General features: G+C 37.7%; 1 protein-coding gene across 2 annotated transcripts; it reads right to left on the reverse strand.

Annotated features, from left to right (window-relative positions):
- Positions 1–257: 257 nt before the first annotated feature.
- Positions 258–37,218, reverse strand: LOC124238331 (cell surface glycoprotein CD200 receptor 1-like). 2 transcript variants are annotated; one of them, XM_046659151.1, is made up of 8 exons: positions 36,952–37,218; positions 16,963–17,025; positions 12,408–12,467; positions 8,830–9,147; positions 8,462–8,710; positions 2,924–3,029; positions 2,345–2,390; positions 258–1,652 (listed from the first exon to the last, which is right to left on the reverse strand). In XM_046659151.1, exons 1-8 carry the CDS (start codon positions 37,016–37,018, stop codon positions 1,530–1,532), a joined length of 1,032 nt encoding a protein of 343 aa, XP_046515107.1. In that variant the 5' UTR covers positions 37,019–37,218; the 3' UTR covers positions 258–1,529. The 2 variants fall into 2 exon arrangements, with proteins under 2 accessions (XP_046515107.1, XP_046515106.1); XM_046659150.1 differs by having other exon boundaries at positions 16,942–17,025.
- Between the last annotated feature and the right edge of the window lie 18,547 nt (positions 37,219–55,765).

Consider the following 55,765-nt stretch of genomic DNA (forward strand, 5'->3'; position numbering starts at 1 on the left):
AAAATAGACTAAAAATCCCTTTAAAGATAAAGCCTAGAGTAACCAAAATGTCTGGAGAGAGGAAAACATATTAATAAGACAAAATAGCTGCCTTAAATGTTTCAAATGGCATAATTGAAGAATGAATGGATTTGTTTTCATTTCTACCATGATGAAAAATTTTAATGCTTTTCCTGCTATGGAGAAACAGGCTTATTTTTTCCATAAATAAAACATACTTTCATAATATTAAAAAATGATTAATATACACATCCCCAATATTTTATTCCACAGAAAAATGCAGGAGAGGGTCAAGTCCATTGCCCATGGCCATTCTCTTAGCACACAGGTCATATTTTACAGATACCCAAAACCTCTGTAATGCATATTTAGCTGCTTATATAGTCAATAAATGTTTGTTATTTGATAAATACATCACAATAAAACGTACACCACAAAAATACACATTTTCAATTTATCATATGTACAAAACTGTTAGGCATTAGTTATCAATACCTCCATAGAGATATAATGAGTTCAGAAAATGCTAATGTCCTCACACTTGTTCTCTCGCTCTCACAAACATTACAGAAAAATATAAATCTAATTTTATTAAATAATATAATTGTTATCATAATCCAATATCATATTAGCTAACTGATTCGAAACAAGAAGTGGTAATCTTGCATATATTAAAATAACAGTATAGGAAAAGGCACATGCAAACACATTTGGAAGGAATGTAAATTGATACAATTTGACATGTTCATCAATAATAAAAATGCACAAACTCTTTGACCTAGTGATTTCACTCAAGGAAATTATCCTATGAAGATACTCAAACAAATACAAAAAGATGCATACACAAGAAACACTCTATGTGGTATTGTTTATAATAGCAAAACAAGCAAAACTTAAAACAGTCTAAATGTCCATCACTAGGGTTTTGGTTAATTAAATTATGACATAACTATACAATGGAATATCGTGTAGCCATTAAAAAGAATGAGGTAGCTCTGCTTGTGTTGATATAAAAGATCTCCAAGACATATTATAATATTAGCTTTCTAGAATTACACAACAGCACTATGGCATATTCCCATTTGTGCCTCGACAAGGATATGGGTATGTATATGTAAATAGACATATAAATGTACACATATACCATGGGCATACAGATATGTCATATGCACATAGAAATTTTCTGGAGGAATACATAAAAATTTTTGATGATTGTTCCTTCTGCAGAGTTATTTCTTGAAGAAATTTGGTTTTCATTATCTACTATACTGAACAATTTGAATATTTTATCATGAGAATGATTTCTTTGTAAATAGTATCAGTTCTTCAGAGAACAAGCTAGTAGCAGCTAAGATTCTAAAATTTCACTTGTGTAAGAATGTAAATGCAAATCCTTCTATTCTTTTTCTTCTAAGAATCTTTGAAAACCTAATTTCAAAATAGATCTTCCATTCTAGAACTCTAAGAAAGTCAAAGCAGTAATTGTACTGTTTCTTGATTCATTTGTCCTGGTGCTAGACTCCAACAACTTATAAAGTATCGAGACCTATTCCATCAACTTCACTTTGTAACATCCGACACCTCTCCTTGTTTGTAGTATCATAGAGTGGATTGTTCTTCTCTGTGTAGCTGGCATAAGGCTGCATTTCATCCTAAGAAAGAACTCAAAGTCAAAACTAATTTAAAAAAGCCATAAATTACAATAAAAACTACCTATGTGTTTCTAACAGGTGCCCACAGCCTTAGCATCTACCAATAATGCTTATAGTTATGTCTCCGGTTTACATGAACATAGAGAAATACTTCTCTCTAATATTTTATGAAAAAAAATATTTATTGATTACTTAAGTCTCAGTGTCAGATAATAAAGGTTGTGTGAAAGTAGGAATGGAGAAGAATGAAGTGACATGAGAAGCATTTTTAAAAAGAGGGTCAAAGATTTGGTAAGCTACTGGTTACAGAGATTAAGGAGTAAGACAGGTTTTAAGCTTGGGTAAGAGGGAAATGATGATGCTATTGAGAAAGGAAAGTCAAGAATTAGAGATGGTTTCATAGGGGAGGAAACCCCAACTCAGTTTCTCTGCAGATAACCATCCAAACGAGGCAACCGTTATGTTTTGTAGGATGCAGTTCATGAAACGAAAATAAGGATTTGGGGTGGTATATAAATAGTATTTGGTAGATAATTAACAAAATAAATACATTTGTCAATTAGGACTCTAAAATTAGAATTTCTACTTTTCACCTAAAACACTAATATTGATGCAAATTATAAATTATGTGGCTAGGTTTTCAGATTACACAGCTTAAAAGCTTGCAAATATTTTTCTAAATCTTATCTTACCTCCTCAACACCTGGATTAGCTTCTGTTTTTTTCAATTTACATTTTCTGTAAAAATAAAAATAAGGTGGACTGAATGCAGGAAACATTATTATTTAGATCGACAGTGGAAAAACAATAAAACAGCATATTATTAACGATTGTGGTTCATTTGATAGAAGCCACAATATATCAGAAATGAGCTACCAGAAATGAGTGAAGAATGATGCTTGAAGTAGTACACTCAAATAAGATAAATCTGGATTTTGAAAAAGGAAGTGAAATTATGCAACAAGAGCTTGATGTAACAGAATATAAGTGACACCTCCTCTATAGTATATGAAATAAATTATTGTAATTCTTTTCCCAAATGAAAAACTAGCACGCCCTAAATGGCCTAATTCACCATCTTGTGAGCCTAAGTAACCTAACAAAATCCCTCTCATCATTCAGAGTAGTCCAAGTCTATCACCTTCAGGACATGCCGCTTGATTATGGGAGAATTGATGTTAACATCTTAGTTTTACCCAGTTCATCAACTCCATATTTCTGACTCCTTTCTAACCCAATAAAGGTAAAGAAGAGAAAACATCAGTCAATACCTGCAGCCACTGTTTTTCAAAAGCCAAATGGATCCCCCGATGACAAAGACAATAAAAATACAGGGGATGATATAGAGAAAACTTAAGTTTGCTGTTGTTTGGGCACCTGTAAATATAGACACAAAAACATATGGTTCAACGTTGTGCAGCACTAAAAAGAAATGAGCTATCAAGCCAGGAAAAAGACATGGAGGAAGCTTACATGCATATTACTAAGTGAAAGAAGCAATCTGAAAAGGCTACATACTGTATGACTCCAACTATATGGCTTTCTGGAAGGGGCTGAACTGTGGACACAGTAAGAAAACCAGGAGGCATTCCTGGGGTTAGGGTGGAGGAGGGGTTGGATAGGTGGAACGTAGAGAGTTTTAGGGCAGTGAAACTACTCTTTACGATACTATATGGTGGATACATGTCATTTACACATTTGTTAAAACCTATAGAACATATGCCTAGAGTGAACCCTAATGTAAACTATGGACCTGAATGATAATGATGTGTTAATGTAGGTTCATAGTTTATAACAAGTGCACCACTGTGGTGCAGGGCATGTAGATGGAAGGGGAGGCTGTGCATGTGTTGTGGCAGAGGTTATATGGAAACTCTCGGTACTTTCCACTCACTTCTGCTATGAACCTGCAACTGTTCTAAAAAAAATAAAGTCTATTAAAAATGAATAAAATATATGCACATATATAGCTCAAGGACGTCTCACAGTACATGAAATTCATTTCTGTGATTTTATTTTAAACACTTCTAACCCATTCATAGTTTAATAGTTGTTATAATAAAATTGTTTTATCAATTCAGATTCTAGGCTTTCCAGCAAGACATTATCTTAAGGCAGAATTTTATTGCTTTAAGGGTTTATGAATGGTACATTCCTACAGAAGAAATGTGAAATGTGAAATTTAGATCTCTCCATTAGATCTCTCTTCTCCAAGATTCAAAAATAAATAGGGGGTTGTAAGGAAGGTAGCTGGAAAAATAACCCTAATTCTGAAGTCACCTTTCTTCCAGGGCATTGAGACTGAAATGAATTCACGGCAGCAACTTTAAATTATTTATTAACTGCTGGCAGCATTATAAAGCTCAGTCTGACGAGAGCACAAGTCAACAAAGGAATTGCCAACTCTGAGAGGCAGTGGTTTGCAGCCTGTGCTCCCGGCGCTCCATGAACGTGGCTGGGGCGGCAGGAGAAGGTGAAGCAGAGGCTGAGCAGGCTGGCATCCAGGCCCTCCACCTTCCTTCAGCAGCTTGTTTTTACACTTTGGATTTCTCTGGGTTTATTTGAAAAAGAAAAGTTTTGCTTTACAGTTAAAAACAGCATTGTTTTGAAAACCTCTCTTCCAAACGAATGCGCTTTCTTTCATTGGAAGTGTACTAACAGAGGCTGGGGATTACCCTACAAAGAAGATGTGAAGGAGATCCCTGCACTGAGTGGGAATGGCCTAAGGGTCCCTTCGATTCTGAGATTCTATAAATATGATATCTCATTGTGATACTGGATGGTTGAATTTAATATATAACCAAGGCACAATTACTCTTCTCAGTAAATACTGCTAAACCCTTTTCTTTACAAAAACAAATATTCACTTTAAGAAGGAATATTGAAAAATAATGGGTTAAACACATGGGTTTTTCTCTTCTCCCTTCTTAAAATTTACTAAAACATGGGTAAAGAAATGTTTTAAAGTGCAGGCTTGCAAAAGCAGAGAACAGGGATGAAAACAAGAGCAGATAACAGATTTCAACCTGTTTTTAGGTGAAAAATGAATAGAAGAATGGGAAATAATTTAGGGTGGAATTAGTAAAAAACCTTAGTGCCCATGCAACTCCAGGAAGACTCAAGAGTAGGAAACACCAAATACAGAGAAAGGGGTTTGTAGAGAGTGAAGTGTGGGACTAACAGTTAGGAGCTTATTTGAAAGTCTGTATTGGGAGCAGGTAGACTGCCAAGTTTCCTCCCACCCTGTGCCAGCTCACGCGCCTCCCTCAACCAGCAGAAAACAGGATGTTTGGCCCAGAGAAGATGAACCAGGAAGACTCCAAAGTCAAGATTCCAGACATAATGGAGGTTGGAGATGGAGGTTGGAGATGAAGGGCCAGACGGAAGAGAGGTGTTAACGGAAAGTCAGGGTTCTGAGCCATCACACACAGACACACATGAATGCACATTCCCCTCTCTCTCTGTCTCTCCTCCCAGAGCACTGATACGCTTACCCCTCCAGGGCAAGAGACTGAGAGTTATTTTCTGCAGAACCTGAACAACTTCAGAGAAGACCTTCAGATACATGAGGAAATAAGGAATCTTCTATTTTTTTTTTAATTTACCTCCTTTTCACCCTGTTGAAGCTGACTAGTTGACAAACTCACTCACAAATAACATAGCTTCCAATCAACACTTTAGCTTCCACTTTGATTTCAACGATAGGCAACGATTACCAAAGACTTAAGGAAAACCTCCTATGTGGAAGAAAGAGATTAAAACAAATGTCTGGAAGGCAGAAGGAACTCAGATTAAATAGACATGGATCAAGCAGAGGATCATGGGACAGAGAATGTCCAGACAATAGAAGGGCAGCAGGTTTAGTGACCAACTGGGCCAGATTAGACGAGCATGTATAAACTCAAGAAAGGATGCTTCAAGAGAAAAATGGAGCTGACAGATTACCTAACAAATCTGATCATGTGGAAAGTAGTATTAGGAGATGTTCTTTAAGCAAGTTTAGTGATAATTAACTGCATACAATATTAAAGAAACAAAAAAGTAAAGCAACTATTAAGTCCAAGAAAAACAAAAGGTTATTTAAAAAGGAAAGTACAAGTTTATTTCTTGATTCAACACAACAAAATTTACATGTTCAAAATAATGTAAACACTGGCTATTTCAGTTAACCAAAAATTGATATATTACTATATACAGAAGGATGATGGAAGGGAAGAAGATAAAGTTAAATTCTTATCTACCATAAGAGGAAGTGAGTACATAAAGTCTACATCTGACATATTAAGAAATAGCAATATAATCATGTTGTTTATAGAAATGGAGTTAAATACTAGAAGAAACACTTGAAAATTTAAAAGTAGTTGCCTCTGGGAAGTTGTGTAAGGATGGAGAGGTGGTGAGGGAGAGCCAGAGACAGGGCTAATGTTTTCCATTGTAGCCTAATAAAACAATAGAGACTTAAACTATATGCGTTATGTTGATTAAAATGATATTTAATTCGTTTTTAAATAACAAGAAATGAGAGTAGGATGGGAGTAGAGAATAGAGAAACTAAAGCAGTAATGAGCTGAATCATAGACATTATTACAAGACATTTAAGAAATTTCACTGGAAGGGCCAGCCTGGTGTCATAGTGGTTGGGTTTGTGTGCTCTGCCTCAGGGGCCCAGGGTTCACAGGTTCAGATCCCAGGCATGGACCTGCACACCACTCACCAAGCCATGCTGTGGTGGTGTCCCATATACAAAGTAGAGGAAGACTGGAACAGATGTTAGCTCAGGGACAATCTTCCTGAAGCAAAGAGAAGATTTGCAACAGATGTTAGCTCAGAGCCAATCTTCCGCACCAAAAAAAAAAAGAAAAAGAAATTTCACTGGAAAAGCCTGGAGGAGAAAATTCTACCAGACTAAAAATTCATGAAGGTAATTTATGAGTGGCTTTATTCTTCTAATAAAGTCACGAGTGTTTGTTTAAAAATTAAAACCGTAAGCATTCATTTAAATTAAATGGTGATGGGAAAACTGGACAGCCATGTGCAAAATAATGAAAGTAGACCCTTATCTTACAACATACACAAAAATTAACTCAAAATGGATTAAAGGCTTGAAAGTAAGACCTAAAACCATAAAACTCCTAGAAGAAAACTAGGAAGTATGCTCTTCAACATTGGCCTTAGCAGCATCTTTTTGAATATCATGTATCCTCAGACAATGGCAACAAAATAAAAAATAAACAAATGAGACTACCTCAAACTAAAAAGCTTCTGCACAGCAAAGGAAACCATCAAGAAAACAAAAAGACAACCTAACAATTGGGAGAAGATATTTGCAAATCATATATCCGATAAGGGGTTAATATCCAAGCTATATAAAGAACTCAAACAACTCAACAACAGAGAGACAAAGAAGCCAATTAAAACAAGAGCAGAGAGGGGCTGGCCCAGTAGTAACCAGCTGGTGTAGTGGTTAAGTTTGCATGCTCTGTTTCAGTGGCCTGGGATTTGCAGTTTTGGATCCCAAGCATGGACCTAGCACCACTCGTCAAGCCATGCTGTGGCAGCATCCCACATAAAATAGAAGATTGGCACAGTTGTTAGCTCAGTGACAATCTTCCTCAAGCAAAAAGAGAAAGATTGGCAACAGATGTTAGCTCAGGGCCAATCTTCCTCACAAAAAAAAAAATGTGCAGAAGATCTGAATAGACGTTTTTCCAAAGAAGATATGTAGATGGGGAACAGGCACATAAAAAGATGTTCAATATCACTAATTATTAGGGAAATGCAAATGCAAAAATGAGATATCACCTCAAGCCTGTCAGAATGGCTATTATTAAAAAGACAAGAAATAAGTGTTGGAGAGGATGTGGAGAAAAGGGAACCTTGCACACTGCTGGTGGGAATGTAAATTGGTGCAGCCACTATGGAAAACAGTATGGAGATTCCACTAAAAATTAAGAATAGAAATACCATACAATCCAGCTATTCCACTGCTGGGTATTTATCTAAAGAACATGAAAACACTAATTCAAAAAGATATATGTACTCCTGTGTTCACTGAAGCATTATTCACAATAGCCAAGACTTGGAAATAACCTCAATGCCCACTAACAGACGAATGGAGAAAGAAGATGTGGTCTATATACACAATGGAATACTACTCAGCTATGAAAAAAATGAAATCTTACCATTTGCGACAACATAGGTGGACTTTGAGGGCATTTTGCTAAGCAAAATAAGTCAGATGGAGAAAGTCAAATACTGTATTATTTCACTCATATGTGGAAGATAAAAAAAAAACCAAGAAACAAACACATAGATATAGAGATTGAGTTGGTGATTACCAGAGGGGAAGTGGGGAGGAGAGAGGGCTAAAGGGGTAAAAGAGCACATGTGCAGGTGACAGATGGCAATTAGTCTTTGGGTAGTGAATACGATGTAGTCTTCACAAAAACTGAAATATAATGATGTACACCTGAATTTTATATGATGTTATAAACCAATGTTACCTCAATAAAAAAGAGAGAGAGGTAAAACTCATAAGTAGTCATTTAAAAGTACACTACTACAGCCAATTTACTAGTAGAAGTGAACATTAAAAGTAGAATAAACTGCATTGTATAATGTGACTTTTTACAATAATTTTCTGTATTATTCTTCTAGACATATCTCTTTATTCTGAGGAAGAGAGAGAGAGAAACTGGAGGGTGGAAAAAAATCCTTGAATGAAATTTCTCTGCATATTTTTTTCCTTCTTAAGGTAACTCCTCTGAAAGAATGGAAAAATCAAACACAAAACGAGAAAAATTACGAACCTTGTGTCAGCTCTAAAGGCAGGCTCTTGTTGCCAGTCACATGTGAGACAGAGCAGGACACATTAGACAAAGGGTGGTCCTCCCAGCGGCATGTACTCTGGACGGTCACTGTGCCATTGGCCCAATGTTCTCGCTCGGTGACACAGTCTCCCTCTGGAGTCCAGGAGATCTGTGCAGCCGGCTTCCCTGCAGCTGCCCTGCACACCGCGGTTCCATTCTTGCTTTGAAGCAGGGTCACCTCGGGGGGCACTGCAGAGACCAGGGAGAAATGCTTCAGTCTTGACACATGGGCTATGGAATTTAGAGGGACGTTTGTTTCAGTGCCAAATCTGGTTATCTGAAATACCACAATATGTGCTCTTCCTTACCTAAAACTTGGAGGTGATATCCACGATGGAAATTCCCATCAGGTGTTACCATTTGACACATGTAAAACCCGTCATGAGTGGTGGCCACTGGATCAATCTGAAGGGCGAGGTTCTCATCAGGTCTGGAGGCCCAGGTTATTCTCTCGTCGGTACAGTTTCCTTCCTTGGTCTCATTTCTATCTCTCCTGTACGCTCTGGTGCAGGACAGCTTGTCTCTGAGGATTATTTGCCACGTTGTTACCACCACAGAAGTCAACAGGATGGAAGGGCAATCGAACACAGCCTTCGTATCCACAGGTACGGACAGAGAAGTGTTGGCTGGATACACACACACACAAGGAGAATAACAAAAGAAAACCTGATAAAGAACTTCCTGTGTTAAATTTGTCCACAACGTATTACACAAAGTTGTACTAGAACGTTGCTTTGCTGGAGAACTCATTCCAGAAATGTTAGATTTATAGGAAATTAACATTCATGAAATATATATAACATATTAAATCCACCCAAAGATTAATCAATTTTGTCCTGTACTATGTATCATTAGGAAAACAACATGAATTATGTGTACGACAAATTTTTTTAAAGCATTTTGAAATTAATTAGGAGATCTGATGTCTATAAAACAAACAGAAGAGAAACAGAATTCTAAATTAAAAAACAAAGGCAATGTTCTAAATAAAATCTTTTGGTCATAGAGACTATTAGATGTATCATGCAATTCATGGCCCTCAGGGAACAAAATGGAATCTTTAGTGACGTGATTTTCTCCTCCTAGGTTTTGATGAAAGCAAAAAACCCAGTAACATCACAACTAAATGCCTGTCCTCGAGGGTGACACTTCAGACAAACATAAAAGTGGAAAGTATATGGGACTGGGAAATTTTTTCGTTTAATTTCCATGTGAAGAATCACAAAGTCAGTGAAATCAACAGATTTGAAAATAATCTGTTACTTTATCAGTTGGACCATCCCACAAAATGAAAAATAATCATGCCTAGTGAAAACAGCTGCTTAGAAGTACTTATTCTTGTGAAAAAGTACTAAATTTTCTTCTATAAGTCTTCTATAAAAAGGATTTTATTGCAAATGTCTGATATGATCAAACGTGGCCTTTGAACGAGTGACCCTTCCTTCCTACTCCATCACATATACGCTCCCAGACAGTTCAGCCGCAAACTTTGTTCACAGATTTTGTTTCCAAACGTTCAATACAATTATCAGGATTAAATACAGAATTGACCTATTTTTCCATACTTTAAAGTAAAAATTAAGACCTGCGAGCATCTTCCCACATAGAAGCTCAGGCTTTCCCCTAACCTGACCTGTTCAGGACCGAGGGGTTTGCAGAGAGGTGAGCAGGTGTATCTGTTACGACCCACCTGCAACAGAGGTGTCAGTGATTTCATCTCTTTGACATGAGCTGAACCAGCTGGGGCAGGGCGAAATTTCTATGTATATGAAGCTCATTTTTTCCAAACTCTGCATTTGCCCTCTCTCATATGGTCTTTTGGTGTCACCTGCCTCTTTTGTAACGTACTCAAGCCTTTGCATTTCATGGCCAAATAAAAATCACGTAACTAGAAAAAGGAAGAGGGAGGATTTTAAAGCAGATCTGAGAGGACAGTTCAAACCATACTCTTTCCACCACTCCGGGTGGCGTCTCCTCGCAGAGGGAACCTCCAACTTGGCGAAGGCTTAGAGGCAAGCAAGAACGTGGCTAGTTGGAGAACAACTGGAGGCGGGTGTGGGTAAGCATATCTGTGCACAAGGGAAAGAAGCTGACGATAAAACCAGGAAGGTAAGAGACTAGTGTCATAACATGTTGTGAAGGCTCTTCTACTTTTGGTATTGTGAACTTTAGCTTGTAAGCAGTGGAAGGCTTTAATGTTTTTGCCTTATTTATCCTTAAGATCTGCCTCTAATTTTTTAAAGGAAAGTACTAGCTAATCAAATGAACATATGCATTTTAGCAGGGGCACAGTATCCAAAGAAGTAACTCAGGTGGTGAGGGTTCCGAGCACAGTGGACATTCTTTCACCTTCCTCCGCTCTACGACCTTCAGTCAATCCCCCTTCACCTACAATGATAGTTCTTATGTCACTGCTACGATTTCACCCTTTCTTCATCCTCTTCTTTCTTTTTTCATACCTGTTGTGATAATTTACCGATAGCCAGTCAACCCCCACACTCAGTGTGTTTGGCACCTAACAAATACATTCTCCATACCCTCCCGCGATCCGCAGGATGATTCACCTCCTACTTCACAGAGAAGACAGAGGGCAGATTCTCATATTTGCTCCAGAACCAGCAGTCATATCCCATCGTTTCTGCATGCTTTGTCTATAAATATCTTCCAGTCTCATTCAGTCCTTTGCACGCAAATTCCAGTTGGCTTTTGGGCATTTCCTTTCTTTTCTCATTACAATACCATAGTTTCACTCCCCATCACCATGCACGTAGGTTTCTGCAAAAGCCTCGTAACCTCTGTCTCTGTCTCTAACTCTCCTCTCTTCAGTTCAAATCGTATATTACCTCCAGGTACATCATTTTATAACACAGTTGTGATTCTGTCAACACTGAGATTGCTTTAGAGATCCCTTCAGAGATCTCTTCAGAGATCTCTCACTGCCTGAAGAAAATGTTTAAATTAAATGTCTTTGTATTGGCTCTGAAAGTCCACTTTTTCAAACCGACTCACCTTTGCAATCTTATCACCCCCTAGACTGCCCCCACATTCCAGCAAGGAATCACACAGCACAATTGCATTTCTATGTCTTTCTTCACATTGTTCCCATGGTCTGGGATGCCCTACACAATTCTCTTTGTCTACTAAAATCCTCCTCTTCCTTTAAGACTCAGTTTACATGCTGCATCCTCTGTGAAGCCTTCTCTGAGCCTTGGTGCTTGGATGCTCCCTCCTCTACATTCCCTGGTCCACTTGATGTGAATGCTTGTCTCCTCTGTCATATATGACAGCTGTGCTCATGTCTGGGTTCCCCCACAAAATAAGCTCCCTGAGGGCTCTCTGACAGTCTTACTCATCTTGCTTATCTTTGTGTTCCCCATGAAGCCTAGCACTGTGCCTGAGAGAGAAAGATCCACAATCTTCAAGTGGGATGAACTGTTTTGGGGGAGGAAGAGTGGGGTCATTCAGGCTCCCTCAGACCACAGCACTCACATCACCATTTTCTTTTTTTTTAAAGATTGGCACGTGAGCTAACAACTGTTGCCAATCTTTTTTTTTTTTTTCTGCTTTTTCTCCCCAAGTACCCCCAGTACATAGTTGTATATTTTTGGTTGTGGGTCCTTCTAGTTGTGGCATGTGGGACACCACCTCATCATGGCCTGACAAGTGGTGCCATGTCCGCGCCCAGGATCTGAACCAACGAAACCCTGGGCCACCAAAGCGGCGCTGGCGAACTTAACCACTCGGCCGTGGGGCCGGCCCCTCACATCACCGCATTCTCTAACCGGCCACAAGGCTGGCCCTCAGACCAGACCATCAGCTATGTCTCCAAGGAGGTTCAACATTCCATCACTTCAGTACTGGCCTCTAGGAAGAAAAGGCATCTTACCTTCTGCAGGAAGTTCTAATTTTCTCTGCCTCTTGTCCGTAGAGGAACCATTTACTGAAGCTAGAAAATATTCAGAGAAAAGTAAATGAAATCAATTTTAGGTACTTACATGGAGTAGAAGTCACTATTTCTCCACAAATTCTTATATACAATATGATAGAAAGCAGTTAATCACAACTAAATTAAACAGAAAGCCTCGCAAAACAGAAATCAGAAGTTATTCCATATTAAATGGAAAAACGTTAACATTTGAAAATTACATTTATAAGCTATTAATCAATGATTTCCCATTTATGAGACATGTGGTTTTGTACTTGACAACGATTTTGTACCAGGTAACCCTGCCTGCACTGCTTCTCTAGCCACAGTGGACTGTCCATCATGGGCACCTCACCTGACCTGGGCTGATTATAGTCCTTTCTCCAGATGCCACCCCCTCATTAAAGTTTTTGGTCCGGTGGTGGGCACCTCACCCAGCTGGACAAATCAGTACTTTCTTAAGAGTTTTGGAACCAGAACTGAGAAGAACAGTTCATCCCTCTTCCTTCCCCATTTTTCCTACTGTGATGATTAATTTAATGTGTCAACCTGGCTAGGCCATAGAGCCTAGATATATAGTCAAACATTATTTCAGATGTTTCCGTGAAGGTATTTTTTAGATGCCATTAACATTTAAATCAGTAGACTTTGAGTAAAGCAAAGTAACCTCCATAATGTGGGTGGGCCTCATCCAGTGAGTTGGGCTTAATAGAAAAAGACTGACCTCCTGGGAAAGGGAATTCTGCCAGCACACTGATTTTGGATGCAAACTGCAACTATTTCCTGGATCCCCAGCCTGCTGGCCTACCCCGCAGATTTTAGACTTGCCTCCACAATCACGTGAGCCAGTTCCTTAAAATAAATCTCTCCCTCTCTCTCTCAATACATTCTGTAGTTCTGTTTCTCTGAGGAATCCTGACTAATACACCTACCTTGGGAAAAAGGAAACAGAAGCAGAGAGAGAGATGACCGTCTTCACTTAGCTCAAGTTTCCAATTCCATAGTGTCTGAGACCCATATGCGTTTCTTCCCTTGGGTTCTATAGAATTTCTGACAATCAAAATAGTCCTAATATACTTCATATTTGGTTTGTGAAAACTTCTCTTTTGTAGCATTGTTTTTTTAAAATGGCAACAATGATAACAGAAAATACTTCTTATGATTTAAGGGTCTAACAAAGTTCTTCCTGGTTTATAAGACCACCATTCAACGAGCACTTATGATTTCTCTGTGTATAAAAATATACTTCTTGCTCCTTCTTCTAATTCTCCACCCAACTCTACCACATTAAAAAACAAAAAAATGCAATAAAGGTCCTGGAAATGAGCAAGAAACAGACCTCTGAAATAATTTGGCTTTTCTAGGCAGCTAAATGTTATTGATCTGGGCTGGAAGGAAGGCAAAGAATGAGATTCTAACAGTTAAATTTAGCTCATATTGGGCTCAAGAATCTATTCCAGAAACAGATAAGAAGTCAGAGCTGGAGGGCTTACTGAGATCAAGCTATGGCTTAGATATTCCAGATTCTAAAGCTCTACCACAGCACACAATATAGCTTAGCCTTTCCAGACAGCTCCCTTTTACCACACCCAGCTTCTCAGGGGTCCTAAGGTCTGTCAGTTTCTTCCATTATCACATTCACCACCAACCAAGACTGAGTGTTTGTAATGGAAGAAAATTTAAGATGTGGGTATTTTTGATGATGATGTTGTTGAAGTTCCCATTTGGAAGCATCAAGAGGAAAATTTAAAGTTTTATTAAGAATAAGGGGTGCAAGTAAGGTGATGTAAGGGTATTGGAAGAGAAAAAACCAGGATCTGCAAACTTTTCCCATAAAGGGCCAAAGAGTGAACATTTGAGGCTTTGCAAGCCATATGGTCTCTGTTGCAAGTATTCAACTCTGCTATTGGAGCAAGAAAGCAGCCATATGTAAACAAATGGGCGTGGCCTTACACAATTAGGAAAAAAGACAATAAACATCCCTTGAGTACTCTATTTTCTTCTGATTACTTTGCCTTTTAAAAATAAACTACCTCTCCACGGACAACTTCAAGTTCTCCCTCAATTTAAATAAATTTCCTGTTCTATTTTTATCATAAGTAGCAGCTTCCTCCCTCCTTTTCTTCCTTCCTTCCTTTTCTCCATCCTTTCCTTACTTTAAATGAAACGTGGCAAGTATTGAGGACACGCAGTAGGATTCTGACGAATAAGAAAACTGCAATGAGCCCTGCCCCATTCCTAGCTAAAGGAGCTCTCTGGTGATCACGAGATGCCAGCCATGATAGACAAATGTTACTCCAGTATATGAGGGCTTTCTCTTATGGGCATCTGGCCTCTGCAGCCCTGAGAGCTGCTCTCTACTTTAGAGATATAGTCTGTTGTCAGCAGAAAGTTCAAAGAACTCAGCTTCGATTGATACCTTTAAAGGGATATTTAAAGGCTGTTCTTCTATGCTTTGGCTTTTATTTCATATGCGTTATAGAAATTTTTACTTTTAGTGACACAGCAAATGATTGGCATGCTCTGAACTATTAAGTTGTTGCTACTTCAGTGGATTCTCATTGTAGCTGTCCTGTCTAGGAATAGTGGAAATTTGACCACATTAGTTCTTATCAGATATAACTAAATCAGTGTTCAGATACTATGGATTCTGTTGGAAGAGCCTGGTATCGCATTAAGTAGTGTCTTCCAAATTGACTTGAATGACGTTTTCAGGGATTTTGAGTGTCAATGATCTCCCAGTGGGCTGGAGTGTGGAAGAGACCTTCTGTTTAACAAAGGTTTTCCAGTGAGTGGAGGCCCATGAAAAAATCTGCCTCTCAAGCCAGATACCAAATTCTCCTACCCAAATCAAGCAAAGTCCACCTCCTTCCCAAGAGTATCCTGTGAAGGAAAATCAATAAATGATCCCTGCAACTTCTCATACCAGAGATAAAACCCACAAGTTGGAATATACTCTTGAATGTGTAAAAATAATTGTTTTTAGATGAGAAAAAATATATACGTATTGTCACAAATATTCCCCTGATTGTTTTTATTCTATTGGATAAGCTTTTTAAACTTAGCTAATTGCTAATGTATGAGTCCTTTAGTTGTATTATCTCTATTGGTAGCTAGTTGCTACAGAATGCCAATTCCATATCATGTATCATGTCTTAGTTGAAAATAGATAGCATCCTTCCTAATCTTACTTGAAGCTTTGTATACACCAAAGTAGTACAACAAATGTTTAAAGCTTCTGATCAATGGTCCTGTGATTTCTTTAATTTCTTCATATGAAACCAAATTTTCTCTTGAGTTTAGAAAGATTACAGTTTTACATCGTTAACATCAGAAGTCTAACTTAACTCTTTGACAATATGCACATAGAGAGACTGAAACAAATATGAATTGTTTTTGAAAATATATTTATAGCTGAAAAGTAACTTAATTACTCATTATATTAGATTCCTTGGGCTGCCTTAATATATAACCACAGAGTTGGTCACTTACAACAAGAGAAATTTATTCTCTCATGTTTCTGGAAGACAGAAATCTGAAACCAAGGTGTCACAGGGCTGGTTTTCTCCAAAGGCTCTAGGGACGAAAGCTTCCTTGCTTCTTCCAGCCTCTGGAGGCTGCCAGCAGCCCTTGGTAGTCCTTGGCTGGTAGACACCTCATTCCCATCTCTGCTTGATCTTCACATTGCCTTCTCCCCTGTGACTTTACCTCCTCTCTGCTCTTACAAGGACACTTGTCATTGGATTTAGGGCCCACCTTAAGCCAGGATGATCTCATCTCAAGAGTCTTAACTTTAATTACATCTTCAAAGACCCTTTTTCTAAATACGGTCACATTCGCAGGTTCCAGGTAGACATATCTTTTTGGGGGGTTATCATTCAACCTACTACACTCACATATTGTCCCTACCCCTACGATTTATAGTTTACGTAGTTATTTTACTTACTTTATTCTGTAATTGACCTGGCATCTAATTTTTCCAGATGTCGAATAATTGAGTATAATTAGAAAGGATATTTATTGAATCCAAGAATACATTTTGAAATCAGTGGAATTATTTTTCCATGAAGTACTCAATGTAAGATACATAACAAAAATAGCTTTTTAAAATATAAAGAAAAAGTTAACCACAATGACAAACAAAAATTTGAGAGACAGTAGACTGAGCAGGGGATACAGAAAATAAATAACTAACATTTGCTAAAACCTATTTTTTTAAGTTCCCTAGAGTAATACCCTATGTTTTAAAATTTGAATAAAGAAAATTTTGAATATGTCCTTGGTTTGTGTAGTGATCAATTCTTGACATAGGTACTAAATAAGCACAGAAATTATTTCATAATAAAAAATTTACCAATACCCTTAAACATAAGCAATATTTTATTTAGATAATACAGTCTATAAGTGCATGTAAGACAATTAAGATTCTAAAATGTAAAAACATACAAGTATCAAGCACTCTCCATTAGAACTACCATTAAAAGATGAGCATTACCGGAACTGTAATTGCCCTTGCCTGTTTGCTGCATCGATGAATTGCTTGTTGTATTAAGACTTTGACCTCTTGCACTTATGCATTCTGAAAAAATATATGGGGTGGAGAGAGAAATATACATTAGTATTTCTGATTTCTAGTTAAAATTACATTTGTTTCACATTCTTGAGGCTATTTTTGGTTGTGGTCGCCACTGAAAACATAAATTAATACAGGCAAGCAAAAGTCTCAAAACATGTTGTCTCAATATGAACTTTTGACCTGATCTTCCCGCCTGTTTGTCATATTCCTACTTCAGGTCGAGAATGCCCCTCATCTCTCTCCTGTCTTTGTATTCAAATCAAAGTATTTCTTCTCCCAGGCTGATATGCATTTAGTCTTTGTGGAAGAAAGCGTTTTACTCTCTGTTACAGACTTTTCAGGCACCAGTGAGTAGTAGAAAAAGTTTTGTAGTGATATGTTGATCAGCTGCTGGTATGGAACAAAAAAAGGATTTTCCTAAGCATTGTTGAAATCACATCATATACACTATATATATATATACCACTAATTTCAAATTTTATAAGGCAAGCTCTAAGTGGGAATTGCTATAAACATTTTTTGAGCAGCAACTACTGGCAAAGTACTTGCTAGGCATAGAGACCCAGACATAGAGACATAATAGACAATAGCTCTTCTCTCCAAAAGCTTAAGGTGCAGGGGAGAAAGCAGCTATGTAAACAACTATGATGTGAAGTTTTCAATGTGATGACAGAAGTATGCATATTGTCCAGAAGTTAAAAAGAAGAGATTTGGGGGCCGGCCTAGTGGCATAGTGGTTAAGTTTGCACATTCCACTTCAGCAGCCTGGGGTTCTCAGGTTCGGATCCCAGGCACAGATCTATACACTGCTCATCAAGCCATGCTGTAGTGGTGTCCCACATACAAAACAGAGGAAGATTGCCACAGACGTTAGCTCAGGAACAATTTTCCTCATCAGAAAGACAAAGATGGGCAATGGATGATAGCTCAGGGCCAATCTTCCTCACCAAAAAAAAGAAAAGAAATGTATTTCTAAGAGAGCAAGGGTAAGAGATTAGGGAAAACTCCTTACAATAGATAATATTTTGAGCTGGATCTTAGTAGATGAGAAGTTTTCCAGGAAGATAGGAGAAAAAAGAAAATTGCACATGCATACAGGAAGAATGGAATTTAGAAGAAGTCATAAAGTCAAAGAACTACAGAAGAGTTCAGTATTGCAATAAAGTGAGAAAAACTGGATGTGTGGTTAGAATTGAGGCTGGATACTGGCAGGCTCTAACTGTGGGACGAACAACACTCTTAGAAAGTGTTCACAAGGAAATGATGCATTTCTAGTGCGTCTACAGTGAATGTATCTGACCAGTAAAGAGAAACAATTTAGGGTAAAATTTAATGCGCGATGTTTCTCTGGAAGAATTTTGAATCCTGTGCCCCTCTTAGCTGCCATTTTCCTTAATAAAACACTCTTTGAAAGTAAAAATGTTTTCAGCACTTATACTAGGAACAGATTTCTAGGAATTTGCATTTGTTATTTATTTTAGTCTCTCCATACTGACAAGTATAATCACCCTCATTTTACAGATAAAGACGTGTGGACTCACAGGGGTGCAGCAATTTGGCCCAGGCCACTCAGCTTGTAAGCTGCTCCAATTGCTCAATTGTTCTTGTACAAGTAGTTCACACCGCAGTGAATAGAAACCAAGGGTTGGATCCTAAGAAACACACTAGGATAAATATACTACCCAAATTAACCCAAACTGAGAGAGTTGATGAAGCAAGTCCAAGCCATGTTTTCGTGGAAACAGAGAGACAAAGGTCTGAAAGAACATATCAAATGGCAAGTCCGTAGAATCAGGATTATAATGGCATACGGACACAAGCCATTATAGATCCGAATGGGAATAGTTAAGCTGAGGGGGATTTCAGACAACTGCCAAAATTCATGGGCCAATCCCATCACCCCCTCACTAGATTATAAGCTCCATGAGGGCAGGGCTTTTTGTCTCCGTTCAGTCTGCATTCTCAGTACTTAGAAGAGTGGCTTACACAGCTGCCTGGCATGTGGCTGGCTCAAGCTAGGTTTAATATAAAGGTCAACACAACCCTATGGCAAACTGGACTAAAGATATGGAAAGTTAGTTTACCCAAAAAAGAACTAGAAATTTCTCTTAGTCATCTAGAAAGATGCTCAACACTATTCGTGGTAAAAGAAGTACAAATTAAAACTATGCAGAAATACTATTTCACACCTACGAGATCTGTAAAATCCAAAAGTTTGACAATGTACTGTGTGTGCAAAGCTCTGGAGAGATAAGCACACCAATAGACTGCTGGCGGGAATGTAAAATGTCACAACTTCGACAGAGGAAAATTTGACAATATACGGCAAAATTACATATGCATTTCCCTTTTGACCCAGCAATACCACTTCTCAGAATCTATCCCAAAGATACACAGGCAACAGTATGAAAACAATATATGCACAAGACTATTCATTACAACATTGTAATAGCAAGACTTTTAGAAACAACCCAAATAGCCACCCATAGGAGATTAGTGTCTAAACGACGGTACATCCACAAAATGAAAGACAGTGAATGAGCGATAGCTCTATAAACTATTATGGAGTGATCTCCATAGCAAGACAGATAAAATGATATATAGTATGTACCATTACTCTACAACATTATGGGAGGAACACAAGTGTGTGTGTGTGTGTGTCTGTGTGTTCTTTCTTTTCTTGCTTATAATTTCAAAACTAAAAAGATAAAATGGGGGCAGGAATAGAAATAAGATGTCTCTGAATATACCTCATTTTATAGATTTGACTTTGCAACCATGTAATCATTTTACATAATTATCAAACAAAATCAAATTATTTGTAAGCACTAAACTGTAAAGCAAAATGAAACAAATGAACTTAACCGCAAGTAGAATTGGTTGCATAATCACATATAGAGGAACTATTCCAAGTGACTTCCAAAACACAGTAATTCAACTGTATGTCTCTAGTGGAATATAACTCAATGACAAAAATATTGTAAAAAAACCTTAAACTATTTTCAATAATTGCATTTTTCTAGTGTCTGGTATTATTCTTCTCAAATTATTCTATATGTGTTGTGGGATAAATCAAAGAGTTATTATGTTGGTGTCAGTCAACTTTTCAGTGTGGGAGAAAAGATACAGATGTAAAATGAACAAGTTTAAGTAAAAACTCTGAGTCCTAAATTTGAATCAAAAGTATCAGTATCAGGGCTGGCCCCAAGGCTGAGTGGTTAAGTTCGCGCACCCCGGTTCAGCAGCCCAGGGTTTCGCCGGTTGGGATCCTGGGTGCAGACATGGCACTGCTCATCAGGTCATGCTGAGGCAGCATCCCACACAGCACGAGCAGAAGCACTCACAGCTAGAATATACAGCTAGGTACCGTGGGGCTTTGGAGAGAAGAAGAAAAAAAAGAGAGAAAGAGATTAGCAACAGATGTTAGCGCAGGTGCCAATCTTTAAAATAAAAAATATCAGTATCAATTCACGATGTATTTTATCTTTTAAAATACATATTGCCCAGCTGCTGCTAAGTTTAGCAGTAATTCATTACAAAGCAATAGATAATCACCAACGTAGCTATCAACAACAGTAACCATTTAATTGATATATTTCGAACACTCTACTCACATTGGCAGAATACACTTGCTTTGCAAGTGCAAATGGTTTACTAAGTTTAGCCATATTCTGGGCCATAAAGCAAGTCTTAAAAAATCTCTTAAAAACTAAAATTATACAAAAAATGTTCTCCAACAAAAATGGAGTTAAATTGGAAACCAAAAAGAATAAAATGTTAAGAAAACCTTAAGTATTTGGAAATCAAACATGATTCTTGGTAAGCCTTTGGTCAAAGAAGAAATCCACAGAGACTGGCCCCACGGCCTAGTGGTTAAGTTCGGTGTGCTCTGCTTTGGCGGCCAGGGTTCGGTTCCTGGGTGTGGACCTACACCACTCATTGGCCACCATGCTGTGAAGGCAACCCACATGCAAAATAGAGGAGGATTGGCATGGATGTTAGCTCAGGGACAATCCTCTCAAGCAAAAAAAGAAGAAGAAGAAGAAATCCATAAAGAAATTAGAGAAGATTTTGAACTGAATGATAATAAAAATACAACATATCCAAATCTGTGATACACAACTAAAGCAATGCTTACAGGAAAATTAATAGCTTTAAATACTAATTACGAAAGAAGAAATGTCTAAAATCCACCTAAAGAAGCTAAAAACAAAAGAGAAAGAAAGAAAAGTAAGAGCAAAACTCCACGAAATAGAAAACAAGCAAGACAAAAATTAACAAAATCTAAAGCTGATTTTTTGAAAATACCTTTAAGATTTATAAACCAATAGCTAACTTATCAAGAAAAAAACAGAGAGAGTACACATCTCTAACACCAGGAATGAAAGAAGAGACATTAATATAGACTACATTCATGAAAGGAATAGTAAGAGAATATTAACTACTTTATGCTAACCAAATTCAATAACTTAGATGAAATGGACAAATTCATTGAAAATCACAGCTTTCAGTGTTCAGTTGGGATTAATCACATAATCTGAAGAGCTTTGAATCTATTTAAAAAATTGAATTCGTTGATAAACATCTTTCCACCAAATTGGCTTAACTGAAAAATTGAAGCAAACATTTAAGGAAGAAGTAATATCAGTTCTACACACAAACCCCTTCAGAAAACAGACAAGGAAGGAATGCTTCCCTATTCATTTAATAAGGTAGAATTAACTAAATACCAAAGCCAGATATGCACATTACAAATAAGAAAAACAACAGACCAGTAACCCTTACAAACATAAAACACAAAGATTTTTCACAAAAGATTAGCAAAACAAATCTAGCACTATAAAAAATAATAAATATAAAATAATAATAATAATAAATATAAAAAGACTAATACAGCATTATCACATAAGGTTTCTCCCAGGACTGCAAGTTGACTGACCATTCAAAAACAGATGAAATTCACCACGTTAAGAGAATAGAAGAGCAAAAATATATGATCAATTCAACAAATGTTGAAAAAGCGTTTGACAAAATTCAACATTTATTCATGATTTTTAAAACTCTAGGAATAGAAGGAAACTTCCTCAAACTGCTAGAGGGCATCTATGAAAAACTCGCAGCTAATATTTTACTTAATAATGGAATATATCCCTCCAAAATCAGGATGTTTCAATGTTGTACTAGAGCTCCTAGACATTGCAACAAAGCAAGAGGAAAAAAGGCATATAGATCAGAAACAAAGAAATAAAATGGTCCCTACTGGCAGATGATACGATTGTTAGGCATCTATAAAAACAGCTCCCTGATCTAATTGAATTTAACAAGGTCATAGTATAAAATGCTAATAATATTTTAAATAATTATATTTTTATATACTAGCAACAAACAATTGGAAAATGAAATTTTGAAAATTCCATTTACAACAGCGCACAAGAAAAGAAAACTTAGGAATAAATTTAATGAAAGATGTGCAAGGCCTATCCACGGAAAACTACAAAACATTACTGAGGTAAATTTTATATAGATGGAGATGAATACCTTATTCTTGGACAGAATGACTAATATTGTTAAGAGGTCAATTCTCCTCAAATTGGTCTATAGATTAATCTTAATCAAAACCTGGTAATCTTTTCTGTAACAATTGAGAAGCTGCAGATGGGGATGAAATCAAGGATGGGCTGTAAATATCCATGAAGGAATATTTTAGGAATGATGGAAATGTTCTGTATCTTGTTTGCGAGGATGATTCACAGGTATATACAACTGTCAAAATTCATCCAATTGTACCTTTTAAATGGATGCAGTTAATTGTACATAAATTATCCCTCAATTTAATTAAAAATAATACCAGAAACATCAGCTTTTAACACACGTAACATTAGAACATGCAGCCACACAAATAAACACAAAACAAAATACAGAGAACCCTTGACACTGAAAATAATGTTTAAAGAGAAAACTTTTTCCATCTAAGTCAAAATCATCAGCAGAAGTAAGATTGTTTTGTGATTTTACTACTAATGAAACCTCTTACTCATTTTGAGCACCAGAAGTTTTCTTTCCCAAATCATCATTGTCATATGCCTGAGCAAGCGTACACCACCCACGCAAAAGACACTGTATAGGCATGACTGTGCAGATGCGAACGCCAAAGGCTTCCTCCAGCAAAGGGAAAAAAGGCTCTCAGAAATAGCACATGGTTTTCTTGTGATGTTAAACAGTTTTTATCTATTTTAAAAATCCTGTGCTCTGTTGCGCTCTCCTGACTTAAAAAGTTAGAGATAGGTATTTCTGATATTTCACCATTCCCAATAAAAACCCCTGATTTAGTCATTGTTATTAACCAAAAGAGAACATGGATTATGTCATACTTCAGTAGTCAATATAGTTGCTAAGATTTATTTCTTATTTCTAAAGTGTTGGAATGGGAAACAAAAAAAGTTAGATTTCCTACCCTTTCATTCATTTGCAGATTTTCTGGGAGAATACAAACAAAGTAATAAGGAGTCTTATAAATGAATTTTAAGCTAAAAGAATCCTTAAATTGGGGCAAAACTTTAGCCTAAAATATTTGATTATGCTCGAGTAAGATGATTATGATCTAGTAAGATATAGCTGCAAAAGTCAATAATGTAGAATAGTTCTATTTTTAAATTTCTTTTGACATTTCTCTACAAGACTTGAGGCCTCTGTGCTAGCTCTGAAGTAATTCAAAGTCATTCTTATTGCTTATAATGGTCTTTACATCTTCACCTGTCATCTTCATTGTCATTTAACATTTAGTGAATTTACTACTTTTTAAAAAAACAGAACACAGAATACATTGAAATATATTTCAATACATTGAAATCTGTGGAAATACCCTGATATTTTGCACAAGGAAAACCAAATAATAGAATTATTTCATTCTTCATTTGGCATTTCATGTTTTTAAGCTTCGAAACTCTGCAAGTTATTATAATAAATACAGGGCTGGACCATTGTGGAGTAAGCAATGACTGGAAAATATGAGACATGAGTTTTGTTTCTTACTCTGCTTCTTTCCTGAATCATTTTAGAAAATTAAAAAAATTTATATGATCTAGTTTTCTCCTCTGCAAAACATAGACTATCATTCTTACTTAACAAGCAAGGAATAACTCATAAAAGGGATTCAAAGCACATTAGAGACTGAGGTATTAAACCTGGTTAGAATGACACAGTCCGCCTCCTCTTAAGATTCAAGGTTTCATTTAAAATGACTGCAACTTTGAGAGTGAGATCGTACTCACACAAAGACCAGGAAATTCAAATTACATTGCCAGAGCAACCTTTATTTAGCTACACAAAGCACATAACTTTTTCTAATTACCAGTATGGAGAAGTCAATACAATATAAAAACCTTTACTATCAATCTTCTGGCTCCAGAAAGCTTAAAATATCAACCTTAACGTTTTAGTTAGTGAATGTTTGTACTGCATTTTATAAAACTGCATATTGTGAATGTAGGTTAGACATAAAAGTATTATTTCCTGACAGTTTTTAGAGTAATGAATGGATTCAAGCAAGAAGTTGGAGAATTAAATTGTCTCCCTTTTTTAGAGGTCCTGAAAATAAGATGACTTGTCACCCAAATAGGCTAATTATATTTCTGCCTCTAATGCAGTGCTTTTCTCACTGTGATCTGGGAACTAGTGGAAATTCATATTAGTCAGCCAGAAAATCCGTGAATTTTGTAACTTTTGGAGGAGGGAGCCTAAATTACAATTTTATTTCTGATACATAAGTAAAAAGCAGTATCACCCTGGAGGAATAATTAAAAGCATCACCAGTTTTCTCCCCAATTCTATTATTTCTAAATAACAAACAGGAATGGTTGGAATAAGAAACTCATGTGATCTTTTTCTTTACTAAAGCTACCTGAAGACTGCCACACTAATTTTACGATAAATTTTGGAAGTAAAGGAAATATTTTCTTTTCTGCCTTTTAAGATTATGATCAGTCTCTCACTAGTAGGTTTCATTCAAATGGCACCCGAGTGACTCCCTATCAGGTATATTAGAGTTTCTGGACTGGTAGGGGAAAATTGGAAGCTGTAGCAACATTCATTTATTCAATTACAACAGCTAGGCACTCAATAAATGCCTATTTATCAAGGAGCTTTCAATCTTCTGGGGACAATAGACATTAACCAAATAATCAAATAATTACATGAAATTGTAATAGCAATAAGTGAAAAGTATGGAAAATGTACCATAAGCAACTCATCTTAGTTTTGAGGCAGTGGGCAGCCCCTAAGATGGTTCCCAATGTTCTCCCTTCCCAGTATTCATGTCTTTGGAAAATCCCCTCCTCTTAAATGTGGGCTGGACTTCCTAACACACTTAACAAACAGAACACAGCAGAAATGATGGATGTCACTGCCAGGAGTTAGTTATAAAAAGATTGTGGCTTCTGTCCTGGTGTGCTGTCTCTCTCTCATTCTTATGTCACTTAAGAAAATAAATATTCGTTTGGGGGTAATTTATTAGGCAGCAAGATGTAATTAATACAAGATCCAATGGACAAGAAGCTGCTAATAAGCAAGAGAGGAGAGGACAGGAGACAGAGGGAAGAACATTCCAAAGAAAAGCACTACTATGTGCAGAGGACATGTGCCTAGTGGGACTATGGGGAGTACCAAGACCTGACGAGAGACCAGGGCCAAAAAGAGATTATGCTATTATGCTGCTTTCGCAAACTGGTTTCAGGATTTTTCCTTCCTGAGACAAATATATTTTCCTACAGAAGGCGAACAGAAAAGAAAAATAAATGTTTGCTGTTTTAGCAATATGAAATACAATGTGTTTTTAGAATTAATACTTTCTCCTTCATACATCTCATATCTTAATATTTCAATTACCATGAATCTTTGCTTCCAAAAAGGAAAAAAACGGAAATGCAAAATATGAGATTTCTTGTTTTAAATCATGTTTGTTATTTCTGCACCAGAATTTTTCCAGGGAAGAAAACTATTTTTCAAACACTTGAAATTTTAGGATGAAAATTATCTATATTAATGAACTACAGCTACAGACTTAAACACGGATAAACCTCGAATATAATATTGGGTAAATGAAAGCAGTTATAAAATAATATACACAGTATGATTCCATCTATGCACAATACAAAACAAGGCAAAATAAATTTTATTGACAGGGGCTGCATACATACATGGTAAAATGTAAAGAAAAACAGGAAGTGATTATCTCAAAAATAATGGCTGCCTTCAGAGCAAAGGTTGGAGGGATATTTGGGGAAAAACTGGCAATAGTCTATTTCTTAACTTACATAGATATTCGCTGTATAATTGTTCTTCAAAATGTGCAGATATCATACACTCTGAAATATATATTATATATGTTAATATAAAATAAAATTAAAATAATAAGTACAAAGAAACACACGTAGTACAATTAGTACTTACATATTTTTTTAACATAACAATATGAACATTTGATCCTACTATCACAGCATATATTTCGTGTTCTTTCATTTAATTTATGAAATTTACATTTTTAAAGACATTAATTTAGCAGCAGACAACATCTAATTAGGTGTTCAGTAAATAAAATATTGGATGGAAGCCCAAGATTTTAGCAAAGACTAATATAGAAAAATTAAAAATATATATATATAAGTACTAATTGTACTTCTTGTGTTTCTTTGTACTTATTAGTTTAATCTTCTTTTTAGTAACACATAATATATATCTATATTTAATATATATCTTTAATATATATTTCAGAGTGTATATGTACATTTCAAAGAACAATTATACAGTGAATACTATGTAAGTAAGTTAAGAAATAGACTATTGCTGGTTTTTCCCCAATTATCCCTCCAACCTTTACTGTAAAGGTGGCCATTATCCTTTGAGATAATCACTCCCTGTGTTTTTTTACTTTTTACATTATGATAAACAAAAGGCTAATTTACTCCAAAAAATATGCAGAAAACACATAGACCCATAAAAAAAGAGATGGACAAGCCAAATGAAAAAATGGGCAAAAGATATGAATAGGCCAACAAAAAAGTAGATTAATATGTTAACAGTGACTTAACTAGTAACTATAATTATCCCCTTCAGATACAACGGAGAGAAAAGCAAAAGATGCAAACAGTTTATAAAAAGGAAAAGTGAGAAATGTTTAAGAAAAGTAACAAGCTCCAAAACACAAGAATTCAATAATGAATTCAGTGGATGGATAAAATTTAGAAAGCAAAAAGAATTATGGTGAATAATAAATTTGATCCTAGTTTCCAGTGCAATATAATCACAAAGTCTGTATCAGTTGGCCAGGACACAGTGCTAATAAAAGCCATGTTGCTGGGCCTAATTTTTTTTTTAAGCATAATCACAATGTGCATCAGTTTGTTAAGACACAATGCTAATACAAGCATATTGTTGGCCTAATTTTTTTTGAGGCAGTTACCATCACATAGTCCAAAACTAGTTAATGGAGACAGATTTGTTCCCTGGCCCATGGAAGATGTCATATACATGTGTATCAGTGATCACAAGGGATAGCACGTTCAATGGGCAGATAGTGAATATCCACACGTAAAATACACAAAGATATACATACTAGGCTTTTAATTCCAGCATAGTTTTTAATTCCAAAAAACCGGAAACAACCAAAAAAGCCAAGCATAAAATAGTTGATCCGTAGGGCTAATTAAATAAGTTATGAAATAATATCTATGAAAGAGCTTTGAAAACTGCAAAATGATAATTAAGGTGCCGTCTTTTGAATGTTTGTAAAATTCAGACATAGTGATAAGTGCTTTATATGTGATGTAACTTAATCCTCACAGCAACCCTAGACTCTAGGTCAGGGGTTTTCAGTAAACTCTCCCAACTTTAAAATATCGGCAACTAATTCAAATTTTTAAAAATATTACATGAGCCAACTAAAAGTGTCTGCAAGCCTGATCTAGCCCATGGGCTGCCAAATTGCAGTCTCAGATGTGGAAATTAGAGAAGAGGCCAAAATCCAAGTCTTGAAAATATTTATAATTAGGGATCTGTTAGAGGAAGTGAAGTTAGCAAAAATGATGAAGGAAAGTAGAAAATAGATGCAATGTCTTAAACCAGGGAAAGAGGAGATTTCAAAACAGAAATAATCAAGATCAAATCATGTGGGAAGAGTCTTAAAGTAAGGACTAAGAGGCTTTATGATTTACTAACAAGAAGGTAGTCAGAGACCATCAGGAGCTGTCAGAGGGCAGCGTTAGTACAGAGGGAGGAACAGGACCAAGACTGAAAAGAACTGAGCAGAAGCGATTGTCAACAAATGTAGACTTATTCGTTCAAGAATTTTGACCTTGAAAATATGGGAGAATGAGACAGTGCCTTTATCCTTTCACATCAAACCAGAAAGAGAGAGATGGGACAATATCTAGAGCTAAGAGGACAGTGACGGTATTTAAGAATAGAGGAGAGCACAGCATATGTGTAGATAGAAAGAGGGAGAGCTACAAGTTACAAGAATGAAGGAGGCTAACTGGTAAAACAGGATCTTAGAGGTGATGGGAGGAGATGAGAAAAAGCAAAGTGGAGATTTGCTTTTGAAAAGACACACTTCGTCTCTGAGAGAGAAGGAGAAAAGGCAAGAGTGGTTACAGACACGAGGGACATTTTGAGGAAGTTCAGGTTGACATTTTTGAGTACATCTACTCAGCGTCAGGTAGCTATGCAGAGGTCTGAGGACAGTAAGATGAATGAGGCAAGGTCTCTGCCCTCAGAAACCTCATCATCTGGGCAAGCTAAAGAAGTCCACACTGGCTGATGGGTAAATCAGAGAGTGAGCAGCCATCTGCTGAGTATGAGGGACAATAGGAATGGTTTGGGCTATGAAGAAAGACCTAGGGCAGTCTTCTTGATCCTGGCTCCCATCAGAACCACCTGCAAAGATTTGTGACAGTCCAGATTCCCAGACTCTAATCCCTGAAAGGTCTCATTAAGTAGGCTTGAGATGGCACCACATTATCTCCAATATTTTAGGCTCTACAGGCAACTCTGTTGGCAACTAGCTTAATTACTGGTTTAGAACAACCCCTGGGGAATATCTCAGAGGGAGCCAATGAAGGATAGATTGAATGATTTTTTTAGAGAATAAAAATAACTAGACTTCATTGTTTTGAATCTAGCAATATTTACTACTTGAACATTTTTTTAAAAAATTGTCAATATCACAAAATGGACCCTATAACCAGATATTCTCATATTATGTAATAGATAAACCTTTGAGAAAAGGTAGCATTTCATGGTAAACTAACCAAATAGAAAGGAAAAAGAAAAGAAATGCTAAACAACTAAAAGCTACATAAACACACACTCAGTTTGGAAAAAATACCTTTACCCAATCACTGTATATTCTCAAATGATACCCCTTGTACACACTCAGGTTTCCCCTATGTTGATAGAAAAAAAAATTAGATGCTGCTTTCTCCTTCCAGCTATGATCTTTTCTCTCTTTTTTACTGCCAAACTTCCAGAATGAGTGGTCTGTGCCCACGGCCTCAATTTCCTCCACACCCACGCTCTCCTTGATAGCAGCAATCTTGTAGCTCATACACCCTTCCATTCAAACCACAATGTTGAAGGTCACCAGCCCCTTATAGTCAAGCTTTTGGCCTTTCTTCAGTGCTTGTGCTCCTGGACTGTTCGTCAGATTTTGATGCTATAAACCACTTTTCTGTCCTTCTAAAACCCCTTCCTTAGCCTCTATCCCTACCCCTAAGCTTTTCTCTGTCTGTCTCCTACTCCGTCTTCTCTGCAAGCCTGCCTTCCTCCTTAGGCACACTAATGCATATATTCCCCAAAGTCTCACCTGCTCACCTTTCTCTTTATGCCTTCTCTCATCATTCTCCCCTACCCTAGAATGCCAACGGGTCCTCTATACAGTTGATTTCTCCTTGTTTTAGCACTTCAGTCATAGTTTAGCTCCCTCTCTCCTTCATTCCTGTCTGGAATGTTAGTTCCTTCAACTCTTCTTGCCTACGTGTTTTCTGCTTTTCTTTATCTTAATTATCACTTCCACCAGGAAGTCTTCCCTGACCCTCAGACCTGAGTAGACTTACCAATTACACATTTCTCTCTCAGCCTCTATTTCTCATTGCATACTTATATATTACTTAATTATTTGCAATACTTTTTAAAATATCTATCTTTCCTACCAGATTCTAAGCTCCATGAGAGCTTTATCTATGTCTGTCTTGTTCAAGTATCCCCAGCATGAAGCACAGTGTCTGACACATGACACACTCCTTTACTTACTGGCTGACAGAATACCTGACCCATATCCTAGCTTTGACTTATTTTTCCTAAACAAGAATCTCAACCCTTTAGGTGAAATTTCTCCCCACTTAAATGCCTGCCGTCATTTCAAGTACATCACATCTGAAAACCTTATTTTCCCACACATACCTACCACATCTCTTTCCCCCTCTATTTTTAGTATTACGGAGGAGTTTCAAGCTCAGCTCATCTGCTAAAATGTTGGGTAGTATCTTTAGTAACTCCTTGAACACTCTTGGGCTTTATTTGCCCATGAATGAAATGAAAGGATTTAATTTGAAGGTTTCTAAAGTCCGTCCTATCTGAAAGCTCTATACTTCTCAATCATGTCATGTGTGTCCTTCATTTCACAAATGAGGAAATTACTATCTAAAGAGAGTAAACAATTTCTTACAGAAGACACAGCTAGTGGTTGAATTATATCCCATGACAGGCCTTTAAACCCAACACAGAGATATATAAGAATCTAGAAACTGGAGGAAAGTTGAGTGAGATTTTATTGAGAAAAGTGAAAAGCACCAAAATATTGAATGCATGAATAAAATTTAGAAAGCAAAAAAGCATGTAATAATATAATACACTCCATCTCAATGTCCAACACAATATAACCAACCAAATCAATATCAGTTGGTAAAAGCACAACGATATTAAGAAACATGGACTTGAAGAAAGTTCCACTTCCTTTATGGCAAAGTAAGCTTCCACAGATAACAACTATAAATACTGGACAAAACATAAAAACAACTATCTGAAACCACTGGAGAGTGAAAAAAGCAGGATGATTCTTGAGGGGTGTCAATCCTTGGAAGAAGGAAATGGCTCAGGGTTGGGTGTGTGTGTTCCCATTTTTTCCCATTTTTACCACTTTTAGTCTCAGGGAAGGCTGCAGTTGGCACCACACTGGACAGCTAGAACTCTAATAGAAATCCCACAGTTTTCTGAAGAACAAGAGGACAGATTCTGGAGCAACCTTGGTCTCTGGAAATTGAGAGAGGCAGCGAGAGAGTTCCAAAGTCTGTGTGTAAACTCTACGCACGTCTCTGGCTGACACTAGGCAATATATGGCAGGGCACACTTGAAGCCAACCACTAAAGGTAAAAGAACTGAGATTTAAGACACTGTTCAAGAGATAGAGTTTGCAGTTTGAGTCCAACCAAGTTAAATGCTTTCTAAAAAAAAAAAAATCAACAGAGTAATAGAACCCAGAGTCTCTATGATGTAATATTCACTATCCAAAATACTCAACACACAGGGAATAAGGAAAATATGGCCTACTCTTTTGAGAAAAAAATTAAAGGGAGATAAACCTCAAGGTGACCCAGATATTGGAATTATCAGACTAGGACCTTAAAGCAGACACTGAACTATGCTGAGTGATGTAAAGAAAAATATGCTCATACAAATGAAAAGACAGAAAAATTTCACCAGAGAAAAAGAAACTAATTAAAAAATACATGGAAATTCTAAGTTGAAAATACAATGTCTGAAATAAAATATTCACTGGATGGGCTGAACAAAAGAATGGAGATGAGAGAGAAAATTGTTGGCAAACTTGAAATATATCAATAGAAATTATCCAATCTGAAGAACAGAGAAAAACATTGCAAAACACATAATGGCCACAAGGACCTGCTGTGAAACAGCAAAAAGTTCTTCAAACATATGTGTAATGGGAGTTCTAGAAGAAGAGGAGAGACAAAGTTGGCAGAAAAAAATATTTGAAGAAATAGCAATTGAAAATTTCTCAAAATTTGCTGAAAAGTATAAGTTTACAGATTCAAGAATCTCGGTAATCCCAAGAAGGATAAATATGAAAATAATAATACATAGAAGACATTATATGTGCTGAAAACCAAGAATAAAGAGAAAATTTTGAAATAAACCAAAGAAAAATGACAGATAATATTCAGGGAAACAATAATTTGAGTGTCTGCTGACTTCTCATCAGAAATGCTGAAACAACATGTTAAAATGATGAAAGAAAAAAAAATCAACCCAGAATTCTATATCTAGCAAAAACATGCTTCAAGAATGAAGCATATTCAGATAAAAGGAAACTGAGAGAACTCCTCATCAGCAGACCTATACTACTAGTGATGATAAAAGGAATTATTTAAGTTAAAGGGAAATAATACCAGACAGAAACTCAGAAATTCAGAAAGGAACGAAGACCATTGGAAATGGCAGCTATGGTGGACATAGTATCTGTGCCCAGAAGCCTCTTCAAGGAATGACTCTTTGCTCCTGCTACTAGGAGCACTGTCAGCACACAGCCTTCAGTTCTCAGCATCTTCAGGGATGGCCTCAGTGACTTTGCCAAAGTGAGACCCTTCTCTGGGCAGTCCACATCCAACGACTGATTGAGATGGAGGTATTAAGGCCCAGCCGTTTTGATTCATTGCAGGGCCTCTCTAGGGTCATTCTAACTCCACGGCTCCACATGAGGGTCAAATGAGGGTGTCAGTGGTTAAGATTGCAGATGGACTTTTCCCTCTACGACACTACCCTTCCTTACAGGTGTTTCTTCCAAGAGTCCTCCCTAATAAACATTCTCTACTCAAAAGTCTGTCTCAGAGTCTGATTCTTGGAGAACCTACAACAGCATCAACACCTCAAAGGAACAGAGATCTTTCAAGAAAATGATTTGCTTCTAGAACCTTCTAGTCCTGCTTCTGGGACTTTTCTATGCTGCTTTCCTTAAACACAAATAGGATTTTGTTCTTAGGATGGTTTCTAGGTTTTCTGGACAGACAAGACATATAAATTGTAGCTAAGAAAACTTTGAAATTGTTTGCTCAGTGTTAATGCATGAACAATGTTGTTTCTTCCTGGAAATAATGAGCCGATTATAACACTTATATGAGTTTTGATATATATATATATATATATATATATATATATATATATATATAAAATTTCATAATGATAAAAAAAGTAATGGTTGTGGATTTGATTCTTAGGAGCTATTAGCTCACACAGCACAGTCCAAAGCTATTTTATAACCACAGACCTGCTCCCTAATCCCAGTGTGTCAGTGATAACAAAGAAGACGAGGCAAAAATATATCAATGGTTACTGCATTTTAATCACTGGGCAGATTGATTTTTCCAGGTACAACATAAAACCAAATGACAACTGAGTTATTTTATTAACTAGCATCATTAACTGAAACACTCATGATCTTATTAGGAGGCAATTTATCTACTGTGGGACTCTCTCATTTGTTCCCATCTCCTTATTTTTATCATCAACCTATTAGCATCCCTCTATCTCACTCCTCATCTTACTCCTCAATTTCAGAAGAGTTTCCCTCCTCCTATTAAAGGGTAAGCATTCCAGTTATATCCCAGCTTGTCTCTCTTCCCATCTCTTCTCAGATCTTGCTCTCCGTTACAGAGAGGAAAGAGATAATTATCTCTTGTATCCAAATCCAGAAATCTCTAGTGCTGATTCTCCTATTTCTATCTCTATGAGTACTCTCTTTGTGAGATCCTCCACTCCAGGAATGATTCATAAATCCTGGATTGTGCTATACTTCCAAGTTCCTGTAGGAATCTCCCTCCTAGGGACCCTCCCTCCCTGTACTGGATTTAACACCTTCCTCTGTAGCCACCGATGTCTCTCAGCGATGTCACACAACTTCCTAAAATGGAAACCCAAAGGTAGGACCTCTTGACTCCTGCTTCAAAATAAATCTTCTACCACTTGCCACTCTCACTCAGTGGGATACTGCTGCCACAGTATTCCCCAAAGATATTGCTTTACTATATTACTTTCCTATTCATAAAACAACAGATGGCTCCTCAGTGCCTGCTGCACTGTATCCACATTTCTCTGTTTAGCTATTGAGAACCCTAGAAATTCAGCCATAGGTCCTACAATCCATATAACACACAAACTCTGTTCCCTCGAGCTAGAGTTCTTTCTTTCTCCAAACTACCTTGCCTTTGTTTGTGCTGTGCATCCCCTCCTCCCAATTTATGTTTCTGCCTTTCCCCATTGGTCCAAACCATCATTCAAGACCCATCTTCTCCATAAGTCCTCAACAACTCCAAACCACCATAATTTCTCTCATCTTTGGATTTTCACTGGATTCATAGACAATTTCAAGACTGACTGATTTAAAGTGTTCTCCAATTGTTTCATCTTAGCTTGATCTCCCTAATTTAGATTGCTGATAACTTTTAGGCACTATTCACACACACATACACACACCCCCTGCATACACACTTATAAAGACTTAATAAAAACTTTTGATTAATTTACTGACTGCTTAAGCATGGATGTTTAGAGGAACACATACCTAAAATTTGTTATAATATGTAAATTCACAACTATCAAAAACTAGAAAAGGAAGATAGAACTGAAACTATGAGAACAAACCCCTTCTTTTTAGCAATTGCTTTTAATTTCTTTTTCCATCTTTTGCAAACCTGCTGAGGCTACCAAACACCCCTGTCTTCTCTCCTCTGATTGTTACTGCCTGCCCCCTAGTGGAAGATGAGGATAATGGTAAAAATTAGCCAAAAGAAATAAAAGTGTGGGGGATTCCTTTTCAGGAACTCATAATCTCAATATCAGTGACTTTTATAAAAGGTAGAATCATATTGATCGGAATAGCAAAATTTAATTTGAATTCAAGAAAAAGAAATCTAGAAGACAATAGGCTAAAATAAGGAGGAAAAGGGGCACAGGGTGAATGGGGATGAGGGAAGGGGACCCGACACAGGTCTGTAGAGCTTTGCTCTGCAGTGGATGACTTAGGTTGTTTTAATTTTTCCTCTCAGATATTATTTTCTTAATAAACTTGGCTTACTAAATAGCACATTGCTTGAATTTATAAGCAAATAAGTAAACAGAAAAGTAAATAGATTTTTTTAAATGCTATGTTTTACCTTGAAGTCATTAGCTCTCTTGCTCCTTTGTGAATTTAATTTGTATAATAAGGTGAGTCATTTCTGTTTGGCAGTGTTAATAACAAAGCAGTATTAGTAATAAAGAAATAAGTTCATGCCTGCATAATTTGCTTATTTTTCTGAATTATTTCGTGGTGAATTTATAATGCCAAGTCTTTGCATGTAAAGTTAAATTAATTCGCTTTTTTGTATCTTGATTCTAAACATTGTGATAAATTTATAATTGTATAAGCCTTAACTTCAGACATTTGGTATATGTAGGATCTCCTAGTTGTGTTCAGAAATAGTTGTAAAATTCAAACCTTTAAACCACTAAAATTCAAAATTATCTGTTGTGTTTTAATCTTGATTTTTTTTTTCCCTTTACCCAAAAGTCATAGTGCAACTTGACATAAATAGCTTCTTGCCTACTTAGCTTCCCTGCCAAGCTGGGTCTTGCACAGCTTTCTCTAAGAGTTTGCACACAAAGATCTTAACTATTGAAGGATTCAGATCACTTGATATTTTTTTTAAGTAAGTAAATAGTCCATTAGGTTTATAACCCAGTGGTGTAAGAAACCGTGGTACTCTTAAGCGAAAATCACAATGGCTAAATATTGAGGAAAATTGCCCATTCAAATGTTCAGCAATGCACAGACGTGGCCGGGTGGGACTCTGCAATGTACCAGTAGTGCTGGACAAATCATTTCATCTCTCTAAGCCCCAGCTTCTGCCTTTGTCAAAGGAAGACATGTCCCCCACCCCTGCTTCACTGGGCTGCTGTGCAGATCAAAGGAGAAAGGGATGTGGAAATCCTGCCTAGAAAGGTACAGCAGTACAGTATGGCTATTTTATGTGTGCTCACCGGTAAGACTGCCATGTGGAAAACAGATTTTTTGGCTGGAAGATAGGCAATATTTTAAAGTCATTCCTATGAAGGGAAAAAACATTTTCTTCTTTCAATTATCAAATTATAAAATTTAAACCCAGCTACACTCTTTCCTTGCAGCTGCTCCCACCTACTAAAAGTGAAACCTGAAAACTCCCTCCCACGTCAGCTCCTAGCAGGTCTCTATAGTAAAACCTGGACAACCCACAATAGCCCCAAATTCTCTACAACTCCTACAGGAACCTAGAGGTTAAAGAGTGTGCCCTCTAACCCAGAAAGTGTCTTTTACAGCCTACACATCTTAAAGATAAATACAGTCATACACCACAGATGCACCACCAAACTGTGAGTGTATTATATTTTAAAAGCACCTGGTCGTAGAAAGTGACAGAAAGCAATTAAATTTCCTAATCTATTCTGTTAACAATACAGACCTAAATGGGTTGGGATTATTATTTAAATTTTCTTTAAAGGAGGAAGAAGATAAAGAGAACCCAGATGACTTGGATCACTACTTGACATGATTTAATTTATTCTGCCTCATTCAAAAGAGGGAGGAGGGGAAATGAGGAAGTGGAAAGCGAGGCAAATTATAGAGATATGTATACTGTAGGAGGATACAAAGTAAAATAAGTAAGACAAAGAAGAAAATACAGATAAAAAAGTGAAATACATCTGGGAGTAGGCCCCCTCCCTCCTATCTATGATTGCAATTATTTTGCATTGCCTCATAAGAAAGGCAAAGAAAGCTCAGGAAAAGCTGAGACCGGGCTTCTCCCCAGTCATTCTCTTGTCGCTCTCCCGAAGAGAATTTCCACTTACCAACCACTAAGAAGACAATCAAAGTCAATAGCAGCCGCAGGTCAGAAGTTCTCCGAGTGCAGAGCATTTCTGGTCTCTTGTTTCCTGCCCTTCACTTAAAATTTTTCCTCCACACAGGTAAAGAAGGAGCTGTGGACATGGTGAGGCTCTCTCTGGTCGACTTCTGAGTGCCAGATCCTCTGAGCCAATCGGCAGCGGGAACTCCTTTCCTCCTGGCCTCTTCCTTCAACTCTATGTGTTTTAGCCTGATTAGTAACTTGGAACAGAAGAAACTCTTCTCTGGAACTTGACACAGCAATAGATTTCCTGTATGAAGCGCTGAAGCAGAGACGGAGGAAGCGGATTGATTGAGTTATCTTTCAGCTCATTGGTCCTCCTCTCACTTCTGTGGCACACAGATAAACTTTACAGTAAAGCATTGAATGTGCCCAAGATAAATGGGTTCATCTAACCTTGGATTTAAAAAGATATTTCTCTATTTTTAGCCCATCCCTTTAAATTTCCCAGTCGTGATAGCTTTTAGAAGCTTTCTCCAATTTGAAAAGGTGGTCAGCCTCAATAATAAAGCTTGGAATAAAATATTTTCCCTTGAAATTCTTATGTGAAATTACTATCTACCAAGTCTACAACTCTAGAAGCATCATAAGTGTATGACTTTCCTATTGCTACTGTAACAAATTACCACCCAGTGGCTTAAAATAACACAAAGTTATCTTACAGTTCTAGAGGTCAGAAGACCAAAATGGATCTTACTGGGCTAAAATCAAGGTGTCTGCAGGGCTGTGTTCATTCTGGACACATGGAGAAAATTCGTTTGTTGCCTTTTGCAGCTTCTAGAGGGCACCATCGTTCCTTGGCTTGTGGCTGCATAATTCCCACCTCTGTTCTGTTATCACATTTCCTTCTCTGACTGTAATCTCCCTGCTTCCCTCTTACAAAGAACCTTGTGATTATATTGGACCACTCAGACAATTCAGGATAATCTCCCCATCTCAAAATCCTTGATTTAATCACATCTGCAAAGTCCCATTTCCCACGTAAGATTACCTATTTAAGAATTTCAGAGATTGGACGTGGACATCTTGGGAGGCATTATTCTGTCTATCACAGTTTGGTACTTATTTCCGTTCAGTTTCACCGTTGAAGAGCTAGAGTGGTCATTTCAACCAAATTACAAATAAACACTCATCTTTAGTTGTTACACATCTGGAATTCAGACTTACTGTAAAACCTCTGCCTTAATGTGGCTAGTTCATATGCATTTATTTATGTTTGGGAGGAAAGAAATCCTCTGTGTGCTAAGAATTTCCTACCCAAGGCAAGACTCTCCATGAAGGGGAAGAAAACATTGCAAACAGGAAAAAGATTAAACACATGCCTTTTTTTTCTTTTAAGTTAGCAGTTCCATTTTCCCCCTAGCCAAACATAATCTATATATATTTTCCCCTTCCCCTCCTCAAGCTTTCCTTCCAGTGAACCAGTTTGATTACGACAGAAATCAGGTAACTGAGAGCATGAAATACTTGAAGACGTGAGCTCAGTGACAATGGTGGACTACAGCAAAAACAATGCCTCTCCTGGTTAATGTTTTACCAGGTGTCAGAAAAATCAGTGATGAAATCTCATTTAAAATATAACAGTCTGGTTTCCACCACATAAAGGTTAAGGTCTGTAGTGGTTAAGACCATGGGTTTTGATGACAGACAGACCTAAGGTTGAGTCTCTGCAGGGCAATTACTAGTCCGATGATACGAGACAAGTTTCTTAATCGGGTGCGCAACCTGTTTTTTCCACTTAGTATTGTATTGACATGAGCATTTTTTCATGTCATCAAAAATTCTTGATGATTATTTATTTTAATGCCTCTTCAACGACAGAGCCAAAACTAAAGCACGGAAGGGCTAAATGGCCTGCCGAGGTCTCAAAGCAACTTGGTGACACAGCTGGGAGTAAAACTCATGGCTCATGTCACTAGCCCTGTGTTCTCTCCACTTAATTCCTCTGGTTTGAAATTTCAGACAGCAACTTTCATAGACTCACTCCCATGCACTTTCTCAGGTCAGACCACAATCTACAATCAGCAGTTTGAGTCAAGAGAATAGTGTCAAAAACCATAGAATTCTCAAAGTAGATTTGGCAGGATGAGACTTTATCCCCCTTCCTTTATCTCCTCCACCCCAAACTCCACTCCCCCAACCTCCCATCTCCCCCCTTTACCTCTTATGGGGAGCAAGTATTTGGAGAAACAATAAAGGGACCAAGAGTTTGTTAGCATAATCATCCATCAAAGATGTGCCATGAAAGTCAATATAATAAGAGAAAAATGTGCTTGTCTAGTAAATGTACCTCTCTGAAAAATCTAAAGGCCCCAGATTCTCCTTAACTGTGCCCCTTGAGCAGAGGGACCTAAAAAACAGAGCAGAAGAGCAAGATAGGATCAAGAGAATGGTATAGCTCAAAACAAAAACCCAAACCTTTTACTCTACCAGTCTCCCAACTTCTCTTCAGTACAACCAATTAAGAATCAATGCACATGAGAGACAAACAGAACAATGTTATGCTGGTTACTATCGCAATAGTCAAAACTAAAAGGCTTAGTAAGCTTTAGTAAGTGAGAGCTGCTTTAAGACACAATGTCCCCAAATTTGCACTGTTGATTTACTCAAAAATTGGTTTATCTCCTATAAATGCTTTTGAAGGAGACTTCCTCCAGTCAAGTGTATCTCTTTGTCTCCAATATCAGATTCATACTTAGCCACAACTGAAACCAGTTAAGACATTGCTGTCTTGCCCTTGGGACTCCTCCCCATCATGTAGAAGCTTTGCATGGATCTTGAACACTTACTGCACAGACTCTAATGGCCTTTTATTCCTGACCCCTTGTTCTCCATTGGCTGCCTTTCACCTCCTGATTTGCATCATGACTACCTAGAACTCAAGCACCTGCCTGCCACTCCTTCCTTAGCTGAATTTTCTGGGTGCTCATCCTTGCAAAAATGGGCCAATACCTACTTGCCTTGTCATTTTTACTTTCTGTGAGCTCTGTGGCTTAGACATGTGGCCTGACTTACCCTTCCACATGCACACACTCACACACACACACAACTAAACACTTAGTCCCAAATTGCTCAATCTACCCCATCCTGCTGCTACCCAAGTACTAATGCAACAGTTTCACAGATATGAAAGAACAATGGCCAATAACATGAAGAATTTCAAGGAACTCAAACTCCACAATACTCCACTCTTTATTTCACTTCCTCCCTGCCCTCATGGCACAATCTTTAGAGATTTGAAGCTAATGAATTACCACAGAGGCACTATAATTCAATGCATGATTGCATAAAATGGCTGTTCTCCTGGCTATATCCTATTTCCCTATTCTCCAACTCACCTCTCTACAGTCTTCATTGGCCCAAGCTCTGAAGACTCATCTGAAATCCTGGATCTTCTTCCATGCACAATCATTAAATGTACTGATGAGTAACCTAAAAGAGACTCACAAAATGTATGTTTCTATTTTTTACATTCTACTATATCATTGATACTTACCTTGAAATTTTGCACTTCCAATATACAGTTGACGCTATGTCACCTCCCTAGTTCTCCTTTAAAAGTTAGATAAAACATATATCAGATGAGAGTTAATCATTATTTTTCAATATAAATTCACAGATTGTGGAAAAAGAAAAACTTAGAAATTGATGTTTAAAAATAAAATATGTGTAATAGCAAATAAACAGGTAAAACCAGAGCAAAGAAATTAGTGACCATATTTTATATTTTGCTGAGTGTCAATTCTAGACCTCACTGGTCATATCCATAGTAAATAACATTTGTCAAGGCCTTAGCTTAACACCCAGGCCTTGTTCTAAGCACTTTATAAATATGGCCTCATTTAATTCTCTCAACAACCCTATGAAGTAAATATTATTATCCCCATTTTACAGTTGAGGAAACTGAAGCCAGAGAAGTTAAGTAAATTGTCCAGTCACAGCTAAAAAGTGTTGGAGACAACATTCAAGCCCAAGAAATTTCACTCCAAAGTTTATCTCTTAGTTATGTGGCTAGTTACTTTACTACCTATTTTTTAACAAGACAGAGGTCTTGTCTCCAATACATCTCCCACGCTCCTCATCCCTCCAAAATCTATCATCTAGTCACTCACTCTTTCCTCTAGTTGGGCACTCTTACAACTTTATAGCTTGTTTGTTTTGAAGAGAGAGACTGAGAGACAGAGACAGAGAGAAAGAGAAAAGAAACTCTGCTCTGTCTCCAATTACCTATTTGCATTAAGATCGCTCTCTGCTGCCCCCTAGAGATCATGTGGTGAAACCAACGCTAATGTTTTCATAAGATCATTTAGCAAATTCAGTAACAGCTGCACTTTGAGATTTTGATCACAAAGTAAGCTAACATGCTAAACATTGCACGTTTATTTATATCTCTGGAAATTAGTTAAACATGACAAATGAACACGTGATGGATAGGATAGGTATTATAACCTAAAGAAAAATTATTGAAAAGAAGAATAATGAGTCTTCTGAGACGCCCGTGTGGCTTAATAAAAGCAGTAAAGAAAAGGCCAGCCCTAATGGCCTAGTACTTCAGTTAGGCGTGCTCTGCTTTGGCGGCCCAGGCTCGGTTCCTGGCATGAACGTATACGACTCCTCTGTCAGTGGCCATGCTATTGTGGAAGCTCACATACAAAAAGAGGAAGATTGGCAGCAGATGTTAGCTCAGGGTGAATCTTCCTCAGCAAAAAAAAAAAAACAAAAAAAAAAACAATAAAGAGATAGATGGGTAGATGGATGGATAGATGGATAGAAGACAGATTCCATGCCTCATTACAGGGAAATTTAAAGTAGATTATCATAGGTTTGGGCACCCTGGGAAGCAAACCCTGGAATGGAGTTTAGCGTGAAGGATGGTTATTAGAGAGTAACTTTAGATCATCCTTGTGGAAATGAAGAGACAGAAACAGGTGTGGGCAGTGAGAGAAATTAAATTATAAGGTAGGCCCACAACGGGCTCAATTAACCCCATGGGGAGTTCTGTAGCTTGAACTACCCTTTAGAGTTGTCCTCTGTTGGGCTGAAATGGCCATACCTTTATGCTCCTGCATTTGTCAGTCATTACATACAGCTCTAGGAACAAGCATGACCTTGGGTGAGGCAATCCATGGAAGCGCTGACTTCTTAACTGCTGACAAAATTATCAACACTGGAGAAAAAAGGTCCTTCATTGAAGGGGGTCAGGTGGTACCTCACAGTGCCCGCCATGTGGATAAACATCAGAAAATAATCTACTCTAATTCTAGTCTCAAGTACAATGGTATTCCAACCAATTGTCTTTCATTCCTGAGAAACCAAATTAATGAATAGAAATCTTGCTGAAAATTTAAGCTTGGAGGAGCTCTGCATTAAGATGCATGTGAAACAAGGAACCCAGTCCCCACCCTAGTGCCCTGAGCCCTCCTGGAGACCACTCACACTGCACCCTCTTCCCACCTCCTCCACCCTACCTCCCCAAAGAGAAACTGGACATGGCTAATGGGGAGAGGTGCTGGCCAGAGGAGGAACCCTTTCCAGTGGTATTAGAAAAGGGAGGGACAGCTGGGGGTCCCCCCAAACACTCCCCCTCCCTCCAAACTCCTGACTTGGCCCCTCAATCAGTGTTCGAGTCTCCTCTTTCCCTTTACACACTCCTTGGTGAATCTTTGGTGATGATTTTGGCAACTTCAGGAATAAATGCCAATTCTCACAGAAAAAAATATTCTAGAGGCCGTTATGTTATTTTCATCTATGAGCGACACCTGGGAAGGGGAAGTCCAGAAGAATACTGAAATGAATTGAAAAGAATAAAAAGCCAAGACATATACCTTGGCTAAAAACTGACATCCAGGCAAAGCATTCTGAAGAGACAGGTGTCATCTGATCTCCAAAAAGCCCTCATTGCTAGAGGCAAGAGGGACAGGAAATTTTAAAAAGTAGTATTCCGGACTGAGCCAAATGGTATCCCCTTAAATGTCTCAGACAGTATTAAATGAATAAATAAATGAATTCTTTGTAACATCCTAGTAAAAGAACATGAAACATGAAAACTGTACCAGTCATAGGAGCTGCCATCTGTCTGCACTTTCATTTAATTTCAATGGACCTTTTTCAGGAGAGTGACAAATGGTCCATTGAACCATCATGGTTTTTTATATCAGTGACTTATAAGTTTTATTCCCAAATAACATATTTGACCACGCTGTCTATCTTTTATGAGATAATTTAATGTTTTCAATGAATAATTGGGAAGTAGTTTAAGTTGGATTAAGTTTAATTAGTTAAATTTGGAAGTTTAAGAATATCACGATTTTTTTCCTAGTTTTGAGAGTAGCTGTCAAGACTATAGCCCCTAAAGTTGAATTTTCTGGGTTTCAACTTCAGTTCTGCCACTTAGTTTTTGGTTACTGTATTTTTCTTTTCTGTTCTAGAATGTCTATTTGATTCTTTTTTCAAATCTGCTGTCATTTCGGTAATTTCTAGTTCTCCACCCAAACTTTTGATTTTGTCTTTTGTCTCCTTGAATGTAAAAAGACTATTTTAAAGTCTCTGTCTGAAAATTCCAGTATTTAGAGCGGCTGTGAGTAAATCTCTAACATCTACCGTTTCTGTTGGTTCTTTTCTATAAAGTCTGGTTTCCTCATGTGCCAGGCATTTTGCTTTGTTTTTCAAATTATAGAAATAATTTGAGGCTCGTATGATTTTATCTTTCTCCAGAGAGGATTTTCTTTTACTTCTGCCAGTTATCTATGAACATTAGCAATCTTGATCATCTTAATCCAATTTTAAGGACAGATTTTCTAGGCCACCATGTGACTCAATGCTTGATTGTAATCTATGTGAGCAGTGGTTTTATTTTCTCCCTCCTCCCCCCACCTCTGCCTCCCCAAGAAGCTGTCAAAGCATTATTTAACCTTTCAGCCAGCTCTTCTGCATCAACAAATATCCCCAGGGTAAAGTAGGTCTAAGGTCCAAGCTCACCATTCTGTATTTCTCTCTTTTTCTGGATCTTGGCCAAGTAATTCTTCGTTAGCTTGCAAGTTCTCTGATACTTTCCAGTAGGGTTATTGCTGTTATTATTATTATATCTAGCTTTCCTACTTGTCTTCAGTGGGACTGTTGGTCTGAATTTCTGTCTGCCATTTCCTGATACAGAAGTCCCATCTTCTGAGTCTTTACTTTTCCTCACCTCTCACAATCCATCAGCAAGTCTTTTGGTTCTTCCTTAAAAATATTTCCTGAACTTGACCATTTCACCAATCTCTACTGTGTTGGAGTAGGAAAAAGAAAACATAAAGTTATGAATTCAAAAGCATGGTTTTTAAAAAATAAGTCACTCTGCCATTTAACTTTTGGGTAGCAGCAAAAAGATAAAGCGATTCCAGAAGCTGAAAATCCTTTGTATTTTGTAGCTGCTCCGTTTAACACGACTTTCATCAATCGGTTCTGTTAAAATCGTTGTTTATTCTGGTCACTTGTAGCACTGATTATGTCAATGCAACATAAAAGCTCGGATATTCCATAGATCAAATTTAAGAATTTTAAAAGTCCGAAGATCTACATTAAGATATTTTTCCTTGTGAGAGTTTAAGCTGCACTAACATCTATCTAAATGATGTTTCTGTGACTATTTTCCTACTAATGATCTCTCCTTTTTGTGTGCTTTAATTCTCACTTATCTAATATGTTGCCAACAATTTTGGATTGGTTTAACATGATTTGAAAGTGTGTCTAGGGGAATTTTCTAAAGTATACTGATATGATTATCTGACCTTAGGAAAAGAAGTGTTATGAGACTGTTGAAAATGTTTAGGTGTTGAATGCTCTGTATCAAGAAAAGGAAGTAGATTAAGATCTTTTTTTGATTTAGTGTTTCTATATTTTACTTGGCTGAACATGATAAAGTAATCAAACCTGTAAGAAAAGGTGCCCACCTACTAACAAATTAGTCCTAAGAGTGAAAAAACCAATTATGAGTGAGCTCCTGCTGGTGGCGTAGCAACCTTGGGGAGGGTAAATCAGGAATGGGCTTGCACCACAAGTTGATCTGTAAACCCTGATTCTTCAAAATGAAAACCCCACAACCAACGGCAGTGGGAACACAAGCAACTATGCCTCCGTCTTGAAGAGTAAATCACTATCACAGTATTCATCATTAGACGCCTCCACGCAGAGGGACGACACCTAGACCATTAGAATGTCTTGGGAGATACTATAAGGAGAAGGAAATTGGGTGGCCATGTTAAGGTTAGGCTGCTTTTTCTTTGTCCACTTCACATGCATTAAATAGTCTGTTTTAAAATAATGTATTTCATGACTGCTTAAATTTGGTTTGTCGATATGAGAGGATCAGGAAAAGATGGAAATAGACTATTACTACTGCTAAAAGAGTTAAGCTTTCCCAGAAACATGTTGTCAGTATTTAACTTACTATTTATCTTAGGCCCATCTGGAAGCAAATAACAACTCCTTGACCCCCAGGATATGAGTGTTAATGAATAAGACCCAACACACAGGTTGGAACTAGTTTTGTGGAAGTGACATGCTGACATACCTCCTGAGTACCTTTTTTTGTTCCTTATTTAGTCTTTTATTCCACCGTTCTTCTTCTTCCAAAAGTGTGCTTTATTCAAGTCCTATTATTCGGTAACTCAGCTGTGCTCTATGTACATCAGTGTGTATCTCTATTACATGGGATTATTTAAAACAATGACTTTAAGAGGCCATCAAAATAATGCTTCCACAAGTCAAAGAGAAGCACTATATAAAATTTACTTTCTATAAAAAGAAACAAAAAATGGCTGAGGGATCAAAATAAATTTTTAAATGACTGTTATTAGAAAAGTAATTTCTTGTTGACAAAATTTAGTACAGCAGTACAAAATGGTATAAAGTAAAAAGTGAAAATGTTCCTCCGAGGGCTCAGTTCCCACCTGCTTCCCCATTCCCGCTCTCCATTTGTGGTAGACAGAATCATGTCCCCCCCCAAAGATGTCCACGTCCTTATCTGTAGAACCTGTGAGATGTTACCTTATACTTTGCAAATGTGACTAAATTAAGGAGTTTAAAATGAGGTGATTATCTTGGATTATCTAGGCTGGTCTCATATAATCACAAAGGTCTTTATAAGTGAAAGAGGGAGGGAGAGTCAGAGGCAGCATGAGAGAGATGCAAAGGCTGCACTTCCAGCTTTGAAGGTGGAGGAAGGAGCCAGGAGGCAAGGAATGCAGGCTGCCTCTAGAAGCTGTAAGACAAGAAAGCAGATTCTCCTCTGGAGCTTCCAGAAGGAAGACAGCCTTGCCGACACCTTGATTTGAGCCCAGTGAAGGCCATTTCAGACCTCCGACCTCCAGAATTGTAAGACAATAAGTTTGTGTTGTCATAAGCCACTAAGTTTGTGGTACTCTGTTACAACAGCAATAGGACATTAATACACCGTTTAACCACTGCTCCACTTCTGCAGTCTTCCACAATATGTAGGAAGCCCTGCTACGAATTTCTTTTATTATTCTTCCTCCTTTATCAGGCCCACCCCTGATATTTGTGGGGCCCAGGTGAGAGTGCAGATGGAAGCTTATATATCACACATCCAAATATTTTAATGTTATAAATCAAGATAACAAATTGTTAACTAAAATATGCTCCATCCTCCTACCTTAACAAACACAACTTAAAATTAAAAAAAAAAATTTAATGTAAACCTATAGTTTTTATAAGACCCAATGTCTGCAAAATATCAAAGATGGCCAATTCAATTACTGTTCCGTAAGTCTGGGTGTTTTCTTGATGGTCCATCTGTGTTTAGAAGAATCATAAAATATACATAATTCATAAGCCATTATATAGTTAGGCCATAAATCCTTTTCTTGTTTCTACACAATTCAGTTTTCCCCCTCAGTGAATTGACCATTCATATGCTTTCCTAGACTTTGTCTTTCTATCTGGGTTAACTATATTTTTTGGTGATATACTAAAGTTCCTTCTAGTCTAGATATTAATCCTCTCAGCCGCCTCCTGGCTTGGCCCCATCCACCTGTCAGCTTCAAATAAATAGTTTAGAAGAAGTCAAAAGGCCAAATATTTTTATTTTAAACTTTGCCTTAAAAACAACATATAGAATTATCTAACGGATTTGAATCTTGCATTTCTGTTGTCTTGTGTTTGTTTTTTACTTATCTGAGAATCCTATCATTTTATTGGTTAAACTATTTACATTTATTATATTGCTATGATAGTAGATCTTATTTTAGCCATCGTATTTCTAGTTATCTATGTGTCATACTTTTAAAATTTATTTACTTATCCTTTTCTAATACTCCCATTAGAAGAATTCAACTTTCTTATACTTTCTTATTCTATTTTAAAAGGTCTACGTCCTATTTTCCTTCTTACGGTGAACAATGCAACTTAATAACACTCATATTTACGCTTCTTTTTCCCTAAAAAATTTAAAGTTTATCTATATCTAAATCTTCTCTCCACCACAAAACCAAGACAAATAGCTAAGCTCACTCTCACGTTCCGATGCTCACTCTCACGTTCCGATGGCCACGTGCACTTCCACCCCACAGTGATATCATCTACAGCAGTGCTGCTCAAAATGTGCTTCATGAACAAGCACTGGTCTACAAACTGTTTGATACCAGTCTTGATATTTTAAAAAAGGACCTTTGTGTCAAAGTGTAAACCATCTGTATTACTAAGCACAGTTTAGTCCCGCTGACTTTTTTTCTCCTAGCAAGATTTTCTCAATAAAAGCAGCAGCGTCTTGATCTACTTTCCTGCACAAGCTTCCTGTCTCATCCAGATGGTAACAAACTATTTTTTGAACCGCAGTCAAAGTAGCGTTGGTCTAGACGAGAGTTTTACTGCTAGATTGTTAGAATATGTTTTTCGGGTCATTGTTTATGTAGTCAAACTTTACTGAGCTCGATGTTCATTTTCTTCAACGCTTGATAAATGCGACTTTATTCTTTTCTTGCATTCTGTGCTGCTACTCAGAAAATTTAATGTGATTTTTATTGCTTGGTACTTGACCTGCATTTATCCTCTGGAGACTTGTAACATTTGCTTTTTGAACTTGGTGCTCTAAAATGTTAACTCAGTATGGCTGGTGTAGAGTTTCTTTCATCTATTCTGTTGTATGAGCCCTTTCAAACTGAGGTCTTACATCTTCCATTCTGGAAATTTTTCAATAATTATTTTTTCAAGTACTAACTTCCCTCCATTTAATTGACAGTGACTCCAATGATATTGATACCAACATTTCTTCTTCTATCCCTCATAGCTCTGAACATTTTTTTATTTTTCATCTTATTACCCCTTCCTAGTGCTTTCCTAGAATATTCTCCATCCTGAAGATCCAGCTCAATATTTTCTTCTTTGGTTGTATTCATTCTGCTACTCAATTATTAAACCCGTCCAGTAAGATCTTTCCTTCAAAGATAATATATTCATATCTAGTATCTCCAGTTGGTTCTTTGAAGCTTCCTGTTACATGTTTCTCTATAGTCTCCCTTATCTCTCTGAGGATGTTTACTGTTTTTATTTTAAATTCTTTGTCCACCAGATCCATTCACTCTGATTACTTCTAGAGTGACTTTTTTGTCTTTTTTTTTTTGGCTTGTGGGTTCATAATGTGAGTTTGTGAGCTCATATTATCACGGTAAAATCAGTTAGTTATGTTGGCAAGGCAGATACAAGGGAGAGGAGTGACAGTCTGGGCCCTAGCTTGTACTAGTTTAGGCAGTAGATGGACCTCACAGCACGAAGACCATCTGGCATTACATTCTGGGGTCAATGGCTCTTTCTGTGTCCTCCCCTGAGGAGATCCTGCCTATCAGGTAACTGCCTCATACCTCTACCCCAGACATCACTCCTTTCTAAAAGTAATCATAAAGACTCTTTTGTAATCTATTGTCCAGCTCAGGAAGGAGGTAAGTAAGGAGGTTGGAGGGAATGTTGCAGGACCTAACTGCACTCAACTCCAGCTAAACACCCCAGGGCTCACCTAGTCCATCTAGGATCTGCTGTTCATACCAGTTCATTTGCTAATGTTCCTTGCTCTGCTCTCCAAAGGCCTCATCCTTCCTGACAGCAGCTGACGCAGCAGCTTGGGTTATAACCCCCTTCAACATGAAGAGTTCTCGTTTCGCCATGCTCCACTAAAATGACTAGAGCAGGTTTGTCCCAGTTTTCTCAAAAATCTCCAGAAAAATCATTCGTATTTAGAGCTGAACCTGGAATATACTTCTCCTACAAGTATACAATCTCACAACAAGTGCAGATGAGAAACTCCTCATTTTTGAATTCACCTTTTAATGTATGTGCAGGCCTGTGACGGCGGCCCTTAGAAAGGCTTGCTCACAGATTGGCCCTTGGCTGGCGTCTGAGCACTTGATTAGGAAATCTTCCCTAAGTGGTAACAGTGGCTGCCTGTATCTAAACTGCTTGTGCAAACCGCGTGGTTTACGCCGAACACCTGCTGTCCCTCTGCGAGTCTGGAAAGTCAGTGACCACAGTCAGTCACACAGGCACCAGGTGCCTACACGACCAGCCCATGATAAAAACTCAGAGCCCCAGGCTCAGGAGAACGCTCCTGGTAGACATGTCACACGTGTTGTCATAGCGTGTTACTGAAGAATTAAACGCATCCTGTGCACCTCCACTGGGAGAGGACTGACAGAAGCTCGGGACTGGTTGGTTTCCTCCAGATTTCACCTTGAGTGCTCTTCCCTTTCCCACTCTTGCTTTGTATCCTTTTACTGTGATAATTCATAGCCATGAGTACGACCATAAGCTGAGTCCTGCGATTCTGCCTAAAGAATCACCAAATTTGGGGAGTAGTCTTGGGGACCCTGACACAATCTCCCTGTGAGTGAATAAAACAATCTGAATGTATCTCAGCATCTCTGCCTCTGAAAAGCTGTCTCATTGATGCAGAGTGCCGGAGAGCACATATTTACTCCCAAGAAGGCAACGAAGATGTAAATTGGAGGTGCACCTCCAAGTAAACTTGCCCATCAAAATATAACCCTGCCTAACAGGTAATAAGAATTAAAAGGTTAATGAATTCATCAGTGAGAACAGCCAAACCCATGTTTTTTTCCAGCAAGAAAAAAAAAACTGTATAATATAAAAACACAAGTTAAAGAGTGTTCTAAAATATTTTAATCGCGCTAGTATGGCAGAGAGATCAAACATACAACTACAAATGAGAAAACTGACTACATAAAATAATTATTTTTCTCTCTATTGAGAAAAACAAGCTTGAGGGAAGCAAGGCTCTACCCTCCTCCTCCAGACCCAAATCATTCTAAGAACTCACCTCCTACACATGAGCACTCTCTGATATTTAATCTCCAGATCTCTTTAGAGAAACGTGTTTGAACAACAAGCACAACCTTAAAAGAAAGCTCAAAAATCTTCTCTGAAGAAAAAAACCCTCTCTGAAGTTAGAGATATTCTCCAAAGGTACAGTAACAAAATATAAAGTGAAACTAAATGATTTGAGGAGCTCCCAAAGAAGAGGGTCATAGGAAATATGTCTTCATTGTTTTTTGTAAGATAGTAGAATAAGAAATTTCAAGAATAACAATTTATAATCTAATCAGGAAATTCGGCGGACAAGTCATACATTATGTTGCATGTGTGTGCTGTAAATGTGTGTCAACCTGTTAGGTGGTATTTAATGTAAACTTTTTTCTCTTTTTTTTTTGCTGAGGAAAATTCACCCTGAGCTAACACCTGTACCAATCCTCCTCTTTTTTTGCTTGAGGAAGATTAGCCCTGAGCTAACATCTGTGCCAGTCCTCCTCTATTTTTTTGTGCGTGGGATACCTCCACAGCGTGGCTGGTGAGTGGAGTAGGTCCACACCCAGGATCTGAACACATGAACCTGGGCCACCGAAGCAGAGCACATGGAACTTTAACCACTCAGCCACAGGGCTGGGCCCTCTAACGTAAATTTTTAAAATGAGTGTTGCACAGAAAACTTGAGGAAAATATAATTAAATGCATTTTAAATTTAAAGAATTCATTCAAACAATTCAATTACAATTCAAGCAACTCCCGTGATACTCTCTTTCATATAATACCTTTTCCTTTCTTCCTCCCAATATTTTCCTCCTAATACAAGATTTTGAGATCCCAATTAGATTGTGACCATGTTTTTCTCTTATTTTATTCCTGGCACACAGATTAATTCCTGACATAGCAGTCACTCAATAAATGTTAATTACTGTTTTTAAAACAAGGGGAGAGGTATCGTAGGAAAAGGTTTTCTGTAAATTGGACACTGAGATCTAATCCATTACCTCTCTCTGCATCTAGACGTCAGTTTTCCTAGAGTCTCTGCCCTTGCTCCTGTCAGAGCATTCAAACCATTTCCAGCCCAGGAAGAGAGTGAATCTACGTGTATGCTGTGCTTGCTGACTCTCTGACACTCCCGAGTCTGCCTCCCCATCGAGGGCCACCTTTGCTTTCTTCATGTCTTAGATCGATTCCCTAAACATGATAACCACCAGACTTGGACATAAATTGAGACCACTCAGAACCCAATTACAGTTCATTATAGAGACAGACATCACTGAAGGAACAATTGAGATGATCCTGTCCTAAGAAAAAGATCCCACCTCTGCTCTACCTCTGTTCATTCCTTTCACTCTCGTTCGATGAACATGACAGAGTAGAACTTTGGCGTTTAGGTCAGATAGATTTTAGCAATAACAGCTGATTTACAGGAATGTGAGTAAAGTATGTAATATCTTCCCAAGTCATATTAGAGAGTAAAATCTTATTAACTTTGTGGGGAACTACCTCCTAAGCTGTCCAACAGAAGGCACTTTTTCTCAGGAGGACTATAAACACATCCTGAACTCTGCTAATTTTCACAACATAACCAGACTACTGACCTTTACCAAAATCATGAATACCCACTGATGAGGAAATACCCTGGGTGGAAGGGAGACTTGAACTTCCTCAAGTCCAGCTTGAGGGAGGATAATATTTTGACCTGCTTAACTTGCATTCACAGACATTTTAAGCCCTAAAACTTTATCATGCCTCTCTAGAATAGGAGTGAAATTTACATAGGACTCTCCAACCACCCTGCACGGTAGTCTGATGGCTGTGGATTTACACAAGGAACCACACAGCACCTTATAATGCTGTATTAATCAGGACTCTTGGTTGCAGATACAGAAAATCCAAGTCAAGTCAGTTTCAGTCAAAACAAGGAGGGGAACACATTGACTTGTGTGATTGGAGAGCAGAGGGACAGAGAACATGAAATTCACCATAGGTTATCAGGAGTCACGCCGCCTCCCATCCCCACCACTCAGTACCGTTTTTCTTTCTGTGTTAGCTTCATCCTTTCTTAAAGCACTGTTGGTGTCCCTCATGTAGCAGTGAAGAACAGCCATCATGAGTGCTGGACTTGCATCCCAGCATCACGACACAGGGCTCAGTGGCAGAGCCAGCTGCCCATCCAAGTTTAACGTAATAATTGGCATGGTTGGGATCACTTGCACATTACTCAAATAGTCATCATTGTCCTAATACACACAATGTACGGCCAAATCCCACCTGCTGTGATCAGAAGAGTTGACCACTGTTATTGATAGCCCTTCTAGAACCACACAGAGGGGGAGTGGGTGGCTTCTCTCTGTGTAAGGGATGCCAAACAGCAAAAACAAAAAACATACATTCACTTCAAATGTCTATATCCAACCCCGGTGACCTAGTGGTTAAGTTCAGCCCACTCTGCTTCTGCAGGCCAGGTTTGGTTCCCGGGCACAGACCTACACCATTTGTCTATCAGTGGCCATGCTGTGGCAGTGGCTCATGTACAAAATAGAGGAAGATTGGCAACAGATGTTAGCTCAGGGCAAATCTTCCTCAGTGGAAAAAAAAAAAGTTAAAAATAATACTGAGGTGTTAAAAAACAAAATGTCTATATCCAAAGTAAAGTTTGATAGGAATGGCTAGAGTCACTGCCAGCACGCATCCTTGTTTACTTCATTCTGGTCACATTGGCCTCTTTGCTGTTCTTCAAACAAGACATACACACTCCTGCCTCTGAGTCTGCACTTCCACCTGGAACGCCTCCCCCGGATCATCACTTCGTTATCCCCTCACCTCCTTCAAGTCTGTGCTCAAATGTCACCTTCTCAGTGAAGACCACACTAAAATGGCAACACTCCCACATCTCAACACACACACACACACACACACACACACACATCCTATTTCCCTACCCACCTTTAGCTTTTCCCCAAGAATTTATTACCTAACATACTCTGTATTTTACTTATCTTATTTATTGTCACAAGACAACAACGTAAGGACAGAAATATTTTTCTGTTTCATTTATTCACTCATATATCTCCAGTTCCTAATACAGTGCCTGGCATGTAATCAGTGCTTATTAAATATTTGATGAATGAACAAAAGATGAAATTGAGCAGGGGTGCCTTATCACTCTCAGTGTTAGATAATTTGCACTACAGTACTATACAGGGAGGAGTACAGCACAGGACAGTGCATGAATACAGTGCTCATTTATCCACCTCCCCAGGCTACCACAGTTTAGCAAAGTATGTCCTGACCTCAGTGCTGTGGAAGTAGAACAAGGGTGGGTTTTCCACAGTTCTCTGGGAGGAGTGCTAAGATGCCCTGAGATCAATTCAAGCGCTATCTCCTATCCTTGTTATGTTTGGGCAATCTGCATGACGTAAGCAGCTGCTTGGTTTCCTAATCCACATTCCCTTTCCCCACTAGTACTTAATCCTATTCTGAATCTCAGCCCTGATACCCTGCCTAGCCAGGAGGCTAGATCCTGACTCCCAATCCAAAGTCGTTGGCTGGGGTACTGCTTCAGCCAGACAGACCACCTGGAACCAAGATGCTGCCAACAACCAGAGTCAGAATACTGCCAGAACACAGACAGTACTATTGCAACATCCTATCCACCAACTGAATGCCCTTCGACACCAACGTGGCCTGATTCTCCTGGACTTTGACCATTCTCTGTGGACTCCGTGATTTCCATTGCAGCTCTGCAATGGAGTTAGTTCCCCTAAACTAATTCCTCCTGTTTCTAGCTTTTTCCCTCTCCCTGGGAAACCTCACTGCTGTGCATGCCTCTGCCTGCACTGGAATTTAGGGAAGAGTTTAATCATATTTACCCAGGGAAAGCATAGTGTATTATTTACTCTAAATCATCTTTCCTAAGTTTGTATGCTTTGCTTACATAGATACTTTTGAAAATAGAGTAAAGGAGAAAAAAGGATGATTAAATAATTTGTTAAGTGGTTTTCCTTGTCACGTGTATTTCCAGTGGATTGTTTGTTTGACCTCTCAATCTTTGGATGACAAAAACGTTTATTTTGCAAAAACTGTCCTGTCAAGTGATTGTGGATCCACAGCTACGTAGGATTACAGAAGGAGGACTGTGATGTCTGTTAATGCCTGAATACCTCCCAAACCCCTCTGAGAATTGGAAAAAGTCCTCAATGCTCTGGTTTATTTCCAAACCTGGGACCTGAAGGTTAAGAAATGAAATAGCACATACGAAAGCACTTTCAAAGTTCGGAGCTGTCTGCAAATGGACTCACATTCATTTGAAAATTTGTTATTAGGATACAAGTAGTATTATCAATCAGTGAAGAAAAGATGGATTATTTAATAAATATTATCAAGGCAACTAGCTAACCATTTGGAAAAAAAAATAAAGCTGAATTCCTAGCTGACTCTTTCCTTTAAAATAAATTCCAGATGTATCAAGTATTTAACTGCAAAGGAACATTAAACTACTAGAAGAAAAGATAGGTTAATTTGTTTATAATCTTAGAAGATATTTCTAAACATAACACAAAGCTAAGAATACATAAAAGACTGTTCAGTTTGGCCACCTAAAAATTAAAAATCTGTGCAGCCAAAAGTACTATTAAAAAACCAAAAAAAAACACATTGGGAAAGATATTTGGAAAACATGACAGACAAGAGGTCAATGTTCTGAATAATTAAAGTTATAAATCAAATTTTTAAAGGTGAATAATCTAATACCCCTTTTATTTTGGCAAAAAAAGAAACAAAAATGACCTAATAAAATGTCAAAATATGTTCATCCCCCCTAAAATCAGGAAAATATGAATTGAAACAAGAAATGAGTTTTTCATCTATTATATTGTCAAGATTATACAACATGATAATACTCTAGTTTTATAGAATCTGCTTTGATATTGTAGTACTTTGTTATTAGGGAGTAATTTGGTGCAATTTCTTTATAGGATAATTTTCAACAAAGATATAAAAAATCTAAATGCACATACCCTATGACCATCAAGTCCTCTTCTGGGAATTTATCTACTTCCATAAGTGTGCAAAGATATCTATTCATGAACCCTCACTGTAGCATTGTTTGTAATAAGAAAACCTAATTAGTGATCAATAGGACACTAGGAAAATAAATGAAATAATATGCCTCCTACTAAAAGCAATCACGTAGGTCAGTACGCATTGCTACAGAAAGACTTCCAAATATATTGTTAAAAGGAAAAAAATGCCCTAGGTCAGTATTTGGAATTAAAATACAGACACAGTAATATATGTATCCAAAATGTCCAGATGTGTACAATAAAGTATTTTATTATGGGGAGCTGGGATTAGAGGATGGAGAAAAGCCTCCAGGCCTAAAGCAAAGTTCAATAAAAAATTTGCCAGCCAGGGGCTGGCCCCGTGGCCGAGTGGTTAAGTTTGCG

This window comes from Equus quagga, chromosome 4, assembly GCF_021613505.1.
Source record: "Equus quagga isolate Etosha38 chromosome 4, UCLA_HA_Equagga_1.0, whole genome shotgun sequence".
In the NCBI taxonomy this organism is placed as follows: Eukaryota; Metazoa; Chordata; class Mammalia; order Perissodactyla; family Equidae; genus Equus; species Equus quagga.

Bases quoted from the DNA above. Each gene is read 5' to 3' on its own strand.
- LOC124238331 (XM_046659150.1), bottom strand. From the start codon at position 37,018: ATGCTCTGCACTCGGAGAACTTCTGACCTGCGGCTGCTATTGACTTTG. The intron at 3,030-8,461 runs GTTCGTAATTTT...CTATATTTACAG, and splicing joins GCCTTTAGAGCTGACACAAG to GTGCCCAAACAACAGCAAAC. The intron at 1,653-2,344 runs GTAAGATAAGAT...GTTCTTTCTTAG, and splicing joins CTAATCCAGGTGTTGAGGAG to GATGAAATGCAGCCTTATGC.